Source organism: Pristis pectinata, chromosome 12 (genome assembly GCF_009764475.1).
Source record: "Pristis pectinata isolate sPriPec2 chromosome 12, sPriPec2.1.pri, whole genome shotgun sequence".
NCBI lineage: Eukaryota > Metazoa > Chordata > Chondrichthyes > Rhinopristiformes > Pristidae > Pristis > Pristis pectinata.
In genome coordinates, this window is record NC_067416.1 from 45072333 (window position 1) to 45144421 (window position 72089).

Sequence of the window (72089 nt, forward strand, 5' to 3'; positions counted from 1 at the left end):
TGTGGCAAACCAAGACTCTCAGACCTCCATGCCGAGAAACAACCTTTAAGCATCACTTGCTATGTTTCCTACCATCGAGCCAATTACAAATCCAATTCACGATCTCTCCCTGGGTCCCATGTGATCCAACCTTCCAGACTAGCCTGCCATGTGGGACCTTGTCGAAGGCCTTGCTAAAGTCCATAAACACCATCCACTATCCCACCCTCATCTATCCTCTTGTTATCTCTTCAAAAATCCCAAAAGCGAGATTTGTCAGACACGCTTTCACACGCACAAAGCTGTGCTGACAATCCCTAATTGGTTCTTGTCTATTCAAATGTTGATCCTGTCCCTCAGAATCCCCTCCAGTAACTTACCCACCACTCATGACAGACTCACTGGCCTGTAGTTCCCCGGCTTGGAATCTGGAACCTGAGAAGGTGGTGGATATAGGTACTCTCACATCATTAAAAAAAAATCTGGATGAACACTTGAGGCAAAGGCATAGAAAGCAACAGACTGAGTCATGGTAACAGGGATTCGTATAGATGTATACTTGATGGTCAGCATGGATATCGTGGGTTGAAGGGCTTGTTTATGTGATGTATGACTCTCTGATGCTATGACAGTTAAAGTACTGTGACAGGTTTGTGTGTGTGTGTGCGTGTGCGTGCGTGCGTGCGTGCGTGTGTGTGTGTGTATGTGTGTGAGTGAGAGGGAGAGAGGAAGGGGGCGAGGTGGAGAGGCCGAGGGGGAGAGGCCGAGGGGGAGAGTGAGTGTGAGAGTGTGTGTGTAAGAGAGTGTGAGAGAGTATGTGTGAGAGATTGTGTGTGAGAGAGTGTGAGAGAGAGATAGTGTGTGTGAGAGAGGGATAGTGTGTGATATAGAGAGAGATAGTGTGTGAGATGTGTGTGAGATAGAGAGAGATAGTGTGTGAGATGTGTGTGAGATAGAAAGTGTGAGAGTGTGAAAGAGACTGAGAGAGTGTGAGAGAGAGAGTGTGAGTGTGTGTGTGTATTAGTTTTTCCAGTCACTTTGAAGTTTGAAGACAGTTCCCCTTCTGAATTCACAACCAATAAACACTGCAGGACTGTGTCCCATTAAGACATCACTTATGATTCAAGAGTGCAAGTGCTTTCGTACAATACCCTGAAAAGGAGCTTAAAACATTGTAACCATGTAAAGCTTAAGCAGTTAGAACAGGCAACTCTGGATGAATCAGAACATTCTTTCTACCCCTGATCCTCTTAAAGCATAAATATCCATCTCACACATGCTCCCTCCTTCCATTCTCAGTCTGGTGTTCATGTTAACATTCACACTTCCTATTTGCTCCCAAAGTGGATGATATTTGCTCATGGACAGATGCATACATGCTGGATTCTCCTCAGGACACAGACAGTTACAATTCTTCCAGCAAGTGCCAGTACTTATTTTTATGCATTATGTTACTTCGCTAAGTAACATAATGCATAATTTCTTTTACAAAGAAATTATAATTCTATATGCTTTTCTGATTGGAAGTCATAATCAGTTGTGTTCTGCAGAGATCAGTGCCGGGACCTTTGCTGTTTGTGATATATATTAATGACTTGGATATGATCAGTAAGTTTGGGGATGACATGAAAATTAGTGCTGTGGATCACGAAGAAGGTTTTCTAAGGCTACAGCAGGATAGAGATCAAATGGAAAGTTGGGCAGAGAAATTGCAGGTGGAATTTAATCCTGCTAAGAGTGAAGAGATGCATTTTGGTAAGTCAAATAGTGTAGTAAGAGTCCTGAAATGTCGGTCTGCACACGAGCCTGCAGTGCCCGGGGCAATGGTCATGTGATGGGTCAAACTGGACAAAGTGACCAGGGTATAAAAGAGTGAGCACACCGGTGGTGAGGTCTCTTGGATTTGGGCGCACCACAGGTTAGGTCGTGACTGATGCTGTGGACTGACTGGAATGGAACGCTGCAGTTAAACGGACTCAGGTACGCTTCTGAGATAAGTACCACTTGTTGTAACTCAGCAATAAAGTGTGTTGTGTTCAGCATTGTGTGTGCAAGGCTTATTTCTATCAGATCTGTGAACAATCCTTCTTAACTTTGGCACAACAAATAGGGACAGGAATTATACCATAAGTGGTAGCGCACTAAGGGATTTTGATGAACAGAGAGACCTCAGGGTTCAAGTCCATAGTTCCCTGAAAGTGGCAAGACAGGTAGATAGCATGGTGAAGAAAATGCATGATGTGCTTGCCTTCTTAGGGTAGAACATAGAATATACAAGTTGGGAAGTTATGTTGTTATGAAAACTAATCAATGTTTCAACTTTACAAAACAATGGTTAGGCCAGACTTGGAGTATTGTGTGCAGTTCTGGTCATGACACTACAGGAAGGAGCTGGTCGCACTGGAGAGAATGCAGAGGAGATTCACCAGGATGTTGCCTAGATTCCAGTTATTGGGAAAGATTGTACGGTGTGGGCTCATTTTGTTTGGAGTGAGGCAGGCTGGTCGTTGACCTGAGAGTTACAGAAAATTATAAAAGGTATATTCAGGGTAGTTAGTCAGAACCTCTCTAGTATGGTAGGGTTATCAAAAATAAGAGGGAATTGGCTTAAGGTGAGAGGAAGGAGTATCAAGGGGGACTTGTGAAGGAAGTTTTTAATCCCCTCCCAACACATGGAGTATGGTTGATATCTGGAACTTGTTGCCAGAGGCAGCGGCAGAACCTTTAAGAGACAGGCACTTGAATAGGCAAGGTATAGAAGGATATGGACCTAATGCAGGCAAATAGGATCATTGTAGATGGGCAAAATGTTCGGGAGGGCCCCTTTCTGTGCTGTATTACTCTATGATTCTTTATTACTACATTAGACATAATGTGCAGTAGTAAACCACCAAATTAGAAAGAACATATATTGCTTTTACAATACAATTTCTAGTCCAGATAGTAATACATCAGAAATATAAACATAATACATATTATATGTTTAATAACTCCTGACAACAGGGAGAGACAATAAAAAAGTGTCAGCCTGGCTTTCATATGCTCTGTGGATTGATTTTCTTTCTGGTTCTGCAACCTGCAACACAAGTGTCACAATCATACAGCACAGGAAAAGGCTCTTCAGCTCACCATGCTGTGGTGATATAGTCATATCAAGCATGCATATAATCATATCAAGTACCTATCTGTTCTAACCCCAATTACCAGCACAGGGTCTATTCGCTTCTGTTCCTTGGTAATTCAAGTGCTCGGCCAGATGCTTCTTCAATACTGTGAGTGTGTCTGTTTCCACCACCTTCTCAGCGTTGTAGATTGCAATCACACTCTGGGTGAAAAAAAATTCTTCCTCACATCCCTCCAAATCCCTTACTCCTCAGCATAAACAACGTTCTCTGGCCTCAGACAACTCTGCCATGGGGAAAAAGTTTCTTACTGTCTACCCTATCCATGCCCCTCATAACTTTGTTTACCTCTTTGAGGTCTCCCCTCAACCTCCTCCACTCCAAGGAAAACAAAGCCAATGTCTCCTCATAACTGAAACCTTCCATCTCAGGCAACATCCTGGTGAAGACACAAGGGTCTGCAGGTGCTGGAGTCTGGAGCAGAAAGCAAAATGCTGGAGGAACTCAGCAGGTCAGGCAGCAACTGTAGAGGGAAACAGATAATTGATGTTTCAGGTTGAGACCCTTCACCTGGACTGAAAGAGTAGAGAGGAGATAGCCAGCATAAAGAGGTGAAGGGAAGGGGTGAGGCAAGAACTGGCAAGCAGTAGTGAATCCAGGTGAGGAGGGGTGATTGGCAGATGGGGGAGGGAAGGGTGGAAATGGTGGCAGAGGCTGGGAGGTGATAGGTGGAGGCAATAAGGGGCTGTAGATGATGGAATCTGATAGGAGAGGAAGGTGGAGCATGGAGTCAAATAAGGAAGGTGTTGGGGGAGGTGGAGCAGATGGGAACAGTGGGAGAGAGGATCCAGTGGGAGGAATGTGTGTGTGATAGGAAGATGGCTGTGGCGGACAGAGCGCAGGTGCTTGACAAAGCAGTTGCTTAGTATGCACTTTGTCTTACAGGAGGCCACATCAAAAGCACCAAGTGCAATAGGCAAGGTTAGAGGAGGTGTATGTGAATACCTGCTTCACATGGAAGGGCTGCTTAGGTCATCCTGGTGAATCCTCCCTGCACCCTCTCCATGCAATCACATTCTTCCTCGTGTACTGCAATATAAACAGTACACGAGATCCAGATCTAGTCTAACCAAATTGTTATTGTTGTTCCAAGACCTCCCTGCTTCTACACTTTATTCCCTAGCAAATGAAGACAAGCATCCTGTTTTTTATCTTCATCATCCAATCTACCTGTGCTGCCACCTTCAAGGATCTTTGGACTTGTACGCTAAGGTCCTTTGGTTCCTCAATGTTCTCTAGAGCCCCACCAGTTATCATACAATCCCCTCCACTCCACAACCACCCACCCCCAAAGTTCATCACTTCACACTTATCAGGACTAAATTCCATCTGCTATTGCCTTGGCCAATTTACTATCTGATCAATATCACTTTTGTGGCCTTAGATTACCCTTCTCACTGTCAATACCAGTAATTTTCGTGTCATCTGCAAACTTAATAACTGTACCTCCTGCATTCACATCCAGATTGTTCTCTTACACAAACAGTAAGGATATCTCCAAGTACAATGCTTTTCTCCTTTGTGAATACAGATGAAAAGTATTAATTTAAGACCTCACCCAACTACACTGCCTGTACCCACAGGTTGCCCCTTTGGTTGCTAATGGGCCCCATTCTTTCCTTGGTTACCCCTTTGTATTTGTAAAATGCCTTTGGATTTTCCTTAATCTTATCTGCCAGTCACAGTCCCTCTTTGTCTCCTAATTTCTTTTTTTTTAAGCAACCCACAAATTTCTATGTACTCAAATAATGATGAATCGAAGTACAGGAAGGAGATAGAGAGCTTAGTGACATGGTATCATGACAACAACCTTTCCTTCAACGTCAGCAAGACAAAAGATCTGGTCATTGACTTCAGGAAAGGGGGCGGTGTACATGCACCTGTCTACGTCAATGGTGCTGAGGTTGATAGAGTTGAGAGCTTCAACTTCCTAGGAGCAATCATCACCAATAGCCTGTCCTGGTCCAAACACGTACATGCCGTGGCCAAGAAATCTCACCAGTGCCTCTACTTCCTCAAGAGGCTAAAGAAATTTGGCATGTCCCCTTTGACACTCACCAATTTTTAATTGATGCACCATAGAAAACATCCTATCTGGATGCATCACGGCTTGGTATGGCAACTGCTCTGCCCAAGACCGCAAGACACTGCAGAGAGTGCGGACACAGCCCAGCGCATCACAGAAACCTGCCTCCCCTCCATGGACTCTATCTATACCTCTTGCTGCCTTGGTGAAGCAGCCAGCATAATCAAAGACACCACCCACCCACCCACCCGGGTCATTCTCTCTTCTCTCCTCTCCCATCAGGCAGAAGGCACAGGAGACTGAGGGTGCATACCACCAGGCTCAAGGACAGCTTCTATCCCACAGTGATAAGACTATTGAATGGTTCCCTTATTTGATAAGATGGACTCTTGACCTCAATCTACCTTGTAATGACTTTGCACATTATTGTCTACCTGCATTGCACTTCCCTGTAGCTGTGACACTTTACTCTGTATTCTGTTATTGATTTTACCCTGTACTACCTCAATGCACTGTGTAATGAATTGATCTGTACGAACGGTATGCAAGACAAGTTTTTCACTGTACCATGGTACAAGTGATAATAATAAACTAATACCAATTCTACTGATGGGCCTCCCCAGTTTTCAGTGCTCTGTAACTACCATGTGCTTCCTTTTCCAAATCCTCAATATCTCTTAACGTGCAGGGGTTCCCTGGACTTGCCGTCCTCATTCTTCACCCTACAAGAATATGTTGGCACTGAACTCTCACTATTTCACTTTTAAAAGACTCCCACTTTCCGAGTATAGATTTACTTGCCAGTAGCTGCTCCCAGTCAAAGTCCGATAGATTGTATCTAACGATATTGATATTGGCCTTTCCTCGATTCAGACACTTAATTTCTGAACTATCCTTATCCTTTTCCATAATTACTTCAAAACATAACCCGAAGTGGTCACCCACTGAAACTTTATCCACTTGCCCGCCTTCATTTCCTAAGTTTAGGTCTAGCACTGCCTCATCCTTAGTGGGATGATCTGTGTACTGGCATACAAAGCTACCCTGGATGCACTTTAAAAATTCCACCCTGTCTAATCCCTTTACACAAAGGTGATCCCAGTTAATACTGGGGAGGTTGAAATCCCCTGTGACTACAATTCTATTCCCAATTGCCAACGTAGCTGCTCTTCTCTCTCCTGCTGATTGTTGAGAAGCCTGTAGTACAACCCCAGCAAAGTGATCACCCCTTTGCTATTTCCAACCCCTACCGATTTAGTGTCATTTGAAGCATTTTCTGAGAGATTCTTCCTCATTACTGCAGTAATGATCAATAATGAAATGCTCCTTCTTCTTTTACACAACTGAAACTTCTATGCCCTAGAACGTTGAGTTGCCAAGTCTTACCCTCCATTCAGCCATGTTTTAGTGATTGCAGCCACATCATATTCCCAAGTGCTGATCGATGTAGTTACCAGTCAGGTTCCTTGCCTTAATTGTTAATTGGTTTGTTATTGGTTTGTGTGTACCGAGACACAGTGAAAAACCTTGTTTTGCATGCCATCCATATAGATCATTTCAAAACATAGGTGCATCAAGGTAGCACGAAGGGAAAAGCAATAACAGAATGCAAAATATGGTGCTACAGTTACAGAGAAAGTGCGCTGCAGGTAGACAATAAGGTGCAAGGGCCCTAATGAAGTAGATTGCAAGGCTAAGAGTTCATCTTTATTGTGCAAGAGTTCAGTTCAAGGGTCTTGTAACAGCAGGATAGAAGCAGTCCTTGAGCCTAGTGGCTCATGTTTTCAACCTTGTGTATCTTCTGCCTGATGGAAAGGGTTATTTGTTTGCTGCCCCTGCACGCACCTTTACTTCTACTTCAGTGAACGCTAATAGTAAAGAAAGGTAGAAAGACCCACCTGTTGCTACTCACAAAGCACCCTCCTCCTCAAAGTCCTCTCACTCACCAAATCCCACACTTTAAGACAATTGCATTCCTGGATCCACTGTGCAAATCCATGCCTGAGTTTTTGTGCCTCTCTTCTTATCCATTCAAACATCTCTTTTCCAGACAGCTGATTAATTTCAATTGAAAAGGACACAATTACAATCACAAAGGGAGGCCCACAGTCAAGGTACCTGCTCACTTAAAATGGCAAACTTCGGCTCAGAGAAAACAGCCTGCAAGAATTTAACTGAAAAACAGATAATTAGCTTCAACTATTAACTTCCGATAAACCTAGGGATGAATGTGTAAGTATATATTAGTTTAGTGAAGCAAAAAAGCAAACAGTTGAGTCCACTGCGTTCCAGGATCCACTGATTCATAGCGTTATACAGGAGGGAAACAGGCCCTTCAGCCCAACTTGTCCATGCCGACCAAGGTGTCTATCCGAGCTAGCCCCATGTGTCTGTGTTTGGCCCAAATCCCTCTAAACATTTTCTATCCAATGTACCTGTCCAAATGTCTTTCAAACACTGTAATTGTACCCGCCTTAACTGCAAAACTGCTTAAAACAGAAAAGTCAGCATTTATTCAACAATCCCACATCAAACAGGTCAGATCAGATATCTGCAATCTGTCAGATCCTTTTGCGAATAACGGTATTTAAACATTTAATGGAAGAAGGAAGATGGAGGAACAATACCTTTCCTCAAAATTAGTGGTTCCAGCATGTGAATGTCAAAGTCAGGTATGAAGCATTCATAACTATGAAGACAAAAGAGATTGCAGATGTCAGAATCGGGAACAAAAAAAAGTGCTGGAAGAACTCAGTGGGACAAGTAGCACCTTTGGAGGCAAAGGTGCAAGTTAACATTTCCGGTTGAGACTGCATCTGGACTGCGAGAGAAGAGGAAAAATTGCCAGTAAATTGGTTTATTTTTGTCATATGTACCAAGGTACAGTGAAAAACTTTGTTTTGCATGCCATGCATACAGATCATTTCATCACACCAGTGCATTGAGAGAAAACAATAACAGAATGCAGAATAAAGTATTACATTTACAGAGAAAGTGCAGTGCAGGCAAACAATAAGGTGCAAGGCCTTAACAAGGTAGATTGTGAAGTCAAGAATGCATCTTATTGTACTGGAGGACCGTTCAATAGTCTTGTAACAGCGGGATAGAGGCTGTCCTTGAGCCTGGTGGGACATGCTTTCAGGCTTTTCTATCTTCTGCCCGATGGGAGAGGGGAGAAGACAGAATGTCTGGGGTGGGTGGGGTCTTTGATTGTGCTGGCTGCTTTACTGAGGCAGCAAGAGACGTCGACAGATTCCATGGAGGGGAGGCTGGTTTCCGTGATGTCCTGAGCCGTGTCCACAATTCTCTGCAGTTTCTTGCAGTCTCGGGCAGAGCAGTTGCCGTACCAAGCCGTGATGCATCTGGATAGGATGGCTTCTATGGTGCATCAATAAAAGTTGGTGAGGGTCACAGGGGACATGCCAAATTCCTATAGCCTCCTGAGGAACCAGAGGTGTTGGTGTGCTTTCTTGGCTATGGCATCTACGTGGTTGGACAACGACAGGCTATTGGTAATGTTCATTCCTAGCCGTATGAAGGAAATTTATAGAAGAGGTCAGGGATAAGTCTGTCTCCTGAGATGGAAACAGAGATCCAGAAAAGAAAAAAAGTGTCAGAAATAGTCCAGGAAAATTTGAGGGCAGGTTAGAAGTTGGTGGCAAAAGTGATGAAATTGACACACCAGGAATTCTTTCGAACAGGTTTATACATTCAAAATATGTTACTATTTATTTAAATCATCTTTTACACAATCATCCCATCTGCATTTCATTTGCCTGCTGTAGAGACATCGTGAGAAGCAAATGCAGTGCATGAAATTGGAAGTAGTTCAAGCAAACTGCTATATCAAGTGGAAGGAGGGTTTGGATCCTTGCTAGAGAGAAAAAAGAATGCATTTCCAGCAATTTCATTGGAAGATGCTCTGAGAAGGGGAATGAGTGTGAGTGGAGATCCAGGAGACTGCAGATGCTGGAATCTGGAACAAAAAATTACAGGATGCTGGAAGAACTCAGTGGGTCCAGCAGCATCTATGGAGGCATAAGGTGAAAGTCAATGCTTTGATTTGAGACCCTGCATGAGGACTGAGAGGGAAGAGGAAAGATTGCCAGTATATAGAAGTGAGAGGGTGGGGCAGGGAAGTGAAATAGAGTCTGGTAGGTGATAGGGAGAGATGAAAGAGCAGGGAGCTGTGGAGTGGTTCCTTCAAAATCCTGAAAGGGAAGAGAAGAACCTATTTTTCTTGGTTCTGATCAAAGAGCTCCATGGATGTTTCCTGACCTACTGAGTATTTACCGCATAATCAATTTTCTATTTGTAATGCAAAAAGTAGAGGAAATATGTAATGTGCAAACAATTCTCCACTGTGTAGTGGTGAGTGTAACGTTATTACAGCGCCAGCGACCCGGTTCAATTCTGGCTGCTCTCTGTAAGGAGTTTGTACATTCTCCCCGTGTCTGCGTGGGTTTCCTCCGGGTGGTCTGGTTTCCTTCCACATTCCAGAGACGTATGGGTCAGGAAGTTGTGGGTATGCTATGTTGGCACCGGAAGCGTGGCGACACTTGCGGGCTGCCCCCAGAACACTCTACACAAAAGATGTATTTCACTGTGTGTTTTGATGTACATGTAACTAATAGAGATATCTTATCTTACTTAATGACCCTGAAGTTTCAGTTTTAGTGGGACAAAATTGTCACTCTCCACCACTGTCAAAATGTGGTTCCACCTTCTGCCATCCGTAAATGCGACATTTAATTGGAAGTCCTGACATTGTGTCCTCATTACCGACTTCTCCAAAAGGGTGGAAATGTTGCCAAATTCAAAGGCACAATCAACAAAATCTCTACAATGTTGCAAACTACAACCTTTTACAAAACTTCATCATTGATATACCGAAAATATTGCTCCTCGTTTTTCAGGCACCATCAGATACAATTACCTCAGAACGATATCTGGCCATGAGAAAGGTTTATGTCTGTGAATTGCTGTTCTTGCAGAAAGCATGCAATAATTTTATGCTCTATGTTGTGCAGTCCCAAAGATGACCTAAAAGAAGCAATGCATATTTCGCAGTCATTTTCTATTGTATATATGTGGTCTTTCATTGTCACTGCTCATGACTATGAATATTTTATATATTATTCTATATTTACAATATAGATTAAGAGCAATAGGTATGAACCATTAATGAAAATTTCCCTGTGTGACATCTTATGATGGTTCTCCATGCTCCCTGTGAGTCGCAGTGCAGTACGAACAAGTATTTCCCTTCCTTCCACCATCCTATTAGGTTTAAGGCAATGCAGCTTCCAATGTAGTAACCGACATTAGTGATCATGTAGGTACAGGAGACCGCAGTTGCTGGAGATTGAGCAAAAAAAAACTCCTGGAGGAAATCAGCAGATCAAGCAGCATCTGTGGTGTGGAGGGGAAGAAATTACTGATGTTTTGGGTGAAGATCCTATAGCAGGATTGACCCAAAATGTCTTGCACGAAATGTCAACAATTCCTTTCCCTGCCACAGATGCTGCTCAACCTACTGAGTTCCTCCAGCAGTTTGTTAGACCATAAGACATAGGAGCAGAATTAGACCATTCAGCCCATTGAGTATCTGACATTCCATCATGGCTGATTTATTTTTCCCTCTCAACCCCCTTTTGCTGCCTTCTCCCCATAACCTTTGATGCCCTTACTAATTAAGAACCTATCAATCTCGCTTTAAATATACCCAATGACTTGGCTTCCACAGCCGTCTGTGGCAATAAATTCCACAAATCAATCAGCCTCTGGCTGAAGAAATTTCTCCTCATCTGTTCTGAAGGGATACTGTTTAATTCTGAGGCTGTGTCCTCTGGTCCTAGACTCTCCCACTACTGGAAACATCCTCTCCACGTCCACTCTATACAGGCCTTTCGATATTCATAGGTTTCAATGAGATCCCCTCTCATCCTTCTAAACTCCAGCGAGTACAGGCCCAGAACAATCAAACACTCCTCATATGTTAACCCTTTCATCCCCGGCAGAGAAGTCAGCAGTTAGGGTAATGCTATTCCAGTGCCAGTGACCTGGGTTCAATTCCGCTACTGTCTGTAAGGGGTTTGTACATTCTCCCCATGTCTGCATGGCTTTCTTCTGGCACCCCATCCATCACCATTCTGTCACTCCACCACCGATACACAGCAGCAGCAGTTTGTACCATTTGCAGGTTGCACAGCAGCAACTCACCAAGACTCCTTAGACAGCACCTTCCAAACCCATGACCTCTCTCAGCTAGAAGCACAAGGACAGCAAAAACATGGGAATACCACCAGCTGCAAGTTGCCCTCCATGCCACACACCATCCTGACTTGAAAATATATCGCTGTTCCTTCACGGTCGCTGGTCAAAATCCTGGAACTTCCTCCCTTGCAACATTGGGAGTACACCGACACCTCAAGGACTGCAGCAATTCATGAAGGCAGCTCACCACCACCTTCTCAAGGGCAGCTAGGGATGGGCAATTAAATGCTGGAAGCCCACATCCCTTGAATGAGTACATATATACTTCCTGTTAATTCCTCCTTTCATTTCATGGACCAACCTTCTTTCCTTTTTTTTAAAATTGTATTTGTAGAAGCCGTTATTTCCTGTTTTTATGTTTGTATTTCTTCCTGGATGACTCACAATTAATTTTCTGCATTTTTATTTGTGAGTCATGTTTTGGAGATTTCCAAAATGTCCTCAATCTTCTGGTCTATAACTGATCTTTGCAACATTGCACATGGTTTTCTTTGATTTTACGACCATTTTGAATTGCCTTATTTGGTCTCAGATGGTCATCCTTTTAGTCAGCTTTACTTCTCAAAGGAATATATCTTTGTTGAGAATAATAAATTCCTTAAACCCCTTAAATCTTAGTTTTTAACCGATTTCCCTCCCAGTGCACTTTAGCCTATGGTTCATATCATTGTAATTGCCTTCATTTAATTTGAAAACACTTGTTTTTTCCCTCTCTCAAACTGATTATGCAAGTCTATCAAGTTATGATTACTTCTCCTTGGAGGATTCTTTATTATGAGATCATTAATTTTTCCCATCTCATTCCACATGACAAAAACCAGATGGGTTCCCTGGTTAGCTCAAAATGTATTGTTCAAAGAAGCTTCCCCAATAAATCTATGAACTTGTCCTGGTCTATTTTGCCAATTTGTTTTGTCCAATCTTTATGAAGATTAAAACCACCATTAGATTTATAGTACCTTTCTTGTACCCCATAATATAGGATATGTGATGGTTATATCACAGGTTATAAGCTAAGATCTTTATTAGTCACATGTACATTGAAACACATTGTGAAACACATCTTTTTGCGCAGTGATTTGGGAGGCAGCCCGCAAGTGTTGCCACGCTTCCGGCACCAATATAGCATGCCCATAACTTCCTAACCTGTATGTCTTTGGAGTGTGGGAGGAAACCGGAGCACCCGGAGGAAACCCATGCAGACACGGGGAGAACATAAAAACTCCTTACAGACAGTGGCTGGATTGGAACCCAGGTCGCTGGCACTGCAAAGCGTTATGCTAACCGCTACACTACCGTGCCTGCCCATCAGGCCTTATTCCAGGGCCTGATGGGATATACCCCAGGTTATTGAGAGAGGCAAGAGATGAGTCCGCTCCACGGAGCAGGATGAGACGTGCTCACATTTCTTCTTCCAAAAGGTGCACAAGGGGAGCTCTATGATCCATAGCCTTAAGGAAGAGGACGGCTCAGTAACATCCTCGCAGGCAGACATAACAAGGATCTGCAGATCCTTCTATGCCAGTCTGTATGACACGAAGGCCACAGACAGCACAGCCTCCCAGAACTTCCTGTCCTCTATCATGGAGGTCTTAGATGACAACAAGTGGGAGAGTCTGGACCAACCACTGACCCTAGAGGAGCTGACTGGCTCCATCCGTTCCTTTGAGTTGAACAAAACTCCCGGAAGTGATGGCTTACCAGCTGAGTTGTACTGGGTGGGCCCGGACCTGCTGCAAGTGTACAATGCTATGCTTTGGGCTGGCAGCATGTCAGAATCCATAAGAAAGGCACTATTACCCTCATATACAAGCAGAAGGGGGAGAGGGAGGACATCAGAAATTGGAGACCCATCTCACTGTTGAATGTGGATTATAAGATCCTGTCCAAGGCCATCGCCAACAGGGTCAAGTCTGCTCTGGGACAGGTGATCCACCTGGACCAAACCTGTGCTGTACCTGGCAGGAAGATCTTTGACAGCCTTGCGCTGCTCAGGGATACCATTGTCTACATGCAGGACAGAGGGGTGAACACCTGCCTGGTCAGCTTGGACCAGGAGAAGGCCTTCTACAGGATTACACACATGTACATGTTGGATGTGCTTTCCAAAATGGGCTTTGGGGAGGGAATCAGGAATTGGATCCAGCTGCTCTACACTCACATCTGCAGCACAGTCCAAATCAATAGGTGGGAAACAGACAGCTTCCCCACCAAGTCTGGATTCAGGCAGGTCTGCCCTCTCTCCCCTGTCTTGTTTGTGTGCTGTATAGAACCCTTTGCCGAATCCATCAGGAAGGACGAGGGCATCAGAGGGGTGATGTTGCCAGGCAGTGGGGTCACCCAGGTGAAAACCTCCCTGTACATGGACGACGTCGCTGTCATCTGCTCGGACCCAAGGTCAGTTCACAGATTGATCAGCATCTGTGACCAGTTTAAGTTGGCATCAGGGGCCAGAGTTAACTGTGTGAAGAGCGAGACCATGCTCTTCAGCAACTGGCCCTACTGATCCAATGTCCACTTCGCCGTCAGGCCTGACTATTTAAAGATGCTGGGGATCTGGTGAGGGGCCGAGGTGTGCAACAAAAACTGGCGGGAGCGGATTGGGAAGGTGAAGCAGAAACTGCGACTGTGGGAACGGCGCTCCCTATCAATAACTGGGAAGAACTTGGTCATCAGGTGTGAGGTGCTCTCAGGGCTGCTGTACTTGGCGCAAGTGTGGCCTGTTCCTCGCTCCTTCGGCTTGGAAACCACCCGTGCTGTCTTCTGGTTCATCTGGGGATCCAAGATGGAGAGGGCCCGACGTGTCACCATGCACAAGTCCCTGGACAATGGGGGTAAAGGTGTCTCCAATGTCGCCCTCATCCTGATGACCACCTTCATCTGTGGCTGCATCAGGCTCTGCGGGGAACCCAAGTACGTGGGCACCAAATGTCACTACATACCGAGGTTCTACCTGTCTCTGCTGTTGCGGAGGATGGGCCTGGCTCTGTTGCCGCTCAACACCCCAGTCAGCTGGACATTCATGGAAAAGTTCTTCCAAACCCACACCACAAGTCCATCAGGCAGTGGTCAGCATGTAACATCCTGCAGACACTGCAGGAGAAGGACTCGATGGATACTGTGGGGTGGTTCCCTGAGCAGACTGTCCAGACCATCTGGCAGAATGCCTCATCGCCAGAACTCACCAACAAGCACCAAGACCTCACCTGGCTGGCAGTGAGAGGGGCCCTCCCAGTCAGATCTTTCCTGCATGGTCGGAACATCACTCCCAGCACGCGCTGCCCCGGGAGGACTGCGCTGGGGGGTGAGGTGGTCACCCACCTCTTTGTGGGCTGTGGGTTTGCGAGGAGGGTGTGGCAAAAGATGCAAGGGTCCTTGTCACGGTTCATCCCCAACAGCTGTGTAACAGAGGATTCTCTGATCTACGGGCTGTTCCTGGGGAGACACACAGAGATGGACATCAGCTGCTGCTGGAAGGTCATCAACACGGTGAAAGACACCCTTTGGTCTGCCCGAAACTTGTTGGTCTCCCAGCACTGCGAGATGTCCATAGGGGAATGCTGCCGACTGGCACATTCCAGGCTGCAGGAGTTGCAGGGTGCAGCCAACGCAAGGGCTCGGTGGGGAAGGAAAACAGTTTAGGGTTCTTCTGCCACTGGAGAGGGAGGGGCAGGGTCAGGCAAGGAAGCCCCTTAAAGATTGTAAATATGGGATTGGGGTATCACCCCAGGGAGCCACACGGGTGTCTGGAGGTCTGTGACCAATGGTGTTCTGCAATCTGGGACCTCTGTTGTTTGTGATATGTATCAATGAATTGGGTGAAAAAGTAGATGGGCAAGTATGACATGTTACACTTTGGGAGGTCAAACAAAAGGATAAAGTATGCAGTTAATGGGAGACCCCTCATTAGCATTGAAGTACTGAGGGATCTTGAGGCCCAGGTCCATATTTCACTGAAAGTGGATGAAGTGGTAAAGAAGGTTTATGACATGCTTGCCTTTATTGGTAGGGGTGTTGAGTACAGGAGTGAATAATTCATGCTGCAGCTGAATAAAACTTTAGTCAGACCACACTTGGAGTATTGTGTCCAGTTCTGATCGCCTCTTATGATGAGTGAGACACTTGCGGGCTGCCCACCAAATCACTGTGCAAAAAGATGTGTTTCACTGTGTGTTTTGATGTACATGTGACTAATAAAGATCTTAGCTTATAACCTGTGATATGACCATCACATATCCTATATTATGGGGTACAAGAAAGTGTAGGAATCCAATACAATCAATACAACTCAGAGGCATTTACACAGGCACTTGAATAGGCAAGGCCTAAAAAGATGTGTGGAAATGGGATTGGTAAAGATCGGCATGAAGGTGGTGGGCTGAAGGGCCCATTTCTGTGCTGTATGCCTCTGATCAAAAATCAACATTTTCAAAGACCCTCTCAGTGTAATAATTGGAAACCTTCAATGAAACAATTAGGCTTCACTGGTTGTCGTGCAAACAGAATTGGTTACATTATCACTGTAACCACATCTAAGTATGGCTCCATATCTAAGGAAGGATGTGCTGGCATTGGAGAGGGTCCAGAGGAGGTTTATGAGAATGATATAAGATAAGATGCAAGATATTTATCTATTAGTCACATGTACATCGAAACACACAGTGAAATGCGTCTTTTTGCATTACTGAGAATGTGCTGAGGACAGTCCGCAAGTGTCACCACTCTTCTGGCACCAACATAACATGCCCACTGCTCCTAACCTGTACGTCTTTGGAATGTGGGAGGAAACCAGAGCACCCAGAGGAAACCCATGTAGACATGCGGAGAATGTACAAATGCCTTACAGACAGTGGCAGGATATGAACCCGGGTCGCTGGTGCTGTAAAGCATTACGCTAACTGCTACACTACCGAGCCTGCCCATCAGGCCTTATTCAAGGGTCTGATGGGATATACACCAGGTTATTGAGAGAAGCAAGAGATGAGATTGACCAAGAACTTTGTGTCCTCTCTAGCCACAGGTAAGGTCCCGGAGGACTGGTGAGTAGCAAATATTGTTCTGTTATTCAAGGGAAATAGGGATAATTCTCGAAACTATAGACCAGTGAGTCACATTACAGGTAGGGAAGCTACTGAAGAGGTTTCTTAGGGATAGGATTTATGAGCATTTGGAAAACCATGGCCTAATTAGGGACAGTTAGTATGGCTTTGTATGGGGCAGGTTATGCCTTACAAACTTGATTGTGTTTTTTTGAGAAGGTGACAAATGTGCTTGATGAGGGTAAGGCAGTGGACTTGCCTACATGGACTTTAGTAAGGGATTTAATAAGGTCACTCATGATAGGTTGATTTAAGATAAAGGTGCATGGGATCCAGGGTAACTTGCAAGTTTGGATGCAGAACTGGTTTGCCCATAGAAGACAGTGAGTAGGGGTGGAAGGCTGTTATTCTGTCTGGAGGTCCGTGACTAATAGTGTTCCGCAATCTGGGACCTCTGTTGTTTGTGATATGTATCAATGAATTGGGTGAAAAAGTAGATGGGTGGATGACACCAAGACTGGTGGAGTTGTGGGCAGTGTAAAGGACCATCAAAGAATACAGCGGGATATAGATCAGTTACAGATATGGGCAGAGAAGTGGCAGATGGAGTTAATCCAGGTAAGTATGACATGTTACACTTTGGGAGGTCTGTTTTTATGTTTGTATGCAGTTTGTGGGAAGCCCCTTATTAACAATGAAGTACTGAGGGATCTTGAGGTCCAGGTCCATATTTCACTGAAAGTGAATTAATATGGTAAAGAAGACTTATGATATGCTTGGGGTGTTGAGCATAGGAGTGAGGAATTCATGCTGCAGCTGAATAAAACTTTAGTCAGACTGCATTTGGAGTATTGTGTGCAGTTCTGGTTGCCCCTTGTGACCGGTGAGTCACATTACAGGTAGGGAAATTACTGGAGAGGATTCTTAGGGATAGGATTTATGAGCATTTGGAAAACCATGGCCTAATTAGGGACAGTTAGCATGGCTTTGTGTGGGGCAAATTGTGTCTTACTAACTTGATTGAGCTTTTTGAGTAGGTAACAAAGGTGACTGATGAAGGTAGAGCTGTGGATGGATTTCAGTAGACTCAACCAGAAGATTAAGATGCATTGGATCCATGGTGACTTGGCTGTTTGGAAGATACAAAGACGGGTGGTGTTGTGGATAGTGTAGAAGATTGCCAAAGGATACAGCAGGATATAGGCAGAGAAATGGCAGATAGAGTTTAATCTGGCCAAATGAGAGGTGTTGCACTTTGGAAGATCAAATGTAAAGGGACAGTATACAGTGTTGATGTACAGAGTGCCTTGGGGTCCAAGTCCATAACTCCCTGAAAGTGGCTGCACAGGTTGATAGAGTGGCAACGAAGGCATATGGCATACTTGCCTTTATTAGTCATGGCACTAAGTTCAAGAGTCAGGTTTGGCTGCATCTGGAGTATTGCATTTAATTCTGGTTGCCCCATTATAGGAACGATGTGAAGGCTTTGGAGAGGTTGCAGAAGAGGTTTATCAGGATGCAGACTGGAGTAGAGAGCATGTGCTGTAAAGGAGAGTTTGGACAAATTTGGGCATGCATTTAAGGTGAGAGGTGGTAAGTTCAAAGGAGACACGTGGGGGCATTTTTTTTTCATGACGCAGAGTGGTGGGTGCCTGGAATGCGCTGCCAGAGGTGGTAGGCAGGGCAAATACAATAGAGGCATTTAAGAGGCTCTTAGATAGAACATGAATGTGCAAGGAATGGACGGCTATGGACATTGTATAGGCAGAAGGGATTAGTTTAGTTAGGTATTTAATTACTCGTTTAATTAGTTTGGCACAAAATTGTGGGCCAAAGAGCCTGTTCCTGTGCTGCACTCTTTTATGTTCTATATCTTGATTTATACTCTTTTCTACAGCATAGCAGCAATTAGGGGGCCTACAGAATACTCCCACCAGTACCTTCTTTACCCTTCTATTAACCTCCTGATTCTACATCTAAATCTGAACCACAATCATTTCACACTACCACACTGATCTCATCATTTAATAACAGAGGTACCCCACCTCCTTTTCCATTTTGTCCATCTTTCTGAGCTGTATGTCTGCTTTGATAGTCTGATATCAGGTATGCTAAATTACATGGCCAGTCCCACATAGTTGACCAAGAGTAACTGTGTCCCCAGTGATGGGGTGGGAGGAAGACTGAACTTGATTTGCCTATCCTTCCAGTGAATTGAGGACTTTGCAGGGACAGCATTGGTGACATCTTTCCAGTGCCTTGCCCCAGTTTGGGACTTTAATTTGTGGACCAGCCCTATACTTTTCCATAACTACTTTAAAACTAATAAAATTATGGTCACTGCTCCCAAAGTGCTCCCCCACTGACACTTCACTCAATTGCCAAGCCTCATTTCCCAACAGAAGGTCATGTGTTGCCCCTCCTCTAGTAGGGCCATCTAAGTACGGTTTGAGAATGTTCCCTGACACACTTAACAAGTTCCACCCTATCCAAGCCCTTTGCACTACAGCAGTCCCAGTCAATGATGAAAATTATCATCATCACTCTATTATTCCTCCAGCTATGATCTCCCTACATATTTGTTTCTCTAATTCCTGCTGACTATTGAGATACCTATGCCTTTACCCAGACCTCTGTACATCCTTTGCAACTGGATCCTTGACTTCCTCATTAGCATTGTTTGGTAACATCTTCTCCTCACTATCAACACAGGTGCACCTCAAGGATGCGTGCTTAGCCCACTGCTCTGCTCTCTTTACACCCATGTCTGTGTGGGTAAACAGAGCTCTCACACCATCTGTGAATTCGCCGACAACACCACTGTTGGTGGCTGAATCACAGATGGTGATGAGTCAGTGTGCAGGAGTGAGGTAGAACAACTGGTTGAGTGGTACCACAATAACAACCTCATGCTCAACATCAACAAAACCAAGGACTTCTGAAAGTGGAAGTTGGGAGACCATGTACCAGTTCTCATTGACGGGTCAGAGGTGGAGAGAGGAAGCTACTTCAAATTCCTGGGTGTTAACATCTCGGATGACCTGTCCTGGGCCCAGCACATACCTGATCATGATGAAGGTGTGTCAGTGCATCTACTTTCTTAGAAGCCTCAGGAGATTTGGCATTTCACCAAATACTCTAACAAACCTCTACAAATGCACTGTTGAAAGTATTGTGACTAGTTGCTTCATGGCCTGGTACGGCAACGTCAATGCACATGAATGCAAGAGGCTGCAGAGAGTAGTGGACACAGCCTTCCTCACCATTGACAGCATCTACAGGAGGCGCTGCCTCCAGGACGCAGCATCTATCATCAAGGATACTCACCATCTGGGTTACACCCTCTTCTCGCTGCCACCGTCAGGTAGGAGGTACAGAAGCCTAAAGTCCCACACCACTAGGTTCAGGAACAGCTACTTTCCTACAACCATTAGTTTTTTTTAAACCAACCTGAACATCACCAATCCTACTTCAACAAAGGAACACTAAGGGCCACCTTTTGCACTACTATGGACTTGTCTCTGATTATGTTTTTGTTTACACTAATGTTGTGTTTTGCATGGTCTTTCTTTTCTCTTCACTGTCTTGTACAATTTATTTTTTTTTGCGTTGTCTGAACCTAGGTGCCTGAGATGCTGCTACAAGAAAGTTTTTTTTATTGTACTTGTATCTCACTGTACTTGTGCACATGACAATAAACTCAATTTGACTTGACATGATACAATCCTGTCAAAGTGATCATCCCCTTCTTATTTCTAAGTTCTATCCACATAACCTCACTGGATGATCCCCCAAGAATATCCTCTCAAAATACTGATGCGAAGTTCTCCCTTATCAAGAACACAACTCACCCTCCTCTCTTCTCTCCACTGCTATCATGCCTGTAGCATCTATTCCCTGGAGTAGGAAGCTGCCAGACCTGCCCTTCCTCAACCATGTTTGTGTTCTGGCTATTATCCCAGTGCCATGTACCAATCCATGCTCTGAGTTGATCTGCCTTATCTGTCAGGCTACTTGCATTAAAATAAATCTCTCAGACCTGCCTTGTTCCCTGCCTTACCCCTGTGTCTGTCCTGTTTACCGAACTTGCTCACCTTAACATTTACATCCAAGTCTCAACTTGCCCATCTGCCACTCGACAGCTTTAGGTGCCACCCACTACCAGAATAATTTAAACCCTTCTGAGCAGCAATAGCAAATCTCCGTGCCAGGATATTGGTCCCCCTCTAGTTCAGGTGCCACCTGTCCATTTTGTACAGGTCACCTCTGCCACAGAAAAGATCCCAATAGTCCAAGAACCTGAACCCTTCCCTCCTGAACCATTGGGATCAGTTCTGCAGCAGAGACAATTGCCTATAAGGCTCAAATGTTGAATTTAGATCCTAGTGGTTGGAGATGACAGCAAAATTGGTGATGTAGTGGACAGTGAAGATGGGGATCTCTGGTTACAATGGGATATTCATCAACTGGGGAAGTCAGCGGAGGAATGGCAGATGGAATTTAACACAGACAAGTGAGAAGTGATGCAGTTTGTGAAGTTAAACCAGGGCAGGACATAGTGAATGGCAGGTCCTCGGTAAGCATTGATGGACACAGAGACGGGGTACGAGTAAATAGTTCCTTGAAAATGGCGACACGGGTAGATTGTGGTGAAGAAGGCATTCGGCATGCTTGTCTTCATCGGCCGTGGCACTGAGGACAAGAGTTGGAATGTCATGTTACAGTTGTACAACCTGCTGGTTGAGCTGCACTTGGAACATAGTATGGCAACCAGAGCCACACACAATGAGGAAGGATGCAATTCAGCTAGAGAGGGTGTAGAAAAGAGTCACAAGGATGTTGCCAGGAGCAGAGGGCTTGAGCAAAAAGGAGAGGTTGGATAGTCTGGGACTGCTTTCCCTGAAGGGAAGGAGGCCAAGTGGTGATCTTATAGAGGCATACAAAATGGTGAGGGGCATAGAGGTGAATGGTTGGTCGTTTTCCCAGGGTAGGGGAGCCTAAAACTAGAGGGCATAAGCTGAGAGAGAGAGAAAGATTTATAGGGGATCCGGGGGTCAAGATTTTCCAACACAGAGGGTGCTGGAACAAGCTAGCAGAGGAAGTGGTAGAGGCAGGTACAATTGCAATGTTTAAAAGATATTTGGACAGGTATGTGGATAGGAAAGGTTTAGAGGTATATGGGCCAAAAGCAGGTAAATGTTACAAGCTTAGAGAAACATATTGGTAGGCATGGATGAGTTGGGCCGAAGGGCCTGTTTCTGTGCTGTATAACTCTATTACTCTGGTTTATTATTCATCAGCAATACCTCTTTTTTAGGTCTACTCATGTTCTTGGTACATATATGGACCACAACAACTGGATCTTCCCTCTCCCACTTCAACTTTGACTCCAGCCTGGAGGATATGTCTCAAACACTAGGCAGGCAAAACAGCTTTCAAGATTCACACACTTGGCTGCAGTGTCTATCCTCTTGACTATACGGTCCTTCATCACTCCTTCTCACTCACCAATTTTGAAAGACCCCTCCTGTATAATGGTGGTTAACTTTCCCCAATGTATGCCCTCTGTTTTTATTCATAAAGGTCATAAGAAGCTCATACCTGTTGAATAAGTACCACCTTCTAGACAGTTAACTGAGGGCAGGATTGTAGTCAACCCAAAACCAAATGTCAGCAAAACCAAGAAAATGATTGTGGACTTCAGAAAGAAGAAGTCAGGCAAACTAACACCAGTCCTCATTGAAGTGTCTGCCAGGGGAAGGGTGAGCAACTTCAACTTCTTGGGTGTTAACATCTTAAAGGATCTATCCTGAGCCCAGCACATAGATGCAACCATGAAGAAGACACGCTAGTGTCTCTACTTCCTTAGAAGTTCAAGGAAATTTGGCATGTCATCAAAGACTCTGATTAACTTCTACAGATGTACAGTGGAAAGCATTCTGACTGGTTGTATAACGGCCTGGTATGGAAACTCCACTGCACAGAAGCACAAGAAGCTACAGAGAGTGACATCTACATCAGGAAAGTTACAAGAGGTGATGCCTCAGGAAGGCGACTCCATCTTTAAGGACCACCACCCACCCGCACCCCCCCACCCCCCCAAACCCAGGCCATACCTTCCCCACTGCTATCAGGTTCTTGAACTGACGTGACAAACCCCAACTCTAGCTTGGTATATTTCTCTCAAATTGCACTTAATGTCGTCATAATTATTTTTTATTTTGTTGTGGAAGTTATGTATAATTTATGCTAATTTAAGCTTATGTAATTCATGTTTGTCATATTTGTAATGTACTGTGCTGCTACTGCAAAGTGTTAATTTTCATCACATTTATGCCCTGGGTATGTATGCCCATGACAATAAACTCAAATGTAAATCCTTCTTGACCCTGGACATTGACCAAACCTACAATACTTAACCCAAGGGGTGTGACTGCTTTTTGAAACAAGTTGTCCAGGCAAGTTTTTCACTCTCTGAAGCGCCTCAGAGTCCTGTTCATTAACTGGAAATTGCTTGAGCAGCAGACACTTACTACAGATATGGCTGCAGTACATCGGTGTGGTGTTTACCAGTCCCCAAATGCTGAAAGCACAAAACAGTACCTGCAGTGCTATTCCATAAGAGGGATAAATCAAGGAAGCAGGCCTTTGGCCCACTGCACCTACAACACTATCAATCACCATTTTATTCTTCATACATTCTATCAACTCTGCCCAGATTCTACCACTCACCTACATACTTGGGACAATTTACAGTGGCCAATTAACCTACATCTTTGAGATAGCAGAGGAAACCAGAGCACCCAGAGGAAACCCACACAGTCAGAGAACATGCAAGCTCCACTTAGACAGCACCAAAGGTCAGGATTGAACTCAGGTCACTGGATCTGTGAAGGAGCAGCTCAGCTAGTTGCACCAATGTGGCACCCCCAAATATTTGTTGTAACTTATTACTAATTTAGTTTTCCAACTGACTACTAATAAATTTTTTATTATAATTTAGTCTAGTTAATAAACAAGTCTTAAGCTATCAAACTTAGTTGCACTCTCTTATACTGGGTTTGAAACTGGAGTGAATATTTTTGAGAGAAAAAATCTGCAATACTCACCTGCCAATTACTTTGCCTTCCAATGATGTCATTCTTGGATTCTTGTCCGTTTATCAAACTCTGGATTTGTGTTGCTGCCTCTGATGCTTCTTATTAATTCAATGCTGAGTCACATAGGTATGCAGTGCAAAAACAGACACTTCGGCTCACCGAATACACGTCAACCATTAAACAGCTATTTATCTGGTTTTACTGCAGGATTCATGTATTTTATTCTTCCCCATGTTCTACCATTCACACTCGGGGTAATTTACAGTAGCCAAATTAACCTAACAATCAGTACGACTTTGACACATAGGAGGAAACTGGAGCACCTGGAGGAAACCCACATGATCACAGGGATAAAGAAACACCACACAGACAACACTAGAAATCAAGATGGAACCTGGGTCACTGGAGCTGTGAGGCAGCTACTCTACCAGATGTGCCACAGTTCCACAATGACGTTTCTTTAAAAATACAAACAAACACAAGACCTCTTTCTTCCATTTTGCTTATCTTCCTCCACTCACCCAAATCCTAAGCTTTATACCTAGTGAACGTAGCATTCTGTGATACTGAACTCCATGCTACTTGTTCCCAAGTGATAGTAAAAGCCTCCTACCAAAAATTCCAAAGAACTCAGTCAGCCCCTGCTGACAGTAATTTTCATGTAACCAGTTCTGGCTAGTGGCCCATTTAACTGTGCAACTCTCCCAAGCAGGTAGCTTGTATGCAATAACATTGTGAAAGAAACAAGCTTTAAGTTAAAAGCCAAATGCAAAACTTAACTAAATCCTAGAAAAAAAATCCACTCTTAAGATCCTTAAAATTTATCCACTCACCAAAATCAAAAATTCTGTTCTCTGTAAAAACAATGCTCCATTTTGTGCTACCTACTCCAAAATAGGTCACATAGATGCTCCACCATTGTCCAAACCTGTAGCTGATTAGCAGCAGCAGAGCAAAATCTCATCTACAGTCATCTATAAACATTGAGTAAAATTCATTCATTCACTGAGAGCCAAAGTATATAATTATAGAGCACAGAAAAGGGCCCCTTCGGCTCACCTCACCATGCCAACTGGGATACTTATTTGTGCTAGTCCCGTTTACCCACATCAGTCCTGCGTCCCTCTATGCTTTTCCTATCCAAGTACTTATCCAAACACCTTTTAAACATTGTAATTGTATCTCTCTCCACCACCTCCTCTGGCAGCTCATTCCAAATATTCACCACCAGCTGTGTAAAAAAGCGTGTCCCTGGGTATAAACTTTAAGCCTCCAGAATGGATTTCAAACTGTAACATATCCTCTTATTTTCTATAAATAAATACACATTTCTTTCAGTTTAGATTACAACCTGCAACTAATTCTCATTGCATGCATACAAAAGAATTGTGTGTTTTATGCATTCAAGCTTGGAACTCACTCTTGGGTCTTTGTTATTCTATATCCAAACTACAGAATACCTCTACTTGATTCCAACTTGCAACTAACTCCCTCATAAGGCGGCACTGTAGCGTAGCGGTTAGCATGACGCTATTACAGTGCCAGCGATCGGGGTTCGATTCCCGTCGCTGTCTGCAAGGAGTTTGTACGTTCTCCCACGTCTGCGTGGGTTTCCTCTGGGTGCTCCGGTTTCCTCCCAAAGACGTACGGGTAGGTTAATTGGAATTAAAATGGCAGCGCAGACTTGTTGGGCTGGAAGGGCCTGTTACCACGCTGCAAATAAATAAATAAATAAACAAAGTGTATATTTCTTTTATGCATAAACACACAATCCCTTTGTATGCGTTCCAGCCTGGAGGTTGTGCTTAGGTCTCTGCTAGTCTCTCTATAAACTGTGGAACCCCTCAATCAGATCCCAACCACAAATTGTCTGTTTAACTGGAGACACAAGAGTGACAGCAGATGTAGGAAATCTGGAAGACCACAAAAAAAAATGCTGGACGAACTCAGGAGGTCAGGCAGGAGGGAAATGAACAGTCGACATTTCGGGATGAGACCCTTGATCAGGACTGGAAAGAAAGAGGGTAGAAGCCAAAATAAAAGTGGGGGAAGGGGGAGGCGCACGAGCTGGCAGGTGACAGGTGAATCCAGGTGAAAGGGGGAAGATAGGTAGGAGGGCACAGGGGTGGGGGGAAGTGGGAATGATGCGAGAAGCTGGGGGGGGGTGATAGGTGGAAGAGGCAAAGGGCTGAAGAAGATGGAGTCTGATAGGAAAGGACAGTGGACCATGGAATAAAGGGAAGTAGGTGGGGAACCAGTGGAGGAAGGTGGGGGCGACAGGCAGGTCGTGAGGGCCGGGGAGGGGGAAGAGAAGGGGTAATGGGGCCAGGGGATAAGGGAAAACAAAGGCGGGGAAGTGAGACAACAGAGGGGAGTGATGATCGGAAGTTAGAGAAATCAATGTTGATTATTCTGTCTTGGTAGTCTCCAACCTGACGTCATCAACACTGATTTCTCTAACTTCTGGTAACCACTCCCCTCTGTACCCCCTCCCCCTTTTTTCCCTCATCCCCCTGGCTCCGTTACCCCTTCTCTTTCCCCTCTCCCGACCTCATGACCCACCTTCCTCCTGCTGGTTCCTCACCTTTATTCCATGGTCCACCATGCTCTCGTATCAGATTCCATCTTCTTCTGCACTTTGCTTTTTCCGCCTATCACCTTCCAGCTTCTCACATTATTCCCACGCCCAATTATCCGTCTTCTCCCTCTCACCTGGATTTACCTATCACCTGCTAGTTTGAGCTTCCCCCCTCCCCCAGCCTTTTATTCTAGCTTCTGCCCTCTTTCTTTCCAGTCCTGATGAAGAGTCTCAGCCCAAAACACCAACTAATCATTTCCCTCCATAGATCCTGCCTGACCTGCTGAGTTCCTCCAGCATTTTTGTGTGTTGCCTGTTTTATCGATGGCAGCATGTTAAACAGCACAAAAACTAATCTAAAACAATTACAAAATACGACAGGTGTTAAACATTTGAAATAAAAACAGAGAATGCAGTAAATAGCTAGTCAGGCAGCAGTTGTGAAGTAAGAATCAGTAAGACTTTATTCAGATCAGGACAACTAATCTCCTATTGGTCGTATTTGCCCAAAGGAGGCAGAACACAGCTTTTTCAGTTCATCCACATTACTGTAATCTATCAGTCGAAGCATTGTAGTATCTGCTCCGATTCATTCTCAGTCTTCCTGAAATGTATGTCTGCATAACTGTACACAAGATTCCTGTTAGGCTAAAATAACATATTTGTTTGCTGTCTACACCTTCTTTACATCTAATACTATCTTTTCCAGTTTTTAATCCACACTTCCATATATTGTCTATCTATGCGGATACAAAGAGCTATTTCCTAAAGTAAATGCAGATTATCATTTCTGTTTCTTTTTTCATATGGGAGACTCAGGACTGTCACTCAATCCTATCACATCTTCACATAATAGTTACAAGAGTTCTTTTTAGATGAAACATCAACATACAGCACAGATCAATGCCTTAAACCAACCTCCCATGTGGCAGCATCTTTTCAGCACTCCCCATTGTTCATCCTGACTCTGACCATGGCAGAGTGTGGCTATAAGACACTTCTTGCACATCTCAACATTAGCCCACAGTGTTAGCCCTCAAATGTTCCACAGTAGTACTACTGGCAGAATCCAGCCCTTCCAGTCTCTCATGAACTCGCTGGTGCTTCAGCAGATGTTGCGACTGAATGAATCCCTTCCCACACACAGGACAAACAAATGGTCTCTCACCAGTGTGAACGCGCTGATGTTTCATTAGGTTTGATGACTGGGTGAATCCTTTTCCACACACAGAGCAGGTGAAAGGCCTTTCCCCTGTATGAACTCGCTGGTGTGTCAGGAGTTGGGATGACCATGGGAATCCCTTCCCACACACAGAGCAGGTGAAAGGCCTCTCCCCCGTGTGGATGCGTCGGTGTTTCAGTACTTCTTGTTTGCTTTTAAAGCTCTTCCCGCAGTCAGAACATTTGTAAGGTCTGTATTCAGAGTGAACCTGGTGGTGTTTCAGCAGGTTGGATCTCTGAGTGAATCCCTTCCCACATACAGAGCAGATAAATGGCCTCTCCTCTCTGTGAGCATGCAGGTGAGAAGATTGGGCCATTTCCTTCTCAGGCAAGGAGCTGGTGAATGGACTCTCCCCACTGAGAGTGTGCTGGTATGTCAATGGATGGGATGACTGAGCATCTTTCTTCTCACACACGGTGACCATGTGTTGCCTCTTCCCAGTAGGAGTGCACTGTGGTCTCACAAGGTGGGGAAACTGAGTGACTTCTTCCCCAGGTACAGAACAGGTGAATGTCCTCTCCATAGCCTGAGTGTGTTGGTGAGAAATCACCTTGAATGACTGTCTGAACGTCTTCCCAGGGTAAGAGCAGCTGAGTGGTCCCTCATCAGCATGCACAAGCTGGTGTCTAATCAGTGTCTCGGAGCTTCTAAAGCTTTTCCCACAGTCAGGACAAATAAACAGACTCTCCTCATCATGCGTTAACTGGTGTTCTTGGAGAGCAGATGAGTGAGCAAATCCCTTCTCACACAGGAAGCAGGTGAACGGCCTCTCCCCAGCGTGAGTATACTGGTGCCTCAGAAGGTGGAATGAAAGAGTGAATCCCTTACCACAGAAGGAGCAGGTAAACGGCTTCTCTCCAGTGTGAGTGTGTTGGTGTGTCAGAAGATGAGACGATTTAGTGAATCTGTCCCCACAGACAGAGCACATGAATGGCCTCTCTCTAGTGTGAGTATACTGGTGCTTCAGCAAATGATTTCTGCTTTTAAAGCTCTTCTTACAGGCAGGACACCTGAAAGGAACTGTATTAGTATGAATAAGTTGGTGGTCGTCAAGTTGGGATAAGTGAGTGAATCCCTTTCCACACTCAGAGCAGGTGAATGGCCTCTCCCCAGTGTGACTGCGCAAGTGAATATCCAGCTGGGATGGGTAACTGAATCCCTTGCCACAATCTCCACATTTCCACAGATTGTCCATGATGCAGGTGTCCATGTCCCTCTCCAGACTGGGTGATCAGCTGAAGCTCGACCACACAGAGCACAAGATGGTTTCCTCCTGGTGGAAACAGTTCAACTTTCTTTCACACTCAGCACACCCACAGTCTGGTATGTATGTCTCAGTGCTTACCCAGTCAAACTGATGTTTTGAATTCTTTTCTGACAGACAAAACTATTAACATTTCTCCATCCACATTCAAAGACCAAGATCGTTCAGGTCCTGATGAGTTGTGATCCACTCAGATCTTGAAGTGAGGTCAGGGCTTCCCCATTTAATACCCTGTAATAAAGAGTTTACAATAATCACCATACCTTCATTCAAGACACACTGTTTTTGAACATTCCTTCTGCTTTTGTTCTGGAAAGCCAAAAACCCCCATTACACAGACTTCATTCTTCCCTTTGCTGATGTTCAAGCTAATGCACTGTCTCAAAAGATTTTCCTTTAAGTCAATTTTTCTTCCTCCCTTGAAGGGGCCGAATCTGGCCCAACTTGTTCCTCTCACATCCTTTCCTGACCATGGCAACCATAGTTGGGCTTATATACTTCCAGGATCACCAGCTACAGTCCAACATGTGGCCCATGAGTGCAATACACATGTGGGAACCTTTTGTGAACTTAACACTTGGAAGCCGAGGGGTACAGATTGCCATAAATTTATTGCTCCAGATGAGCTGAAATCGGAAAAAAGCTAACTTAACATCCACATTAAAAATTTAATCTAGAACTTGACCAGTGACATTTGTACTAAAGCATTCCTCAAGATGGGCAATGATGCCCTTTTCCAGAATAATTGCTCTGGGTAGGTTGCAGAGGAGATTCACCAAGATTTTGCCTGGTATGGAGCATTTCACTTATGAGGAGCGGTTGGATAGACTGGATGTGTTTTCCTTGGACTGGAGAAGGCCAAGGGAATCCTGATTGAGGTAAACAAAACTACGAGGGGCATAAACATTGAGAAGCTTTTCCCACAGAGCCAAGGTGTCTATTACCTTAAACGCACGCCATGTAGTTATGGGTTGAAGGGGGGATTTGAGGATGTACTTTTTTTTCCACCAAATGGGTGATTGGAATCAGGAACACACTGCCTGTGGGATGGTGGAGGCAGGTACTCTCACAGCATTTTAGCATTCAAATCATCATTTAAAACACCATGGCATTGAAGGCTACTGGCAGAGTATTGTAGAATGTGACCAGCAGATTAGATACCCTATGGTCACCACAGATGCAGTGACCAAAGGGGTTGTTTCTGTGTCCTCATCACAGAATCTTGTAGATTGGAAATAGGCTCCTGTATGACTCTATGTCAGAGTACTTCAGGTGTTGAAACGACCCTAAATGATTCTGCTGGGAGGTGTTCATCATGGAGGAGAATTGGTTCATCAGCCTGTTGCAGTGGTCTGGACTCTGGGCAGAGCCTGCAGCACAGTAAGAACAGTTGAACAGCACAGAACAGGAACCTGCCTGCACATGGCCTATATCCCTCCATTCCCTGCCTGTCAAAATGCCTCTTAAACATTACCATTGAGAAACAGACAATTCTAGTCTCCATAAGACATTCTTTCCTCTCATTAACCCTCCCCACCATTGAGGACATCTTCAAGAGGCAGCACCTCAAAAAGGCAGCATCCATCATTCAGGACCTCACCATCCAGGACATGCCCTCTTTTCATGACTACCACTGGGGAGGAGGTACAGGAGCCTGAAAACCCACACCCAACATTCTACAAACAACTCCTTCCCTTCCACCATCAGATTTCGGAATGGCTCATGCTCTTTTGCACTGTTTATTTTTTTTTAGGAACTGATAGCAATGTCTTGCACTGTACTGCTGCCGCAAAACAACAAATTTCACGGCATGCGTCAGTGATAATAAACTTGATTCATGCAGCATGGAAACCAGCTCTTCAGCCACTGAATCCAAGTCGACCATCAAGCATTGATTTACACTCATCCTACAGTTATCTTATTTTACTCTCTCACAACTTCCCCCAGATTCTATCATTCACCTCGGGACAAGTTACAATAGCTAATTAATCCACCAACCAGCACGTCCTTGGGATGTGAGTGGAAACAGGAGCACCTGGAGGAAACCCACACCTCATGGGAGAATGTGCAAACTCCATAAACAAGACTCGAGGTCACCATTGAACTGGAACCGTGTGACAACAGCTCTACTAGCTACGGCACCATGTTATCCTAAAGCTCCAAATCCCACCTCCAGGCCACACATTCTCCCTGTGTTAGACAAAACAAAACCTCTCCGTACCATCTCCAGACTTCTTCCCACCCCAACTCTGTCTCGGTTCATTTCCACACCCACTATCGGCAGCGTCAATCAAGGAAATTAGCCAATCACTCCTCCTCTCGTAATAGGTCCCGCCCATTCTTTGTTCCGCCACAGAGGTTCCGGCGCATGTGCGCTGCTGCTCACCGTTTCTGCAGCAACTAGCGGCCGTTTACCTCATTGAGTCAGACGCGGGCCTGTTCATCACACTGCAAATACTGGACCTTTGTAATATCCTTCTGCGCCTCATTTAACGCACGAGGCTTAAAATGAGGACTTGTAGAACTTCTCCAAGTCTACCGGCAGTCCAATTCCTCCCCAATGCTCACAATCTCCAGAAGCTGCCAGACAACTTCAGTCATCTTTGACGCCAAAAGTGCGCATGCGTGGAGCGCAGAAGTTACCACGCCTGCGCATTCGGCTCCTCAATTTATCCCAAGGACACATTCTCTCGCGCGGGGTGCTTCGGGTAAATTGGTCCACCATTGAAAGCTTGAATCGCGATCGGACAACACAACACGGGCCCTTTCGGCTCACCTCGTTTGTGCCGACTGTGATGACTATCTATGCGGATCCCAATTGCCCGCATAAAGGTTTATCCCTCTAGGCCTTTTCTATTTAAGTACCTGTCCAAAAGCCGTTGTTATTGTATCGCTTCTGGCAGCTTGTTCCAGATAACCACCACTCTCTGCGTGAAAAATTTATCCCTCACATCCCTCTAAGTTCTAGACTCTGCTGTCTGAGGAAAAGTTTCTGACAATCCCTTCATAATTTTATAAACCCCTAAGTTTACCCCTCACCCTCCAACGTTTCAGTGAGAATAAACCCAGACTATTCCATCTCTCCTCATAACGACAGACCTCGACCACAGGCAACATCCTGGTGAATCTCTTCTGCACTCTCTCTATTTCTGACACATCCTTCCTGTAATGTTGCTTTACACAATACTCCAAATGAGTTTGTGAATGGGACTTTATTTGCAATCCTGAAACACATGATACTGAAAGGCCTTAATCACTAAACTCCATTTAACCCGCTCCTCTCGTAAGCATCCATCCCCACATTAAGTCTACTTAATGTACAGAATTTAAGATGATTAATCTCAAGTCAAGTGGTGACATGAACCAGGCAGCATTAATGTAAAAATTGTGGCAAAATAAAAACAAGACAGTAAAATCTAATGACCCTCCACAATATTCAGCGATATGCACACCAGCTAAGCATCAGGCAATGACCATATTCAATAGGAAGCGCTTAACCACCTGCCATTGACATTCAATGGCATTGCCATTCTTCAAGACCTCACCATTATTATCTGCAATGTCTGAATTCCAGGATGATATCTATCAAGCTTTACTTATTATACTGAGATGACTTGGAATCTGATCCTGAAACCACAGGTCCAAGTGCTGTGTTTGAGGGTAAATGCTGAGGCTTTGGACCTTGAGGCTTTGGCAAGGAGGTAGACCAGAGATACAGGTAAGGTATTTTTATTCTTAATTTTTAGACAGTGCAGTCGGGGTGGCCATCAGGCAGTGGTGCTCCTCCTGCAAGATGTAGGAAATCAGGGAAACTTTCTGTGTCACTGGTGACCTGTGGAAAGTGCACCCAGCTGCAGCTCCTGACTGACTGTGTCAAGGAACTGGAGCTGCAGTTGGATGCACTCATGATGATCTGGGATAAGAGTTTCAGTGAGGTGATCACACCTAAGGTGCAGGCTGCAGGTAGTTGGGTGACCACAAGGAAAAGTAAAGGGAGTAGGCAGACAGTGCATGATTCCATTGTGGCCATCCCCCCTCAGCAACAGGTATACTTTTTGGATACTGTTGGGGGGATGACCTTTCAGAGGGTAGCAGCAGCAGCCAGGCCAGCGGCACTGTGACCAGCTCTGAGACTCAGCAGGAAAGGGTGAAGTCAGGCAGAGCGATAGCAATAGGAGACTCAATAGTTAGGGTCTCAGACAGGTGATTCTGTGACTGCAAGTTGGACTCCAGGATGATGTATTGTCTCCCTGGTGCCAGGGTCAAGGAGTGAGGAGGGTTAGCAGCCAGAGGTTATAGTCCATATTGGTACTAATGACATGGCAGAAAGGGAGATGAGGTCCTGCAAAATGATTTTAGGGTGCTAGGTAGTAAGTTAAAAAGCAGGACTTCCAGTGTTTTAATCTCAGGATTGCTACCTGTACCATGTCCTAGTGAAGCAAGGAATAGGAAGATAGTGTGATTCAACATGTAGCTAAGGAGCTGGTTCAGGAGGGAGTGTTTCAGATATATGGATCATCGGGCTCTCTTCCAGGACAGGTGGAACATGTAAAAACAAGACGGTTTGCATCTGAACTGGAGCAGACCCAATGTCCTTGCAGGGGAGGTTTGGTGATACTACTCAGGAAAATTTAGAGTAGCGGGGGTGGGAAACAGATCAGCAGGGCAGCAAGTGGAGGGGTTGAGGAGAAGGCAGATGTTATGATGAGTAATCTGAATGGAAGGACAGGCAGGGCCAGGTTAATGAACACAGTGGGACTGATGGACTGAAGTGCATTTATTTTAATGCAATGAGTATTATGGGTAAGGCAGACAAACTTAGAGCCTGGATCAGTACAGGAATTGTGATGCTGTGGCCATTACAGAGACTTGGCTGCAAGAGGAACAAGACTGGCAGCTCAAAATTTCTGGGTTTCATTGTTTTAGACAAGATAGAGAGGGAGGAGTTGAATTACTAATCAGGGAGAATGTCATAGTTTCACAGGACATACTGGAGGGATCATCCACAGAGACAACATGGGTGCAGCTAAAAAATATGAAAGGTGCAACCACTCTGATGGAGTTATACTGCATGCCTCCCAATAGCCACTGGGAGATAGAAGAACAGATATGTAGTATCTTTTTGTCTTTCTGTTTGATACAAAAGGGGAAAATGCATCAGAGCAGAACAACATTAACTTCATGGGCTCACCATTAACCAGAAATGTAACTATGCCAATCATATGAATAGTTTGGCTGCAAGAGCTGGGTATCCTGCAATGAAGGATTCATATCCTTATTCCCCAGAGCATTTCCACCATCATCAAATATGATGCAATACTTTCATGTTGTCATATGACAGCATGTCTAACAACTCCATGCACCTTTCTAAATACTTACTGCCTCAACACTGGCGCACAATGCTCAAAATGTGCATCAGTGAGAAAAGGGTGAAGAGCCAAAGGCAGATCCGTAATAGGATGGGGAGCAGGAAAGATGTGAAAGAGGCTGCTGTCGAGATTAGTTACCTTGGCTATTTTGACAGACCCTCCCAGACACGCAGTTTCTGCCACCAAGAAATTGACAGTGGGTGGAGTGGAATGCTAAGACCTGCAAGTTTTCTTCCATGTTGTGCGTTATCCCGAGTTAGAAACATATCTTTGTTCCTTTATTGTTGATAGGGTTAAGTCATGGAATTCCTGATCTGAAAGCATTGTGGGAGTACCTTCATCACATGGACTGCAATGGTTCAAAAGAAGCTCAACACCACCTACTCAAGGAAAGCTGGGGATGAGCTGTAAATGTTGGCCTCCCCAGCAATACTTATATTCTATAAGTAAAGAGAAACAAGTGGCATCCCTCAAAATGAGTTAATGTGCACCTCTAGGAACCTGCAGAAAGTAAGAAGTATTGTCCTGCAGGTATTCACCATTATTCTACTCATGGGACATTCTGGATAGCAGTGATGTGCAGCTCCAAGAAGTGTTTTGTGATGTTAAAGAAACAATAAGGATATAAATTAGGTTTGCTACTTTGCAGCTCCTCAAAAAGTGAAATAACCCAACATGGCAATTCTATATTGACAGGAGAAAACAGACGTCCTACTCTCTCAGAATAAAGAATGAAACTCTCACTTAAATCAGCTTAATTTCAATTTCCAGCAAGTTGGTGGCCAGTTGTCCTGCTCATGAGGGCCTGTTGCTGGACAGCAAGCATTTGGTCCTGAATCCATGGCTCGTGTTAAAAGTGCTGCAACATTACCTCCTCTCAGCTCACTAATCTACTGTGCTGTTTCATTCTCAGCTCTAGCTGGTGCAAGTGCTGCTCCTCCTCTGGATGTGAGAATCCAGTAGCAGCAATAGGCTCTCTGCAGTTTTCCAATGAAACCAAATATATAAGGTGGAAATAGATAAACATTTGAAAGATCAAGTAATTGTGGACTTTGGGGAGCTAGCACAGAAGAGAAGTTGAGGCCAACATAGAACAACTATGATCATATTGAATGGAGGAGCAGGCTTGAGGAGTCTGTTGGCCCACTCCTGCTCCTATTTTATTGTGATAGAAACTTGGAGAACAACACCTCCAACTATGCTCATTGCAGCCTTCCAGACTTAACAATCAATTCAATAATTTCAGGCAATCAGCAATTCCAGGTTTTGTAAATCATTTTTTTCTTTTTTCTTTGATTCATAGACTCATATAGCACAGAACCAGACCTTTCAGCCCACCATGTCCATGCTGAACATTAAGTATCCACTCATTCTGATCCCATTTATCAGCACTTGGTCTGTAGTGGTCTGTGCCAAGTGGATTCAAGCATTCAATATTTCAGGAACAGCTTCTTCCCCTCCACCATCAGATTTCTGAATGGTCCATGAACCCATGAACACTACCTCATTATTCCTCTTTTGCACTATTTATTTTTGCAACTGATAATAATCTTTATGTCTTTCACTGTACTGCTGCCTCAAAACGACAAAGTTCAAAACATATGTCAGTGATGATGAACCTGATTCTGATTCTGAAGAGAGTTAACAGTTCAGATTAACAAAACTAACTTTTGTTATTTACTAATTTCATTTGCATACACTTTCAATTGCTCTTGAGTTTTGGAATACAATCTTTCTTACTCTCTACCCCACCACAAACTTTTGCTTTCATTCTCCCTGCCCCACCCCCCCCCCCCCTTCTCTGCACCTTGTAGCACTTTACCTCAAAATTTTACCAATTCTTATAAAAAGTCATTGGCTCTATTCCACTTTCCTCTTTGCCACGTATTTCCAGTATTTTCTGTTTTGTAGAGTAATTTTTATTTGAATTGACATTCTGAATTGTGATAACTTGTGCTGAAACTGATTAATAGCAATTAGCTCCAATTAGATGCAATGGGGAGAATGGAAAATGAATGAAATCTGGTGAACATTTTGTGGTACTAACTTTCAGCTTGATACATCCAAGTGCCTTTGAGGCCTGGGACCACATAGGGAAGGTTCACACATGTAAGGCATGTTGGCTCATGGCAGTCACCATCAGTGATCAGGAGACCATCTAAAACAAAATTAAATAGAAATCTTCTCCTGAATAAGCTATTTGTTCTAAAAGGAATGGCGGAGATCCTCTATCCATTCACTTGGGAGGCTCAGCTTCACCATTCTCGATGACTAATTTTGAGAGTAGTTAGAAGTATCATTGCTTAATTGTGGAATTAAGATAGATATTTGAAAAATAGAGAACATGACAAAAAGTTACTGGCAAAAGAACCAAAGCCATCATGAAGGAAATCTTTTTAGAAATATATAGCTTTACCTGAAAGGCACAGGTGTAGCTTTTGATCAGTTAGTGAAAGAAAATAAACACAGATCCAGGGGAAAGGATATGGAGTTGACTAGCCCTGTTGTTCTTTCAAGTGCTTTAAAATCTTAGAGGGTAAAATGCCTTCCTTCTTTGCTGTTCTTATTCTATGATTTTATCACTGTTAGGAGAACTTCCATAATTTTCTTGGTGTAATACATAGGACTTTCCCCTGTGATTGTAAAGCTGTCTGATAAGGGCATGCTCATCATTGGAAGATCTGACATTAGGTCTAAATCCCTTGCTCATTCCTCATATCACTGCAATTATTTACTTTCCTGGAGAATGCACATTCCCTCCTTGACGTTTCTGTTGAATCTGTGTTCAGCTCCCTTACAAGCAGTATGTTCCAGTTAACAGGCTAAATGGATACTTCTCAGCTTCCCTTTTCACTCAGTTTGTTAAAATATGTTTTTTTTAAAAGTGGATTCAAGTTTAAACTTGGTTTGCAGCATATTGCTCTTTTGTAACCGATATGCCATGGGATGCAGGCTGAGTGCAGGAGCTGAATCTGATCCCAGGTGTGTTTCAGAGCCAGAGATGTCTGTTCTGGATGGTGCAAGGAGATGGGACTAGCCCATGAGAGTAACCATAGTTAGATTGGCGCAAGTCCTATAAATGGGGCAGTCATTGACAGACATGGATTTGTCTTCTCTTAAAGAAATTAAAAACATAACAGACTGTATGTTTAATACAATGATGGTTTATTAATCTATCAAAATATTAACAGGGAATTCACCGTAGCAGAAACAAATCAACTGCCAGACTGTACTTGATTTGGTGCTGGATATGATTAAATGCAGCAGTCACAGGAATCCAACCTCCAGTCACTTATGGAATTAAGTGTCCTTCACCAGGCTGGATGGGTGACAGAATCCCTTCCCACACACAGAGCAGGTGAATATTCTCTGCAAGATGTGCAAGCTCTGGTTCTTTACAAGAGTGGATGAGTGGTTAAAGGCTTTTACATACACAGTGCAGCAGTACATGCTCTCCCCACTGTGAATGCATTGGTGCTTGAGCAGATCACTTCTGCTTTCACAACATAATTCACAGTAAGAACACTTAAATGCAGCACACCAAGTGACGTGCATTGAGATGGAAGTGAATCCTTTCCCACACTGGTCAACTGAATGGCCCCTCTCCAGTGTGAAAGTGTTGAATGGCTCCTGATTAAGGAGTGAATCCTTTCCCACACATGAAGTAGGTGAAAGACCTCTCCCCACTGTGAACATGCACATGTTTTTGAGATAGGAAGAGGAAACGAATCATTTTCCACACACAAAACAGCCTCTGCCCAGAGTGAATCCACAGGTGACTCAATTGTTAAAATGTTTTATGATTTCCTTTTCACACACAGAGCAGACAAATGATTTCTCTCCCACTTGAAGGTGCTTTGCTAGTAAGCAGTGAAAATGAGGTGAATCCCTTTCCACACACAGAGCAGGAGCATAGTCTTTCCCAAGTTTAAACCTGCTGGTGTGTCTCAAGACCAGAAGGACATACTATATGAATCACTTTCCATTATTGGAACAGGTGAACGGCCTCTCCCCAGAATGAGTTCACCATGAATTTCCAAATATAGTGTGAAATTACATCCTTTCCTTCAGTCCTCTTATTTCTATAATTCATCCATTTTGCAGGTATCTTTGTGTTTTTCCAAGGACGATCAATTGAAGCCACACCCACACACAGAAACACACACAGTTTTTAAAAAAAAATTATTTACAGCGTGGTAACAGGCCCTTCTGGCCCAATCAGTCCACGCCACCCATTCTAAACCCAAATTAACCTACCCATACGTCTTTGGAATGTGGGAGGAAACCGGAGCACCCGGAGGAAACCCACACAGACACGGGAGAACGTACAAACTCCTTACAGACAGCAATGGGAATCGAACCCCGATCGCTGGCGCTGTAATAGCATCATGATTTATGATACTTTCTTATCATAAAATGGGTAATTTTTGGAGGCTGTGCAACTAGTTAAAGTTTTTTCTACAATGGACACATTGGAGCAATCTGCTTCAAGTGGGTGTGTCTCATTGTTTTTCCAGTTGCACTGATGTTTATGATTATTTCCCACAGACAGAACAGACAAATAATATTCCTTTCACATTCAAAGACAAATGATAATCACATCCAGCTGAATCAAATGACTTTGTCATGGTCATTGGTAAACCCTTTCCATCTTATACCATGTGAAAGGAACATACAGAAATTTCCTCTGCTAGAGGGTAGTCACTTTCTGGAATTCTCTGCCCCAGCAGATGGTGGAGGTTGGATCATTGGAAACGTTTAAGGTAGAGAGAGATAAATATTTGAAAGGTCAAATAAATATTTGAGGGCTATGGGGAACTGTTGCAGGAAAGAAGGTGAGGACAACATAGATTTGCCATAATCATATTGAATGGAGGTCCTAGTGACCGTCTCCTCCTATTTTCTTGTGTTCTTGTGAAGTGATAAGCATAAATACAAGCTACAAATACAGATGCAGATTAATTCTGTTGATGTAAGGATGCGAGGCAAGACATTAGATGATATAATTTACATTAGAATATAAGAAATAGGAGATGGTGTCAGGCATTTGGCCCCACCTTTCATTCAAGATAATATCTTTAATAATATTGGACAGGGTGAGCAGCTTCACGTTCCTGGGCATCAACATCTCAGAGGATCCATCCTGAGCCCAACATATTGATGCAATCATGAAGAAGGCACGCCGGTGGCTCTACTTCATTAGGAGTTTGAGGAGATTTGGTTGTCATGAAAGATTCTTGCAAATGTATATGGATATACAGATGAGAGCATTCTGACTGGTTGCATCATCGCCTGGTATGGAGGCTCAAACATGCAGGATCAAAAGAGGCTGCCGAGGGTTGTAGACACAGCCAGCTCCATCATGGGTACAACCCTCCTCACCATCGAGGACCCCTTCAAGAGGCGATACCTCAAGAAGGTGGCATCCATCATTAAGGACCCTCACCATCTGGGACATGCCCTGTTCTCATTACTACCACTGTAGAGGAGGTACAGGAGCCTGAAGACCCACACTCAACCTTTCAGGAACAGCTTCTTCCCCTCCGCCATCAGATTTCTGAACAGTCCATGAGCTCGATTTCATTATTTTTCTTTTGCACTATTTTATTTTTTGGGGTAACTGATAGTAATTTTTATTTCTTGAACTGTACTGCTGCCATAAAACAACAAATTTTATGACATATGTGAGTGATAATAAACCTGATTCTGAATTCTGAATATCTGATCTTCCACCTAATTTTCCAGTATTGTCCTCACATGCCTTAATATACAGTAATCTACTGATCTCTATTTTGAATGAACTCAAAATATGAGCCACTACAGCCCCCCCAGGATAACGAATTCCAAAGATCCATCACCTCACACCTCATCTCACACAATCAACACTTATGGCAATCCACTCTCCCTAGAAGAACTCCAGTGAATCTCAAGTACACTCCCTCTTTGACTAGTATGCACAGCATTCCAGCTTTGGAGTCAACTGGAGACCTTTAATTCTGTACTCAAATCTTCTCATAATAAATAGCCAAATCACGTAAAAAGGCCCTTCAGCCAAACTCGTCCATGCTGACCGAGATGCCTTGCTGAGCTAGTCACACTTGCATGTATATCCCTCGAAACCTTTACTGTCCAAGAGCCTCTCCAAATGTCTTTTAAATATTGTAATTGTATTCATTTCCACCACTTCCTCTTTCAACTCATTGCAAGTTATCGTTGTGTGAAAACTTACCTCCAAGGTCCTCTTGTCTTTCCCTTTCACCTTAAACTTATGCCCTTTAGTTTTTGAGGCAAAAGTGCCAACAATCCCTTTGTCTTCCTAACCATTTGCTCAACCTGCATGTTCGTTTTCAGTGATTTGAAATTCAAAGCAGCCTACGTGTCTTTGTAAACATTACCAAATTTAACATCAATGGGATCTCCACATTCCCCATCATTCAGTTGTTTTCACTCAACCACAGCGGTAGCATTGGCACCAGTGTTCTTTGGGCTAGGTATCTGGTTGATACAACTTCCTGATCCAGGACTTGATTTGAAGTGAGTGAGATCACTTTCTGCAATGCAAGGTCATAGAATCATTGAACATTGAATTACATGAACAGGACCTTTGGCCCATCATGTCCATGCTAACAATCAATTACCCATCTGCACTAATCCCATTTACCAGCACTTGATTTACAGCCTTCTATGTCTTGGCTATTTAAGTGCTCATCTGGGTACTTCTTAAATGTTAATATACCCACTTCCACCACCAACTTCGACAGCATGTTCCAAATTTTAACCACACCTTGGTGAAAAATTCTTTTGGGTCCCCTTTAAACTTCATTACCCTAAACTTATGTCTTCGATGCTACAGTGGGAAAGTGCAAAATCTGCCCTTTAGAGATGAGGCCAAAGGAATCAAGATGATATTGTTCATCTCCAGTTCCTGTTTTCCCTCAAATATCTCGCCCAGTACTAATTCTGAGTTTGGAAAACTAATCAGAAGGTTCAGTTGTGGCAAAAGGTTCCAGTCACTGCTTTTCCTCCACAGATTAGGTCCTAAACTGGAGCAGGGCTAATTTTGGGGGAATTTAGCAGGATCTAGTAGAGGTCAATTAAGTGAGCCTGTTTGAAGGGCAGGAAGGTATGACAAATGGGAGGCTTTCAAGAGTGTGGTATCAGGAGTTCAGGGGCAGCATGTTCCTGTTAGAGTGAAGGGTAAACCTGGCAAGTTTAGGGAAACCTGGCTGATGAGAGGTATTGAGGCTCTGATCAAGAGAAAAAAGGAAGCATACATTGGGTTTAGGAGGTCGAGGATGAGTGAATCCCTGATGACTATAAAATGATTAAGAATACACAGGGAAATCAGGAGGGCAAAGAGAGGGTATGAGATGGATCTGCCAGGAAAGGTTAAGGAAAATCCAGAGGTTCTACAGCTATATTAAGAGAAAAAAGGTGACTAGGTAAGTAGTAGGTCCCCTTAGAGGATCAGCAGGGCCACCTATGTCTCGAGCCACATGAGATGGGTGGGATTTTTAATGAATATTTTTCCTCGGTGTTTATTGAGGAGAAAATCATGGTTTCTCAAAAGATAAAAGAAGCAAGTGGAGATGATTCGGAGAACATTCATATTACCAGGGAGGAGGTATTTGCAGCCTTGCAGCCATTAAGATGGATACATTCCCAGGGCCCAGCTGAGTGCATCCTCAAACTTTGCAGGAGGCTACAGAAGGAATAAAGGAGGCCCTTGTTGAGATATTTGCTTCATCATTAACCACTGGTGAAGTTCCTGAAGATGGCTAATGTTGTTCTGTTGGTCAAGGAAGGTAGCAAGGACAAGCCAGGGAACTAGAGGCCAGTCAGCCTGACATTAGTGTTGGGGAGGTTACTGGAGGGAATTCTGTGGGACAGGATCTACCAGTGTTTGGATAGACAGAGTCTGATTAGGAGTCAGCATGGTTTTGTGCATGGGAAGTCATGTTTGACAAATCTTTTAGAGTTTTTCAAAGAGGTAACCAAAAAGGTAGATGAGGGTAGGGCAGTGGATGTTGTCTAGATGGACTTTAGCAAGACCCTTAACAAGGTACTGTATGGCAGGCTGGTCTGGAAGGTTAGGTCCCTTGGAATCGAGGGAGAGGTAGTTAGGTGAAATCAAAATTGGCTTGGAAGTAGGAAGCAGAAGGTTGTGATTGAAAGTTGTTTCTTAGAATGGAGGCTGGTGACTTGTGGCGTGCTGCAGAGGTCAGTGTTGGGTGTCTTGTTATTCATTATTTATGTACATGCTTTGGATGAGAATGCACAAGGCTTGATCAGTAAGTTTGTAGATGACACTAAATTAGGAGGTGTTGTTGATAGTGAAGAAGCTTATTGTAGATTATGGGGTGGGGGCGGATTCACGATCAGTGGGCAAATGGATTTCAATACAGGTAAGTGTGAGGTGATGCATTTTGGAAAGTCAAATCAGTACAGGGCTTATACTATGAATGGTAGAACACTAGGGAGTGTAATGGAACAGAGGGACCTAGGAGTACAAGTGCATAGTTCACTGAAAGTGACGTCACAGGTAGACAGGGTGGTGAAAAAGGCATTTGACACACTAGCCTTCATCAATCAGAGCACTGAGTATAGGAGTTGGGAAATAAGGTTGCAGATGTATAATTAGTAGGTGAGGCTGCAGTTGGAGTACTGTGTACAGTTTTGGTCACCCTGTTATAGGAAATACCTGGTTAAACTGGAAAGCGTATATGGAATGAGCTGCCAGATGAAGTGGTCGAAGCAGGCACAATAGTGTCATTTAAGAAGCACTTGGATAAGTACATGGAGGGGTGGGGCTTAGAGGATATGGGCTGAACGCAGGAAATTGGGACGAGCTGGGTGGGCACTGTGGTCGGCATGGACTGATTGGGCCAAAGGGCCTGTATCCATGCCTTATTGCTCTATGATACTGTGACTAATTCTGAGATTGTGCTCAAAACTGAAGGTTCAGTGAGGTGGGCAAGTCTGGCTCCAGTCTCTGTCCCCCTTCTGTACCTGGTGCACTGCTAATTCCAAATGTGCCGCATGATGGTGCTGCTCAGTCCCAGCTAGTGTTTACTATCCTGTGTCCATTGTAAACTCACAAACATTGAATGAATAATTAGTATGTTTAGTATGGTAGTGGGGTTCAGTCCTACTCACTCTTTGCCTGTTTCTCATTGTGAACTCCTTGAGATGAACCTTTGTGTGTCAATCCCCACCACCATCATTTGCTCCCTATTTCCTGGTCCAGTGCTAATTTTGGGCATGATCTGATATTGGTGGCAGGTCTCAACCGAGTCATGGTTTCCTTCCAGTAACTCTCTCAGTTCGAATTCTGAGCTCGCCAGGGCAGACTGAAGTTGTAGCCCGATGGGGCAATTCAGTGACTTTATTTGTAGCCCTGCAGCACTTTCTAACAGGATGAGGATTGTATTTGGCACTAAACATTGTTTCATGGGGTAGTGGGAGGGTGGTTCTTAGTCACATGCCACTGTTTGACACCAGTAGCTGGCAAATGTGGTTTCTAAGCCTGTATGTCCAGAATTAATTTGCAGTGGGATACCAAGGTTCTGTCTTGTCCCTCTTCCCTCCAGTACCTAGCCCAGTGCTAACTCTGAATGTATGGTCCCAGAAGGGAGATGCAGTATGATAATGTGATTCAGCCCCAGTCAATATTACCTTGCCCAGTACTAATTCTGAGTTTGGGAGTCTAAACAGAAGGAGCAGCGTGATAGCCCCTTTCAGAATTTCTCTTAATATTTCTTTTCAGGGTAGGGAATCACCAGCATTTATTGTCCATCCATAATTGTCCTTGAGAAAAGGTAACCGGGAGCCACATTCTTCAACTAACACAGTTCTCCTGGTGAAGGTTTTCCCACAGTGCTGGTGTACAAGGAGGTCCAGGATTCAGACCCAGCGATGCAGGATCAGTCGTTTGTATCCAAGTAAGGACAGTTTGTCAGTCTTTTACATAGGGAGAAATTGGTGCCGAGAAAGGGCTTCCAGGGAAGTGATAGAAACAGATACAATAGTGGCATTTAAGAGGCTTTTAGATAGACACATGAATATGCAGGAAATGGTGGGATATAAATCATGTGCAGCCAGAAGTGATTTACTTAAACTTGACATCATATTTGGCACAAACGTTGTGGGTTGAAGGCTCTGTTCCTGTGCTGTGCTGTTCTATGTTCTAATTTGAGCCAAACCTGCAGGTTGTGGTGTTTCACAAATCATGCTAGTACTGTACCCAAGTCCTCTGAATACCTGCTATTATTGGTATACTTTCCTTAACATCTATTGTGAAAGAGAGATACAAAAAATTATGTCTCTTCCATTTTTTTTATTCCTCATTTTTTTTCATTCCCTGTTATTATTTAAACTGGGAGGGTTTAAACTAGAGTGGCAGGGGGATGGGAACCACAGCACCAGGGAAACAAATGGTAGAGTTGAAGGCAAGAAAGGTGACATGACAAGTAAAACTGAAAGAAAGGACAGGAAAGGACAGGCTAATAAATACGGTGGGTCTGATGGACCAAAGTGTGTTTATTTCAATGCTAAGAGTGTTGTGGGGAAGGAGGATGAACTTAGAGCCTGGATCAGTACATGGAATTATGATGTTGTTACCGTTGCAGAGAACTGGTTGCATGAGGGACAGGACTGGCAGCTCAACGTTCCTTGTATTAGACATGATAGAGAGGGGGTAAAAGAGGTGGAGGGGTTGCATTACTAATAAGGGAGAATGTCACAGGAGTACTCAGAGAAGACATACTGGAGGGATCATCCACGGAGGCAATTTGGGTTGACCTCAAAAATAAGAAAGGTGCAATTATGCTGATGAGGTTATACTCTAGGCCCCCTCCAGCCACCGAGAGGTAGAGGAACAGATACCTAGACAGGTTATTAACAAATTAACTCATTGTTTTCTTATGCTTAGCTTTTAGCTGGGATTCCAGCTCTTCATAATTTTTCCTCAATTCCTCACTTCTTGAATCACCATTCCCTGCCTGCTCCGATGCTGGTGACATCATTGTCAGTTCAATGGTGCAGAAACAACACTGTTGTCATAGTGCAGGACTTTAACTTCCCCAGTAGAACATAGAACATAGAACAATTACAGCACAATTCAGGCCCTTGGCACACAAAGCTGTGCCGAACATGACCCTACTCTAGAAATTACTAGGCTTACCCATAGCCCTCTATTTTACTCAGCTCCGTGTACCTATCTAACAGTCTCTTGAAAGACCCTATCATATCAGCCTCCACCACCGTTTCCAGCAGCCCATTCCACACACTCACCACTCTCTGAGTAAAAACTTACTCCTGACATCTCCTCTATACCTACTCCCCAGCACCCTAAACCCTTAAACCTATGTCCTCTTGAGGCCACCAGTTCAGCCCTGGGGAAAAGCCTCTGACTATCTACCATATCAATACCTCTCATCATCTTATACACCTTAATCAGGTCCCCCCTCATCCTCCGTCTCTCCAAGGAGAAAAGGCCGAGTTCCCTCAACCTGCTTTCATAAGGCATGCTCCGCATTCCAGGCAGCATCCTAGTAAATCTCCTCTGCACCCTTTCTATGGCTTCCACATCTTTCCTGTAATGAGGTGACCAGAACTGAGCACAATACTCCAAGTGGGGTCTGACCAGGGACCTATATAGCTACAACAATACCTCACGGCTCCTAAATTCAATTCCCCGATTGATGAAGGACAATACACCATATGCCTTCTTAACCACAGAGTCAACCTGCGCAGCCACTTTGAGCGTCCTATGGACTCGGACCCCAAGATCCCTCTGATCCTCCACACTGCCAAGAGTCCTACCATTAATACTATATTCTGACAACATATTTGGCCTGCCAAAATGAACCACTTCACACTTATCTGGGTTGAACTGCATCTGCCACTTCTCAGCACAACTCTGCATCCTATCTATGTCCCTTTGTAACCTCTGACAGCCCTCCAAACTATCCACAACACCCCTAACCTTCGTGTCATCTGCAAACTTACTAACCCATCCCTCCACTTCCTCATCCAGGTCATTTATAAAAATCACAAATAGTAATAGTCCCAGTACAGATCCCTGAGGTACACCACTGGTCACCGACATCCACTCAGAATACGACCCTTCAACAACCACTCTTTGCCTTCTGTGGGCCAGCCAGTTCTGGATCCACACTGCAATGTCCCCTTGGATCCCATGTTTCCTCACCTTCTCCATAAGCCTCGCATGGGGTACCTTATCAAACACCTTGCTGAAATCCATATACACTACATCTACTGCTCTCCCTTCATCGATGTGCTTAGTCACATCCTCAAAAAATTCAATCAGGCTCGTAAGGCAGGACCTCCCCTTAACAAAGCCATGCTGACTATTCCTAATCATATTATACCTCTCCAAATGTTCATAAATCCTGCCCCTCAGGATCTTCTCCATCAGCTAACCAACCACTGAGACTCACCAGTCTATAATTCCCTGGGCTATCCCTACTCCCCTTCTTGAACAAGAGAACAACATCCACAACCCTCCAATCTTCTGGAACCTCTTCCGTCTCCATGGACGACACAAAGATCATCGTCAGAGGATCCACAATCTCCTCCCTCGCCTCCCACAGCAACCTGGGGTACATCTCATCCGGTCCCGGCGACTTATCGAACTTGATGCTTCCCACAAGTTTCAGCACCACCTCTTTTCTAATGTCTACATGCTCAAGCTTTTCAGGCCGCTGCAAGTCCCCACTGCAATCCCCTAGATCTATTGCCGTGGTGAATACTGACGTAAAGTATTCATTAAGTACCTCCGCTATTTCTTCTGGATCCCTACACACTTTCCCACTGCTGCACTTGATAGGCCCTATCCTTTCGCATTTCATCCTCTTACTCTCCACATAATTGTAGAACACCGTGGGGTTTTCCTTAATCCTTCTCATGTCCCCTTCTGGGTCTCCTAATATCTTACTTAAGTTCCTTCCTTTTAGCCTTGTACTCCTCCAGATTTCTAACATTACATAGCTCTCTGTACCTTTTGTATGTTTTTCTTTTCCTTTTGACTAGATTTACTATAACCTTCGTACACCACAGCTCCAGTATCCTGTCATGACTCCCTTTTCTCATTGGAACATGTCTATGCAGAGCGCCACACAAATATCCCCTGAATATTTGCCACATATCTTCCGTGCTTTTCACAGAGAACACTTGTTCCCAATTTAATCTTCCAATTTCCCGCCTGAGAGCCTCATAATTCCTTTTACTCCAAGTAAACACCTTTCTAGCCTATATGTTCCTATCCCTCTCCAGTGCTAACGTAAAAGAGATAGAATTATGATCACTATCACCAAAATGTTCACCCACTGAGAGATCTGACACCTGACCAGGTTCATTACCCAATATGAAAACAAGAACAGCCTCTCCTCTTGTAGGTCTATCTACATACTGTGTCAAGAACCCTTCCTGAACACACCTAACAAACTCCACCCATCTAAACCCTTCACTGTCTGGAGATGCCAATCGATGTTTGGGAAATTAAAATCCCCCATCACAACAACTCTGTTAATCTCACACCTTTCTAGGATCTGCTTCCCTATCTGCTCCTCAATAACCCTATCACTATTGGGCGGCCTATAAAAAAGCACCCAGAACCGTTGTCGACCCCTTACTGTTCCTAACCTCCACCCACAGAGACTCCGTAGACAATCCCTTCACAACGTCCACCTTTTCCGCAGCTGTGACATTCTCTCTGATCAACAGTGCCACTCCCCCTCCCCTCCTGCCTCCCTCCCTGTCCTTCCTGAAACATCTAAAACCCGGCAGTTGAATCAACCATTCCAGCCCTGGAGCCATCCAAGTCTCCGTAATGGCCACCACATCATAGCTCCAAGTATCGATCCAAGCTCTAAGCTCATCCGCCTTGTTCACAACACTCCTTGTGTTAAAATAGACACATCTCAAACCTGTCTGAACACGTCCCTTCTCCATCACCTGCCTATGGTACTTACTCCTAGCCTCCTCTATTTCAGAGCCAAACACCTCTTCCCCAGTCACTCCAGTACGGATCCCAACCCCCAACAATTCTAGTTTAAACTCTCCGCAGTAGCCTTAGCAAACCCCCCTGCCAGTATGTTGGTCCACCTGGGATTCAAGTGCAACCCGTCCTTTTTGAACAGGTCATACCTGCCCCAAAAGAGGCCCTAATGATCCAGAAAACTGAATCCCTGCTCCTTACTCCAATCCCCTCTACCACGCATTTAACCTCCTCCTCATTCTGTTCCTATACTCACTGTCACTTAGCACAGGCAGTAATCCAGAAATTACTACCTTTGAGGTCCTGCTTCTCAACTTCCTTCCTAATTCTCTACAGTCACTTTTCAAGACCTCATTCCTTTCCCTAACTATGTCGTTGGTACCAATATGTACCACGACCTCTGGCTGTTCTCTCTCCCCCTTCAGGATATCTTGGACGCGATCAGAAACATCCCGGACCCTGGCACCTGGGAGGCAAACTACCTTCCTAGTTTCTTTCCTGTGTCCACAGAATCGCTTGTCTGCCCACCTAACTATAGAGTCCTCGCTCCTTCCCTATCCATCTGAGCCACAGGGCCTGGCTCTGTACCAGAGACACTGCCACTGTTGCTTCCTCTAGGTAGGCTGTCTCCCTCAACAGTACTCAAGTAGGAGTACTTATTGTCAAGGGATACAGCCACAGGGGTACTCTCTGGTACCTGACTCTTCCCCTTCCCCTTTCCCTTCCCCCTCCTGACTGTGACCCAATTGCCTGATTCCGAATTTACTGGCGTGACCACCTGCCTATAACTCCTCTCTATCACCTCCTCATTCTCCCTGACCAGACTTCCTTAATACAAGAAGCTCAGATGGGGCGGGTTTTCTTCAGTGCATCCAAGAGGGGTCCTTGAAACAGTAGGTGGAAGTCCAACGAGATGAGAGAACATACTGGGCCTAGTTTTGGGAAATGAGCCAGGCCAGGTGACAGATCTGTTAGTGGGTGAACATTTTGGGAATAGTGACCACAACTCATTATGTCTTAAGATCGTTAAGAGTAAGGATAAAATCAGATCTTGTGGGAAGGTACTACATTCGGGGTGGGCAAAGTATGAGAGGTTAAGACAGGAGCTAAGGGACGTTGATTGGGAGCAGCTGCTGTCAGACAGGTCCACATCTGACATGTGGGAGTTATTGAAAGACCAGCTGATCAGAGTTCAGGATTGGCATATTCCGGTACGGAGTAAGAACACGGATGGTAAGGTAAGGGAACCTTGGAGGCTTTGTGAGGTTTCGCTTTGGAAGACTTCGGAGCAGATAAGTTATTCCTTTTTACTTTTTTTAAATAGGGTTTTAATTATATGGGTTAGTTTTTAATAGGGTTGTTATTATTAGGGTTAGATTTTTATAAGGTTCTTTTTCAAGTGTTTTATAAGTTTTAATCGGGAAGAGTGGGGGCTGGACTGCGCAGGCGTGGCGCAGGCAGTTTAAAAAGCAAACCGCCATATCCAGCGGGCAGTGTCAGAGCGGGTAGCTGAGTGAGAGGGAGCAGAGTGGTCAGGCTTTGGCTTAAGGGGCTTCGGCGGTAAAGGGGCAAGGCAGGTGAGTAGCTGGTAGGTAGGTAAAGGTAAGGTTTACCTGTTATCTGTTACAAATTTTTAAGTAGGAAAAACTAGGGGTAAAAAAAGGAATTAGTTCAGATGGAGGACAGGGTGGTGTGCTGCAGCTGCTTGATGTGGGAACTTGTGGACCTTGCTGCAGTCCAAGATGGCCACATATGCAGTAAGTGCTTGAGGCTGGAGGAACTTTGGCTCACAATCGATGAGCTGGAGTTGCAGCTTCAAACACTGCGCAGCATCAGGGAGGGGCAGAGTTTTGTAGATACTGTTCAGAAGGAGACAGTCACCCCACTTAGAGCAGGTACTACTGGAGTCCAGGAATTAGATAGAATAGTGACTGTCAGGGGAGGGAAAAGGAAAAAGAAAACAAACAGGCAGACAGAGCAGAGGACCCCGGAGGCTGTTCCCCTCAGTAACAGGTTTTCCTCTTTGGAGGCTGTTGAGGGAGATGACCTGCCGGGGCCTAGCAGCAGTAGCCAGGTTTATGGCACTGGGACTGGTCCTTCTGTTCAGAAGGGAAGGGGGGAGAAGACGAAGGCAGTAGTTAGGGAAACAGATAGGAGGTTCTGTGGCAGTGAGCATGAATCAAGGATGGTATGTTGCCTCCCAGGTGCCAGGGTTCAGGATGTCACTGATCGGGTCCACAGGATTCTAGAGCGGGAGGGAGAACAGCCAGAAGTCATGGTTCATGTTGGTACCAACAACATAGGTGGGAAGAGGGATGAGGTCCTGAAAAGTGAGTTTAGCGAGCTAGGCAGAAGGCTGAAGAACAGGACCTCCAGGGTAGCGATCTCGGGATTGCTGCCAGTGCCACGCGATAGTGAAGGGAGGAATAGGAGGAGATGGCAAATACATGTGTGGCTGAGAAGTTGGTGCAGGAGGGAGGGTTTTAGATTTTTGGATCATTGGGATCTCTTCTGGGGAAGGTGGGACCTGTACAGAGACGATGGGTTACACCCGAACCTGATGGGGGCCAATATCCTTGCGGCCAAGTTTGCTATGGTGGTTCAGGAGGGTTTAAACTAGATTGCGAGGGGGAAGGGAACCGGAGGAGTAGGTCAGAGGAAGAAGGGGATGGGGTAAAGTCAGATCTGATAGGTAGAGAGGCTTTGAGGAAGGAGAAGCAGAGTACAGGCTATAAAAGTAGTAAGGTGGATGGGCTAAAGTGCATTTAATTAAATGCAAGAAGCATCATGAATAAGGGAGATGAATTGAGAGCTTGGATTAGTACATGGGACGATGATATTGTGGCTATTTACAGAGACATGGCTGACATCAGGGCAGGAATGGATATTGAATATTCCTGGTTTTCAGTGTTTTAAAAGGGATAGGGAGGGGGGGAGAAGAGGAGGAGGAGTGGCGATACTGGTCAGGGACACTGTTACAGCTGCAGAAAGGGTAGATAATGTAGAAGGATCATCTCTAAGGTCAATATGGGTGGAAGTTAGGAACAAGAAAGGGGCAGTTACCCTCCTGGGAGTATTCTATAGGCCCGCCGGTAGCAGTAGGGATACTAAGGAGCAGATTGTGAGGCAGTTTTCGGAGAGATGCGAAAATAACAGGGTTATTATAATGGGAGACTTCAGCTTTCCAAATATTGATTGGCACCTACTTAGTGCCAAGGGTTTAGACGAGGCTCAGTTTGTTAGGTGTGTCCAGGACGGATTCCTGACACAGTATGTTGACAGGCCGACTAGAGGGAATGCCATATTAGATCTAGTTTTAGGTAATGAACTGGGACAGGTGACAGATCTATCAGTGGGTGAGCATTTGGGGGACAGTGACCATTGCTCCATATCTTTAGAAATATCATGGACAGGGATAGGAGCAAAGAGGATGGGAAGATATTTAATTGGGGAAAGGCGAATTATGAGGCTATAAGACGAGAACTTGGGAGTGTAAATTGGGACGACATTTTCAAAGGGAAATGTACTATGGAGATGTGGTCAATGTTCAGGGATCTTTTGCAGGATGTTAGGGAAAAATTTGTCCCGGTGATGCAGAGAAGGAATGGTAGGGTGAAGGAACCGTGGGTGATGAGAGAGGTGGAACAACTAGTTAGGAAGAAGAGGGCAGCATACATAAGGTGTAAGCAGGAAGGATCGGACAGGGCTTGTGAGGAATATAGAGTAGCAAGGAAGGAACTTAAGAAAGGGCTGAGGAGAGCGAGAAGGGGACATGAAAAGGCTTTGGCGAGTAGGGTTAAGGAGAATTGCAAAGATTTTTTCTCATACGTAAAGAACAGAAGGATGGCCAAGGAAAAGGTAGGTCCAATTAAAGACAAAGGTGGGAGGATGTGCCTGGAAGCTGTGGAAGTGGCTGAGGTTCTTAATGAATACTTCTCTTCAGTATTCACCAAGGAGAGGAGTCTTGATGATGCTGAGAACAGTGTAGGTGAGGGTAAGTGTTCTAGAGTATGTAAATATTAAGAGAGGATGTGTTGGAGTTGTTAGAAAATATTAGGACAGGTAAGTCCCCGGGGCCTGCCGGAATATTACCCAGGCTGCTTTGTGAGGCAAGGGAGGAGATTGCTGAACCGTTGGTGAGGACCTTTGAGTCCTTGTTGTCAAGGGGGATGGTACCGGAGGATTGGCGGGTGGCGACTGTTGTCCCCTTATTCAAAAAAGGTAGTAGGAATAGTCCAGGGAATTACAGACCCGTGAGCCTTACATCTGTGGTGGTTAAGCTGTTGGAAAGGATTCTAAGAGATAGGATCTATGAGCATTTGGAGAAACATGGACTGATTAGGGACAGCCAGCATAGCTTTGTGAAGGGAAGATCTTGCCTCACAAGCCTGATAGTGTTCTTTGAGGAGGTGACCAGGAAGATTGATGAGGGTCGTGCAGTGGATGTGGTCTACATGGATTTTGGTAAGGCGTTTGACAAGGTTCCGTATGGTAGGCTTCTTCAGAAGGTCAGAGGCCAAGGGATACGGGGAAGCTTGGCTGCGTGGATTCAAAATTGGCTTGCCTGTAGAAAGCAGAGGGTTGTGGTGGAGGGAGTGCATTCGGATTGGAGGGCTGTGTCTCGTGGTGTCCCGCAGGGATCGGTTCTGGGACCTCTACTTTTTGTGATATTTATGAACGACTTAGATGAGGGGGTGGAAGGCTGGGTTAGCAAGTTTGCAGATGACACAAAGATTGGTGGTGTTGTGGATAATGTGGAGGGCTGTCGAAGCTTTCAGAAGGATAGTGATTGGATGCAGAGCTGGGCTGACAAGTGACAGATGGAGTTCAATCCATAGAAGTGTGAAGTAGTACACTTTGGAAGGACAAACTCCAAGGCGGAGTACAATGTAAATGGTAGGATTCTGGGCAGTGTAGAGGAGCATAGTGATCTGGGGGTTCATATCCACAGATCACAAGTTGCGTCGCAGGTGGATAGGGTAGTTAAGAAAGCTTATGGAATGCTAGCTTTCATAAATCGGGGGATCGAGTTTCAGAGCCACGAAGTGATGATGCAGCTTTACAAAACTTTGGTTAGGCCACACTTAGAGCACTGTGTCCAGTTCTGGTCACCTCATTATAGGAAGGATGTGGAGGCGTTGGAAAGGGTGCAGAGGAGATTTACCAGGATGCTGCCTGGATTAGAGTGTATAGATAATGAGGAGAGACTAAAGGAGCTTGGACTGTTCTCATTGGAGAGAGGGAGGATGAGGGGAGACATGATAGAGGCATACAAGGTATTGAGAGGAATAAATAACGTGGACAGCCAGCACCTCTCTCCCAGGGCACCAATGCTCAAAACAAGAGGACATGGCTTTAAGGTAATGGGTGGGAAGTTCAACGCACATGTCAGACGGAGGTTTTTCACCCAGAGAGAGGTTGGTGAATGGAATGCACTGCCTGGGGTGGTGGTGGTGGAGGCTGATACATGGGACAAGTTCAAGAGATTGTTAGATAACCATATGGCAGAATTTATGTTGGAGGGATATGTGGGAGGAATGGGTTAGATAGACTTAGGTGTGGTTTGAAGGGCGGCACAACATGGTGGGCCGAAGGGCTTGTATTGTGCTGCATTGTTCTATTGTTCTATGGTTCTATGGATGAACTTGAGATGTCCTACATTTAGTTGGGAAGGAAAGGGAAGCAGATGGAAGGTTTTGGAAGCTAAAATCAATCTGGGTGCTTATGGAATATAAAGATGGCAGCAAAGTGCTCAAGCAGGCGACTGGGGAGGCCAAAAGGTGCCATGAAATATCCTTGGTGAGCAGGATCAAGGCGTATCCCAAGACATTGTATGTTTAAGTTAAGAGAAAGAGGATAACTATGGAGGGTGTAGGTCCACTCAGGGATAAAGGTGGGAATTTGTGCTTGGAGTTAGAGAAAAGGGCAGAGAAAATAAATGAGTACTTTGTGTCAGTATTTACCAGGGAGAAGGATTTGGAGGATACTGAAAACAGAGTGGGGCATCCTAATGTGCTGGGACATTTAGAGATTAAGGAGGAAGTAGTGATGGGTCTTCTGAAAAGCATTAAGGTAGATAAATCCCCAGGGCCTGACAGAATATATTCCAGAATATTGAAGTAAAAAAGTGTGGAGATTGCTGGGGCTTTGACAAGGATCTTTGTGTTCTCTTGAGCAACAGGTGAAGTTATGGAGGACTGGAGATTAGCAAATATTGTGCATTTGTTCAAGAAGGGAAATAAGGATAATCTAAGCAATTAAAGGCCAGTGAGCCTCACGGCAGTGGTAGGGAAGATATTGGAGAGGATACTTAGGGATATGCTTTATACGCATTTGGAAAGGCATGGCCTGCTTAGGGACAGTTAGCATGGCTTTGTGCGGGGCAAGTCATGCCTTACAAACTTGATGGTGTTATTGGAGAAGGTGACAAATGTGCTTGATGAGGGTAAGGCAGTGCACATTATCTACATCGACTTTACTAAGGCATTTAATAAGGTCATTCGTGATAGGTCGATTTAAGATAAAGATGCATGGGATCCAGGGTAAATTGTAAGTTTGGATTCGGAACTGGCTTGCCCATAGAAGACAGTGAGTAGGGGTGGAAGGTTGTTATTCTGTCTGGAGGTCTGTGACCAATGGTGTTCCGCAATCTGGGTCCTCTGTTGTTTGTGATCTGAATCAATAACTTCAGTGAAAATGTAGGTAAGTGGATTAGTAAATTTGTGGATGACACCAAGATTGGTGGAGTTGTGGACAGTGTAAAGGACTATCAAGGAATAGAGCAGTATATAGATCAGTTACAGATATGGGCAGAGAAGTAGCAGAGAGGTTTAATCCAGGCAAGTATGCGATGTTCCACTTTGGGAGGGCAAATGTAAGGATGAAATATGCAGTCAATGGGAAGCCCCTTATTAGCATTGAAGTACTGAGGGATCTTGAGGTCCAGGTCCATAGTTCACTGAAAGTGGATAAGGTGGTAAAGAAGGCTTATGACATGCTTGCCTTTATTGGAAGGGATGTTGAGTATAGGAGTAGGGAAGTAATGCTGCAGCTGTATAAAACTTTAGTCAGACCACACTTGGAGTGTGCAGCTCTGGTCGCCCCTTTATAGGAAGAATGTGGAGACTGTGGAAAGGGTGCAGAAGAGGGTCATCAGGATGTTGCCTGGATTAGAGCATAAGAGCTATAAGGAAAGGTTGGGCAAACTTGGGTTGTTCTCCCTAGAGCATCGGAGGCTGAGGGGAAACCTGATAGTTTTTTTAAAAATTATGAGAGGCATAGATAAGGTAGATATTCAGAATCTTTTCTCCAGGGAAAAATGTAAAACACCAGAGAAAATGTTTTTAAGATTAGAGAAGGGAAGGTTAAAAGCGATATGAGGAGTAATTTTCTTTATGCAGAGAGTGATAGGTGCCTGGAATGCATTACCAGGGGTAGTAGTGGAAGCAGGAAGTTTGATGGAGTTTAAGCGGCTTTTGGATAGACGCATGAGTATGAAGAGAATTGAGGGATGATACAAAAGAAGATGACATTTTGTATAAATTGGCATGAAGGTCGGCAGAACATTATGGGCCTAATGGCCTGTCCAGTGCTGTACTGTTCTATGTTCTATTTCTAGGCTACCTAAAGAATATATCAGCATACCCTATATTCTTGGTGTACTGGATAAGGAAAAGCAGAGAAATAAACTGCTGACCTTCATTGCATGGCGTCTGTCTAGAATTGGACAGAATTTGGTCAGATTAAGTTGATGCATTGTCAAATGCACGTGAAAGCCACCTGCACCTTGTGAATACACCGGTGTTTCTGGGACTTGGATAAGTAAGTGTATTTCTGGCGAGATTTAGAAAGTGTAAGCAGCCTCTCTGCAGTGTGAACTGTGTCCATTCTTTTCCATTTGTGGCCGGTAACTGAAATTAGTCTCGCTGTCAACCTGCCATGCAGGCAGATTCTCTCCTTTAGAAGATCAGTGGAAATCTCGACCACATAACACATGAAATTTACTGAAGGCCTATAATTACAGGACAAAAATCAAAACAAATAGGACGTAAACCGAGTCAAAAGCACGAACATAGGACATGCAGCAAATCCTTTGCGTAAGGAAAATAATACTTTCGCTTGTATGCAGCAATAGTAGCGTAAATATTGTTTGCGAATAATTTATGTGAACTGTAATAGTTGCGTTTGAAATCTCACGATTAGATAAAGTTTTGTTTGAATTCTCAAATTTATTCACTTCTCCATCCTTGGGACACCACGCGGCCGTGAGCACTGGCGTCTCGCATTGGAGTCTGATGGAGAACAAAGTGAACTGACCAGGTAAGCTTTGGGAAGCAGAATCAAACAAAAACCTAAAATGATCATGGAATACACCAATGGCATTTACGTTCTCTCCACAATTGTGCTTTGGTATATAAAGAAATTAAAGATTTTTTGGAAATTTGTATATTCAGTTGAACATGAAGTCCCAGAGAGTTTCAATTCCACAGAGGGGCGCAGCAAGTAGAGTCGTTGCCTCAGAGCCCCAGTAAACCGTGTTCAACCCTGACCTCCGGTGCTGTCGTGTAGGTCTCCTCAGGGTGCTCCGATTTCTCCCACACGTCACAAACGTGCTGGATGATAGCTTAAATTAGCCACTACAAATTTGCTCTAGCACCTAGCTGAGTAGTTGAATCTGGGGAAGATTGATGGGAATATAAGGGAAATTTAATGGGACTACGGTAAGGTTAGGTGCTTCATTGTGGCACGGACTTGGTGGTCGGAAGTTCTTGTTTCCGTGCTGAATGACTCTACGGCTCATATTAACTGGTGCCTGAATCACATTTGTAGGTTTCTCATGGCAAAATTTAATTATCAGGGAAAAACAACAGATTGCTGAAGACAACACTGGGCATAGGAAACCTCCGACTAATCCAACATTAGATGTCAACTCGATTCATGACGAAACGAGCTGCAAGAGGATGTGTTCGAAGCAGGTACACTAACATCATTTAACAGACCTTTGAACAGATACAAGGATAGGGGAGTTGTTGCCAAATATAGGCCACATGCGGGCAAATGGGGTGAGTTTAGATGGGCATCTTGGTCGACATAGACCAGTTGGGCCAAAGGACCTGTTTCCGTGATATATTACGCTATATAACCAGCCATGATCCCCCCCCCCACTCTTTATGGTCATAACTTAAAAAATAGGCCTTGATGTTTTCAACCAGCATCTACACTTTTTAGCGACATTTGATCCAGATTTCCAAAACTCATCATTGGAGAAAGGCACTTGGACAACTTGTCCCTTGTTTAATATTTGTTGAAAATGCTTTACTGCAAAATGCTCCTCCCTTCACATCTGCCCATGTAAAATAAAACGCTGCACCTAACATACAAAAAAAAAATCCCCGAAATATTTGTACAATAAATAAATACTAATTACAATGCAGAACACGGCACAATTTAAAGAGATTTTGGACACGTGAACATAAAGACAGCTAATGGGAGGCAAGTGTCATAGAGTGATAGAGTTAAACAGCAGGAAACAGGACCTTTGGCCCAACTCATTCATGCAGACCAAGATTCCTGACTGAACTAGTCCCATTTTCCTGAATTTGACCCATATTCCTCTAGGCCATTTCTATCCACGTACCTGTCCAAATGTGTTTTTTTTAATATTGTGATTGAACCCGCCTCCACAGCTTTCTCTTCCAAAATCCCACCGCCTTCTATGTGAAAAATATGCCCCTCAAGTCCCTTTAAAATTGTCCTCTCATAACTTAAATCTATGCATTCTAGTTTTACAGTCCTTTGCCCTGGGAGAAACACTGTGGCTATCTATCTTATCTTCTTGTGTCATGATATTGTTATACCTCTATAAGGTTACCACTTAACCTCATGTGCTCCACAGAAATTCAAGGTCTCTTTATAACTCAAGTCCCCCAGTCCCTCTAATATCCTTGAGAATGTTTTCTTCATCTTTCCAGCTCAACAACTTCATTCTTGTAGCTGGGCGACCAGAACTGCACACAATACTGGAAGTGTGGTTTCACCAATGACTTGCACAGTATTAAGTAATGTTCCATCTCCTGCACTCAGTGCCCTGACTGAGAAAGACAAGCCTGTCAATCACCTTCTTCATCATCCCGTCTACCTGTGTTGCTACTTTCACGGAACTATGTACATGTACCCTGAGGTCTCTCTCTTCTACAACGCACTCCGGGGCCAGACAATTTACTGTGTAAGTCCTGCCTTGGTGTTACTTCCCAAAATGTAACACTTCACACCTGTCTGAGTTAAATTCCATCTGCCATTCCTTGTCCCACTTCCCCACTTGTAATCTTAGATAAACTTCTTCACTATCCATACACCATCAATTTGATGTTATCTGCAAACTTACTAACTATGTGAACAACAGTGGATCCAGTACTGATGCCAGTGGGACACCACTGGTCATAGGCCTCCAATCTGAATACAACCTTCCACCACTGCCTGAGTCCTCCCACTAATCCAATTTTCTATCCAATAGGATAGATTACCCTGCATCCCACATGATCTAACCTTCCAGCCGAGACTACCACGTGGGACCTTGTCAAAAGCATTGATAAATTCAATGCAGACACCATCTACTGCCCCTCTCTCATCAATCCTCTTGGTAACCTCTTCAAAAAACTCAATCAAATTTGAGAGACGTGATTTCCAACGCATAAATCTGCGCTGATTATCTGTAATCAGACCTTGCCTTTCCAAACCCTGGTGGCACTGCTGGTAGAACTCCAGCGATCAGGGTTCAATCCTGACCTCCAGGGCTGTCTGTGTGGAGTTTGCACATTCTTCCTGTAACTGCGTCGGATTCGTCCGAGTGCTCCCGTTTCTACTCCCATCGCTAAGAGTCGCCAGTTGGAAGGTTAATTGGCCTAGTGTGCAGGTGATTGGAAGAATCTGGTGGTGTGTGTGTGTGTGTGTGTGTGTGTGTGTGTGTGTGTGTGTGTGTGTGTGTGTGTGTGTGTGTGTGTGTGGAGAAATGATCGTTGACGGGACTGTGGGGAGAATAAAATGGAATGAGTGTTGGATTAGATTATCCTCAATTACCGGCGCAGACTCCTGGGTCGAAGGACGTGTTTCCACGCTAGATCTCTCTATCATACTATAAGTCTATGATTTGGGAACTGAAATTAGATCACGTCTGAATGGATATTTCGGAGAGAATTCTGAGAATTGTAAACTAAATGTTGCTATTAATTAGATCGTTGCACAACTCTGTTTCTTATATTGTCAAATGCTTGGTTGGGTTCAGTTTGGGGTACCCCATGCTTCTGAGGATCTGAAAGTGGGGTGGGGGGGGATGTTGGGGGGCGCTCGATTGGCTATCAGAAGGCAACGGTTCACGGAGGATAAGAATATGGAACACGTCTACGAGGGCTCGAAATATGCAAATAATTCATCCATCGTTAAGGCCTCGCTATTTTGATGATCAGCTTCAACGGATATTTCAACCCATTTTTTAATTCCTCTGAATTTACTTTGGGTCGCCGCATAAATACAAGTGTTGGTGCAACAGCTCATGAGCCCTAACATGAATCCCGTTTCCTGAAGACCATAGTCTAACGTATAAGTATCCGTTGTGAATCGCACATACTTAATATTTGTAACATAGGTGGACCATAACACGATGAAGCTACCAGAGACAGCGAACAGTAAAATGATGGACTTTCTCCGATTCTCCACCTCTGGGTCACTTCGATTCTCTCCATTGCTTTGGCCCCGGAGTCTCCTGCGGGCTCTATTGGCCGCAATAATATGTCTGACGGTCAGCATGTTGAGCAGCAACAGCAGAATGAACGGGACGCAAGGGTTAAACATGCGTTGAAGCCAGTCAAACCCGATCCAGTAAAAATCATAATAAAAGTTTAACTTAATGTTGCAGAACCAAGGGATATCGTCGATTTTATATAGAGGTTCGTACGCAAAGTACCAGGGTATACTTTTTACACAGCTCACAGAACAGATCGTTGCTATAATCACGGCCGCCATTTTCTCGGTGCAATATTTTGTTTTCAGCTTTTGGCAACAAATGGCTACAAATCTATTGAAGGTAAAAGCCACCGTTAACCAGACAGAGCTGTCGGTGACTGCATAAATTAGAGCTAATTTTAGTCTGCAGACTGGAGTGGTGGAGAGGAAGAGAACCGGGAAATAAAGAGTGCTAATCCGGTTTACTATCACCGCTGTGATAAGAACCAAGAGGTCTGTCACCGTCATGCCCATCAGGTACCAAATAATGCACTTAGAAAGACCACACCTTCCGCGGGACAGGATCACAATGGTCACCAAGCTACCTATTAAGAACGAGAAAAGAAACACAATTTGATGATTGAATTAAGCAACGGACAAAAGTAACAGGTTATCCAGCCGCTATCGCAATTTCCAATTTTCCGTCCTCCATCTGCCAGTTCTTGCTCCACCCCTTCCCTTTAGCTCTTTATACTAGATCTCTCCCCTCTACTCTTTCAGTCCAGTTGAAGGGTTTCGACCCGAAACGTCGACTGTCCATTTCCCTCCACAGCTGCTGTCTGACTCGCTGAGTTCCTCCAGTAAATTGTTTGTTGCTCCAGATTATAAAGGAAAGAGTGATGGCGACAAAAGACTCTGAGCTAACATGACAGGGAGATCATGAGCTTTCTATGGGAACACAAATTGTAAATGAGGTTTTTGGTTAAGCACAGAAACAGACGATTGTGCCGACCAAGTTTTCTACTTCAATTGTAAATGACTAAAAAGAAGCCATCCGTACAAGCAAACGGAGGGTACGGTCAAAGTACTAAATGAGTTCTTTGAAAGAAGATGGTGCCATAATTTAACAAGAAGTGGAGTTATCAGAGAAGTAAACATTTATAAGAAGGTACTGAAATGACGGGCTGTGTACACAATCCATGTTATCAGGCCCAGTCGGGATGGATCTCAGGTTGACGAGGAAGGTCGGATAGAAATTGCAGACGGTTTGGGCATAATCTTCCAGTCATCTCTTGATATAAGGGTAGGGGTGGAGCTGTGGGTTCGGCGGTGAGTTGACTGCAGACTGGAGATGGGCAAAAATTACATAATTATTAAAAAGGACATGACAAGTTCAGGGTGGTCAGCGGGGAAACTTGGAAAATTGTTGCTCAGCGTAAAAATAATAAATACTTGGGGACAGGATCTAATATAGCAAAATACAGCACTAATTTGTTGAATAAAATGCAATCAAGCATTTTGATGACACATTAGAAATTGTTGATGAGGGTAAAGAGGTAGATAGATGCAAACTTGAAGTTATTGGAATAAATGGGTTATTGACAGAATGAAAATCGAGCAGAAACTAGTGAGCTGTGAGAAACAGTTGTTTACACATTGGAGCGAGGTACAGAGAGGCCTTCTCAATTTGCCAGTACTTGGAGCACCCAGCTTTTATGTTCCGTATGACAATGAGTTAGACTTGGGTCTGTCATATAAACGTTCAAATATTACGTTTTTGATTCAACACTTGCAGGTATAGTATGTATGTAGTATAGATTTAAGGGAATCATAGATAAGATGGGGAATGGACAGGTGAAATTCAATAGAGATGCGAGGAGATACGGTTGGAAGGAAGGTGAGGCAGTATAGGCATTGGTACAATTCTAGGGGATGTTGAATCAGAAATAAAAACTGGGTCTATAATCTATACATTCCCTACCCCACTTTGATGACCTGCCCATCTCGTCTCCTCCCCTCCCGCATCCTTTATTCATGGTCCAATGCCGTCTCCTACCGGATTCCTTCTTCTTCAGCCCCTTGCCTCTTCAACCTATTGTCTCTCAGCTTAATACATATTCTCCCCCTCCCCCACCCACCTACATTCCCCCTCACTTGGACTCGCCTATCACCTGAACTCACCTATACCCTGCCTGCGTGTACTCCTCCCCCTCCCACCACCTTCTTGTTCTGGCTTCTGCCCTCTTCCTTTCCAGTCCTGATGAAGGGTCTCGGCCCGAAATGTCGACTGTTCATTTTTCTCCATAGATGCTGCCTGACCTCCTGAGTTCCTCTAACACTTTTTGTGTATTTCTCCAGATTCAAGCATCTGCAGAATCTTTTTGCGTCGATTTTTGAAGGTGTTAGATTAGGCGGAGAAAGTCATTACTAAACACAAGTGATCCCGCGCTTCATAACTAGTTGCACATTTCACAAAAGCAAAATCTATAAAACACGTCTTATTCCACAACTGATGCACTGCATTTCCGCACTTTAGAAATGAAATCAAGCCACCAGTGATGACCCATAACTCAGTTTTGAGATTTGAGTTCGGAGGACAGAATGTAACAGAACATTGTTACTTGTTTAATAATTGTTCCTTGTGACAGAACAATTTTAGTAGCGGTTTGTAAAATCATCCTGGATTTAGTCAAGATAGAAATAAATAAATTGTTCCCATTGGCAGATAAATCAAGGTCTAGAGGGCACAGATATTTTGCAAAATGTCCGGTGGAGTCGTGAAAAATAGCTTCTTTAAAATATATCTAACGAGTAGTTAAGATTTGGATTGCACAGATTGACGGTGTAATTGAAGCCAGTTTGATTTTATCTTTCAAACGAGAATGAGGAAGTAAACTAATCGTAGATAAAAATATTACAGGCTACCGTAGAAAGAACGAGAGAATGAGACTGGCTGCACTGCTCCAGAAACGATCTGCACCCTGCGCCAAATGATCTGCAGTACGACAAGCATGGGTGATAGATTTTACTATGTTTTTTTTTTAAAAAGTAATATTTGACCCAGAGATTATGTCTAAAATCTCAATGTAGAAAGAACAGCTTTGACAATGCCATTCTCACTCATTGATGCACTGAATGATTGGTGTCGGTTGGGACTTCAGTCATGATGATACGGATTGTCTGCTCAGATTATACTCGCCCCAAAGGTCCTCTTGATTCCTCGGCGCCCGTGCTGACACTTTAACCCACTCTCATTTTGAGGGCGACACAAACCCGATCTTCGGGGTCGGCGCTGCAATCCGATATGAAACCATTGGCAGTCTCTTAAACTGCGTTATCAGGTGGAACCAATTGTCAAAGTTGACCGAACATGGAAATTGTTGAATTGCACAGAACATTCAAGAACAATTAACATTTAAACATGTTAAATATTAAAAATATACAGAAGACAAATCACGAAAGACATAAGAAAGCGCCTTATATAAGTACATTAACGAACTTGAATTAAATAATAAATGTACATCAATCTACCGACCAAATGAATTAAATGAAGCCACTGAAACTGCGCCGGCTCATCTGGCGCAGAGGCAGCACGGGTGAGAGAAAATTCCTGAAATTCGCCCAGTCACTGGTCTCTGAGGAGACCAGGTTCCCAGAACAACAGATAAATCTTGGACGATGGGCTGTGGGTAAGTTGGAGTCTTCTGCGCATGCGCACACGCACACTGCAAGACTGAACCTCCGCCAAGAGAGAGAGAGAGAGAGAGAGAGGGAGAGAACTAAATGTTTGCTGTTCTGCGTGGAACCGACGGACTTCTAGCGGAAAATTTGGACCGAAATATTTTCACCATTAATTTAATATTTAAGGGGAGTCCATCCAGGATGGGAAATAAAATCGCAGAGGCATTGTATAAGATTGTTTTTATTGTCCCTGAAAGTATGGGCGATTATCTCGTAAGTGCGCCTCAATAGTTGACTGTCGAACTAAACGAAACAGTCGTGGAAACTCATGGACGCATTTACTAATATAGTGAAAGCATTGAGTTTCCATGTGAAGCCGCTTATTCAAATTGATAGTGTGCAATACAATTAATAAATAGAACGTGCAGTAACATATCGTACGGCCCAGCATCTTCGTGCCGACAAAAGACGCTAAGTGAAAGGTATCAGACATACTAATTCAGCTGAAAAGAGCCTGCGGAACGTCGCAATGAACCACAATAAATTAAAAACAAGACAAATTGAGCCAACAGCATTAAGTAGGCGCCTCTATATGAGATGACGCGGATGGTTCCTACGACCAAACGCAAGGAACTCGTTGGCACAGCTTAAACTTATCCAAAAGACCTTACCCGGAACGCCGATCACTGCCAAAATAGGGTAGGTAATAGCGTAGAAAAGACCCGTCACACGTCCATGCATTTTCCCTCAGAACTAAAGGTACTTTCTGAAATAACAGATAGTTCTCTGGCACTGCAATATTTATGCAATTGTCCAACCCCCCGTGAGAGAATGAGAGTGCAACATCGTTAATGTTACATCACCCCTAATGTCACGTCAATTGGTTTTACACTTCGGTTATTTTTCATTCTGTATAATAACACCAATGCTACTTTTAAAAAATAAACAAGGCAGGAATATGTTTGCCGATCTGGCCCACAAATTAGTACAGAGGTTGATCAGGCACAGTGAACCACAGCGGTTTGCGCGATGAGATTTATTTTAAGTGTAGTCACAGATGCACCTCTACATGTGTGGCTTGTGAGACCGCGTTATTTGTTTTATTTATTTTTAGCTTGGAAGCATTGCTGGTAATCAAAGGTGTTATCAGAATGTTCAGCTGCGTTTCTACTATTTTCCAGACAAGTGTGAGGAGCTGCACTTTGGGAGATCAAATGTAAGGAGAAACTATACAGTTAATGGAGGGATCCTTAACTGCATTGACATACAGTGGGATCTTGGGGTCCAAGTCTATCGCCCAGCGAAAGTTACGCATTAATAGATTGGATGGTAAATATGGGCTATGGTTGCTTGATGTAATCGGTCGGAGCATTGAGTATAAAAGTCACGAAGTCATGCTGTAGCTATACTTTGGTTGGGCTGCATTTGGAGTACTGTGTGCAATTCTGGTCCGATTACAGGAAGGATGTGGAGGCTTCAGAGACGGAGATGTTCGCCAGGATTAGAGACACAAGAAATTCTGCAGATGCTGTAATCTGGAGCAATACACAAAATGTGCTGGAGGAACTCAGCAGGTCAAGCAGCATCCATGGAGGGAAATGAACAGTCGACGTTTCGGGTCGAGACCCTTATCAGGACTGGAAAGCAAGAGGGCAGAAGCCAGAATAAGAAGGCGGTATGAGGGGGAGGAGTACACGCAGGTGTTACGGACTCAGTGAAAGTCCCTTTAAGTTAGAGAGTGTGTGTATGTGTGTGTGGGGCGTGCTTACGTCAATAGAAGATAAAGGACGTAATGACGTTGTTGAAGAAGTAAGAAGAAGAAGAAGGAGAGAGAGAGAAGGGAGAGAGACACCAGCCTGCTTGTTTTCTCTATCGATGGATGAGAAACAATAACTGTGTTTGCCACTGAAATCCACGTATGGAAGTTGGAAGTAATCCGGTGGAGTTCACTTTGTTGCTGACCTGTAGAAGGAAACAGGTATTTGTGTGTGGACGACCACGGTTCGGATGCTTTTCGGGGTGAGGAAGTCACTACCGAGTAAACACTGAAGTGTCGTTTGGGTTCCATCGTGAAACATTTGGATTTCGTATGTACTCTCTCTATGTTTTTCTACATCTACATCTTATCTTCAGACAACGGTGGTTGTTGAAGAAGCCCTTGCTCATGTTTCACCTTATGGCTTGCGGAACTGAACTTTAAGAACCATTCAGGAACTGGGAGTTTTGGACTTTGTCACACACACACACGACGAGTTTAGTTTTGGGGTTAACGTTCGAGGTTTAACATTTTTGAATTCTAACATACTAACATTTTTACTTTTATTTTACGTATTATCATAAGTAGTGATTAATAAAATAGTTTTTAACACTGAATCATCCTCAGTGTGTTTCTTTTGTTGCTGGTTTGTGACAAAATTGGGGGCTCGTCCGGGATAGTTCCCAAGGTTAACGAGATTTGTCTGGGATCCAATCCAAAGATTAACGAGTGTCGTCCGGGATAGTTCCCAAGGTTAACGAGATTCGTTCGGGATTCAATCCAAAGATTTTTGAGGGAGGTCTGATAAATTCTTTTTAATTGGCTTGTGTGTGTGGAAACCAGCAGCAATGGATATTAAGGCATTTTTGGAGTCACCAACCCAAAAGGGATTGGAGGTGGCGAAAAAGGATGATTTGATAAAGATTGCTACAAGGTTAAACCTTACAAAAGTAAAGCAGTCTATGAGAAAAGCAGATATTCAGAGACTGATAGCTGGCCATTATGTGGAAAAGAAGGTGTTTGAGAAGGAAGTGTTAAAACAGTTTCCTGGCAGTGAAATAGCAATTTCTGAGGCACAGGTGCAGCTGGCAAAGATAGAGACTGAACGAGAGCAAAATAAATTAGAAGCTGAACGAGAACAAAAGAGATTAGAGGCTGAACGAGAGCAAACTCAGTTAAAGATAGAGGCTGAACGAGAACAAACCCAGTTAAAGATAGAGGCTGAACGAGAACAAAAGAAATTAGAAGCTGAACGAGAACAAAAGATAACTCAGATGAAGATAGAGGCTGATCTAGCAATGAAGCAGATGGAATTGAAGAGGATGGAGCTGGATAGTGAGGAAAAGGAAGAACAGAGGCAGCATGAGTTACAAATGAAGCGTAGGAGTTCTAATGCACCACATTCTAATTCTGATGATGGTTTTTCAGCCAGCAGGGAGGTTCGATTAGTCCCTCCGTTTGAAGAAGATCAGGTTGATCAGTATTTCCAACATTTTGAAAAGGTTGCTGTGAGTTCAAACTGGCCAAGGAAAGGATGGGCTCCTATGGTACAGAGTGTGATTAAAGGTAAAGCTCAAAAAGCTTATTCTGCTTTGTCTGCTGAGGATGCAGCTGATTATACCAAGGTAAAACAAGCTATTTTGAAGGCCTATGAATTGGTCCCTGAGGCTTATAGACAAAAATTCAGAGACTTGAGGAAATCTGCAGATCAGACTTATATGGAATTTGCCAATGGAAAGAGAATATGTTTTGAACGATGGTGCCTGGCTAAAAATGTAGATGGGGATTATGATAAATTGACAGAATTGATACTGGTGGAAGACTTTAAAAGATGTGTTCCAGCTGAATTAACAACATATTTAAATGAAAAGGCAGTGGAAACTTTACAAGAAACTGCTAGGTTGGCAGATGATTATGCTTTAACCCATAAATCCAAATGGGGACAACCTAAAACCTTTCAAAAGAGTTTAAAGACAATCCAGGTAAACCAGAGATTAAATTGGGAGGTAATCAAAAAGGAAAAGATGAAAAGAAGCCAGGGCTGGAGAAACCTGTTGAGCGTATTTGTTATTACTGTAGGAAACCTGGCCACGTGATATCTAATTGTGCCCTTTTGAAGAAAAAGAAGGAAGCTGGGCCCAATGCTTGCTTTCAGGCAATTAAAAATCAAAAAGGTTCAGGAGATGCTGTTAAAGATCAGTCCTTGCAAGAGGGAAAAGCGGAAAAGTTGGAGGAGGTGAGAAAAGAATTCCGTTCGTATGTATCAGAGGGTTTTGTTTCACTGAATGATGAGTCACCCCAGGTGCCAGTGAAAATTCTTAGAGATACTGGGGCTAGTCAATCTCTCTTGCTGGACAGTGTTTTAAATTTTGGTGAAGAAAGTGACACTGGTGAAGTAAATCTAGTACGAGGCGTTACAGGTGAGACCATGTCTGTCCCTTTTCACAGGGTGATTTTAAAGTCAAAGTTCGTAGAAGGACCAGTCGAGATAGGGATAAGACCTAGTTTGCCAGTGGAAGGAGTTTCTTTGTTATTGGGAAATGACCTTGCAGATGGAGAAAGTGATCCTGTGGTACGGTTAACAACCAAACCAAGGATTGATGAGTCTGAGAATGATCCAGATGTTTACCCATCATGTACGGTGACTCGAGCTAGAGCTAGAGAATTAGCCAAGACAGACAGTCCGGTGCAGTCTGATGTAGTTCCTTGTGACAGTCCTAAACAGGAAGAAAATTATGATGCCTTATCTGAGACTTTTCTGTCTTCACTGGAGGATCAACATCCTTGTAGTGAGCCTGAATTTAAAGATTTGTCTTTGTCGAGGAAGGATTTTATGGTGGAACAGACAAAGGACCCTGAATTGACAGAATTGAAAGAAAAAGCACTCTCATGTGAGGAGATTGAAAAAGTGCCAATTGGATACTATGTCAAAAATGGAGTGTTAATGAGGAAATGGAGACCTCCTCATGTTCCTGTTACTGAGGAATGGGAAGTTATTCATCAGGTTGTTGTTCCAAAAGTTTATAGGGATGAGATTTTAAACCTGGCCCATAGTATGCCTTTGGGTGGTCATTTTGGTGTGAATAAAACTGTAGGGAAGATCTTGAAACAATTCTATTGGCCTGGTTTGAGAAAAGATGTGGTGAAGTTTTGTCGAACCTGCCACACATGTCAGATGGTAGGTAAACCAAATCAAAAACCCCCTGCGGCTCCTTTGAAGCCAATTCCTGCTTTTGGTGAACGCTTTTCGAAGGTGATTGTGGACTGTGTTGGCCCCTTACCAAAGTCTAAGACTGGAAATCAGTATTTGTTAACCATCATGTGTGCCACTTCTAGATTTCCAGAGGCAATACCCCTTAGAAATATTAAGGCCAAGACGGTGTCAAAGGCTCTTGTAAAATTTTTTTACCTTGTTTGGTTTGCTAAAAGAAATCCAATCTGATCAAGGTAGTAATTTTATGTCAAAAATTTTTCAACAAATAGTCTATGAGCTGGGAGCAAAGCAGATTGTATCATCTGCATATCACCCAGAATCTCAAGGAGCTCTAGAGAGATTTCATTCTACTCTCAAAAATATGCTGAAGACTTATTGCTTTGAAAACACCAAGGATTGGGACGAAGGTATCCATTTACTTTTGTTTGCCGTTAGAGAATCGATCCAGGAGTCAATAGGATTTAGTCCGTTTGAGCTTGTGTTTGGACATCGGGTGAGAGGACCTTTGGAGTTGTTAAGAGAGCAATGGGTTAATGAGGAAGTTCACTTGAGTCTGTTGGACTATGTCCAAAAATTTAAAACTCGGTTGGAGAGAGTCTGCCAGCTAGCGAGAGAGAATCTGAAAACAAGCCAGATAAGAATGAAGACATATTTTGATAGACGTGCTCGGCCTAGGACATTCGCAGTGGGGCAAAAGGTGTTGGTATTTTTCCCTAGCCAAAATAATCCCTTGCAATCTCGTTTTTCTGGACCCTATGTTATTGAATCTCGAGTGACTGATCTAACATATATAATCAAAACACCAGATAGACGCAAGAAAACACAACTCTGTCATGTAAACATGCTAAAACCTTATTATGAGAGGGATTCAGTTGTGGCCTTGGTGGATGGTGTAAAGGTTGTTTCTAGAATGCCTGATGTTGATGTTGAGGAAGACCAATTTAGACCAAATATTGTTCCATCGAAACTAAAAAACCAAAATATCATGGAGAACCTTGAAACGAAGTTGGACCATTTACAAGTTTCACAAAAACAACAGATGAGAGAATTAATTTTAAAATTTAAAAATCTCTTCCCAGATGTTCCAAACAGAACATCGATAATTACCCATGATGTTGACGTTGGGGATGCAAAGCCAATCAAACAACACCCATATCGAATGAATGTGGAAAAAAGTAATGTTGTTGATCAGGAAATCAAATACATGTTGGAAAATGATATTATTAGACATACTACTTCAAAATGGAGTTCGCCCTGTGTTATTGTACCTAAACCTGATGGAACTGTTAGATTTTGCACAGATTACAGGAAAGTGAATGCTGTAACAAAGTCAGATGCTTACCCTATTCCTAGGGTGGATGATTGCATAGACAGAGTGGGAAAGGCAAAATTTCTTACAAAGATTGACCTATTAAAAGGGTACTGGTGTGTTCCATTAACAGATAGAGGAAGGGAGATTTCAGCCTTTGTAACCCCTTCTGGATTGTATGAATACAATGTTTTACCATTTGGAATGAAAAATGCTCCGGCAACATTTCAAAGAATGATTAATTCAATGATTCATGGGTTAAAACATACAGATGCCTACATTGACGACTTAGTGACTGGGAATGATACATGGGAGGATCACATCTCTGCGTTAGAAAGGTTGTTTGAAAGACTTTCCAAGGCTAACCTTACAGTTAACTTGGCTAAAAGTGAATTTGGCCATGCCACTGTGACGTATCTTGGTTATGTTGTTGGTCAAGGAAAGCAAGCTCCTGTTCAGGCAAAAGTTCAAGCGATATCTGAGTTCCCTATTCCCACAGGTACAAGGACTGTTAGAAGATTTTTGGGAATGGTTGGATATTACCGAAAATTTTGTAAAAATTTTGCTGATATTGCTCTTCCCCTAACTAATCTTCTGAAGAAGGGAGTAAAGTTTGTTTGGACAGATTCTTGTCAAGAAGCATTTGAGAAGCTGAAAGCCATTTTATGCTACCATCCTGTGCTCAAAACACCTGACTTTGAAAAGCCATTTTCATTAGCAGTAGATGCCAGTGATGAAGCTGCAGGAGCTGTGTTGTTGCAGAAGGGTGACCTTGATGATATTGACCATCCTGTAGCTTACTTTTCAAAGAAATTTAATGAGCATCAAAAGAATTATTCCACCATAGAGAAAGAATTACTGTCGCTTGTTTTAGCCTTGCAACATTTCAGTGTATATGTTTGCACCGCTCAGAAACCATTGACTGTGTATACAGATCATAACCCATTGGTGTTTCTGAGCCGAGTCAAAAACAAGAACAGAAGGCTGTTAAACTGGAGTTTAATTTTGCAAGATTTTGATCTCATGATAACTCACATTAAAGGCAAAGATAATGTCATTGCTGATTGTCTTTCTCGATGTTAAATGGGAAACATGTATCTGTACTAATCTGATAGTCTGTAGTTGTGTAGCATGATAATTATTAACATTACTAACTGTATGCGCGGTTAAATTTTTCTTGGGAAAATTTTTTTTTAGGTGGGAGGTGTTACGGACTCAGTGAAAGTCCCTTTAAGATAGAGAGTGTGTGCATGTGTGTGTGGGGCGTGCTTACGTCAATAGAAGATAAAGGACGTAATGACGTTGTTGAAGAAGTAAGAAGAAGAAGAAGGAGAGAGAGAGAAGGGAGAGAGACACCAGCCTGCTTGTTTTCTCTATCGATGGATGAGAAACAATAACTGTGTTTGCCACTGAAATCCACGTATGGAAGTTGGAAGTAATCCGGTGGAGTTCACTTTGTTGCTGACCTGTAGAAGGAAACAGGTATTTGTGTGTGGACGACCACGGTTCGGATGCTTTTCGGGGTGAGGAAGTCACTACCGAGTAAACACTGAAGTGTCGTTTGGGTTCCATCGTGAAACATTTGGATTTCGTATGTACTCTCTCTATGTTTTTCTACATCTACATCTTATCTTCAGACAACGGTGGTTGTTGAAGAAGCCCTTGCTCATGTTTCACCTTATGGCTTGCGGAACTGAACTTTAAGAACCATTCAGGAACTGGGAGTTTTGGACTTTGTCACACACACACACGACGAGTTTAGTTTTGGGGTTAACGTTCGAGGTTTAACATTTTTGAATTCTAACATACTAACATTTTTACTTTTATTTTACGTATTATCATAAGTAGTGATTAATAAAATAGTTTTTAACACTGAATCATCCTCAGTGTGTTTCTTTTGTTGCTGGTTTGTGACACAGGCACGAGCTCAGGTGATAGGCGACTCCAGGTGAGAGGGGGAAGGCAGTGGGTGGGGGAGGGGGAGAAGATGTATTAAACTGAGAGGTAATAGGTGGAGGAGTAGTTATCATGAGCGGTTGGACAAATGTGGGTTGTTTTTCTGGAGTGTCGGAGGCTGAGGGAAGACCCGATGGAGAGTAATAACATTATGAGAGCCATAGTTAGGGTAGGTAGTCGGAGTCTTTTACCCAGGGTAGAATTCTCAAATACTAGAGGACAGCTTCAAGGTGAGAGGGGAAAAGTTTAAAGGAGATGTGCGGGGCAAGCTCTTTATACAGAGAGAGGTAGGTGCCTGGAACGAGCTGCCATGAATGGTGATGGACGCAGATACCATAGTGGAATTTAAGAGGCATTTCGACAGGCACATGACCATGAAGGGAATGGAAGGGCACGGATC

The 72089-nt window shown here is 43.9% G+C and overlaps 1 protein-coding gene across 2 annotated transcripts; it reads right to left on the reverse strand.

The window, feature by feature from the left end:
- Window positions 1-26620: 26620 nt before the first annotated feature.
- On the reverse strand, window positions 26621-31310 carry LOC127576526 (zinc finger protein OZF-like). Of its 2 annotated transcripts, none has more exons than XM_052027015.1 (2): window positions 31053-31310; window positions 26621-28897 (listed from the first exon to the last, which is right to left on the reverse strand). In XM_052027015.1, the coding sequence occupies exon 2, from the start codon at window positions 28610-28612 to the stop codon at window positions 27197-27199; it is 1416 nt and encodes a 471-aa protein (XP_051882975.1). In that variant the 5' UTR covers window positions 28613-28897; window positions 31053-31310; the 3' UTR covers window positions 26621-27196. The 2 variants fall into 2 exon arrangements, with proteins under 2 accessions (XP_051882975.1, XP_051882974.1); XM_052027014.1 differs by having other exon boundaries at window positions 31082-31286.
- Window positions 31311-72089: the final 40779 nt, after the last annotated feature.

What these genes read in the sequence shown, in the direction of transcription:
- LOC127576526 (XM_052027015.1), bottom strand. Translation starts at nt 28,612, where the DNA reads ATGGACACCTGCATCATGGACAATCTGTGGAAATGTGGAGATTGTGGC.